The sequence below is a fragment of the Oryza sativa genome, chromosome 1 (assembly GCF_034140825.1).
Source record: "Oryza sativa Japonica Group chromosome 1, ASM3414082v1".
NCBI lineage: Eukaryota > Viridiplantae > Streptophyta > Magnoliopsida > Poales > Poaceae > Oryza > Oryza sativa.
Window position 1 is genome coordinate 28,692,002 of NC_089035.1, and position 53,400 is coordinate 28,745,401.

Sequence of the window (53,400 nt, forward strand, 5' to 3'; positions counted from 1 at the left end):
TAACCACGCCGCGCCGTTAGCTTTTTTAACTCGATCTCCTTATCTGGTACTCCTACGTAATTAAATTAAATCAAATTAAATCTCTAATGCGGGATTTGGTTTGTAACAAAATTCCAAAAATCGCGATGGATTTTTTGTGTTTGGCGAGTCCTACGTGTCGCTATCACGTCGGGCGGCCGCGGCGGAGGCGGAGAGAGAGGCGCGAGGCGGCGAGCGGGTGGGGGCGTGACAGTGTGCAGAAGGCGGACGGGCCCAGGCGCAGCGAGGGTAGGGCCCCGCGTGCCAGTCTGCCAGACGGCGAGGCGGTGAGGTGCTTTCTGGGGAAAGCTTCTTCTGCACGTGTTCGTCGCCCACGCCAACGAGGGACGGATTCGATAGATCCTGGATTAAAATGCTACACGCACAGGTTTAACTTTTAACGGTAGAGAAGGAATACTATTATCGGTAAGGATTACTCTTATTTCTTTTTACATTCTTATCCTTGCAATACCCTTCTTTACCTATATCAAAATTTCATATATTAGAGGACTACTCCCTCCATCTACTTTTGATAGTCATATTTCCAAATCTGAAAATTTTATTTTTGATAGGCATATTTCAATCCAACAACTTATCATCTTAATGACTTTCTTGGATTTAATGCATGACTCTTCATTCTTCTACACATGATTGGCTACATGGGCATTGAGAAATATAAATATTAATGAATCGCTTGTTTACGAGGAATGACTAGTAGCATATTTAAATAGATGATAAGTAGAATTACTTATCATTGGCCTGTGTGCCAAGATGAAATATGATTATCAAAAGTAGATGGAGGGAGTAGTACATTAGTATTACTTTAGTACAACTGTTACAGTATGTGCAGCAACTTATATTTTGTAATAAAGGGAATATTAATTAGTTGTTTTGTTTCTATACTAATGTGTTACTGATATTATAATAATCATTTTATTTTGAGATAAAGAAACTATATCAGTATATCAATCTTTAATTAACATGTTTTATATAAAAGACACGAACATTAGAAAAGGACCTAATATCAAATAACTAGAAGGTGTGGGGCTTCGAACCTAAGTCATTTAGCACACCACCTTGTGAAGCTAGCTGGAAGACCCCTGGGTGTTTCTCATTAACATGTTTTATTATAGTTTGTTATTATCGGTCCATGTTTTATTTACCGAGGACATTTTTAGTTATTTTATATGAACAATATTTATAGCTAGTATTGTCATGAGAATTATACACACCCCACCACCTAAGTTAGAGGTATTTATTGAACTCAAACTATTAAACTTGCCCAGCCATCGTACTCCTTCTGTCCCATAAAAAGTTAAATTCTAAGGATGAATCTAGACATATACAATATCCATATTCATCCTAAAGATTTGTTTTCTATGGGAGAGGGAGTGTATATGATAATAAAACTACTACTCGTAGTCAATATGACCATGCTATGTCATGCGATCAGAAACATTATGTTATAGCTAGCATGCTCATATCCACTTCTAAAATGGTGAAAGTCAAATGATAGTTTTCCACCATCAGCGTTTGATGGATCAAGAGAAGTTATAGTATATTCAAGGTAAACTAGTGAATATGGATGTGAAGACCATATAAATAAGTTACTAGTGCTAGTAATATATTTAACATCACTGGCCTCGTCGCCATGGCCAAAAGAAATCTGAGAAACCAATCGTTGAAGTGTTGCGCACTGCATACCTCATCAATTAAGATTAGAATCTTGTCCACCATCCCTATTTTAGTGGATTACTTCTCGTTCAAAATTAGCTTATCCTGACAAGCTGTAAACCAAGATTAGCACCGCTAAAAGTAAAAGATCCAAGTGGAAAGCTGTCCCAAGTTAAAAGGACAACATATTAATGCAAGTGTGGAAATTGGTGCATATATATTCTATTGCAAAATACTCCTAGTACTCCCTCCATATCCCTAATCATCTTCATTTTTTCAAGCCATCGAAACCAGTACTCCCTCCATCTACTTTTAATAGTCATATTTTATCTCGGCACACAGACCAAGGATAAGTAATTTTACTTATCATCTATTTAAACATGCTACTAGTCATTCCTTGTAAACAAGCGATTTATTAATATTTACATTTCTCAATGCTCATATAGTCAATCATGTGTAGAAGAATGGAGAGTCATGCATTAAATTCGAGAAAGTCATTAAGATGATAGGTTGTTGAATTGAAATATGCCTATCAAAAATAAAATTTTCAGATTTGGAAATATGACTATCAAAAGTAGACGGAGGGAGTACTACTTAGTGTTATTCTTCTTTTTTTTCTGTATTAATAAAAAATAAAAGTAGCTTTGTACAAGATAGGACTATAGGAGTGTCTTGCTTAATTTGCCTTTTGCTAGTACTCCTATTTTTTTAGGACTGTAGGAGTAGTTCCCTTGTCTGTATTTTCATAGAAGTTTAATTTTCGATGAATCTGCTTGAACTGTTGAACATGAATCCCGTTGCTAACATCCAAGGTTTCCTTGGGAGATGTATCACATGGTCGTCGTATATTAGTTGCATGACTCTTTAGAGCAGGTATAATAGTACTGACTCAGCCGGCGATAGTAATCACCACATCAGCATTATCATACGTTGAGGAGGGAAAAAGCATGAGAGAGAGAGAAGCGAGCGCTTCTCCAAGCACCAGACGATAGCACGATAAATTAGGCAAGATAAAATATTTTATTCGCTTTGTGGGTCTATAGTTCAGTTACTTGATCTTATGTGCATATGCATACTGTGTGGTTTCAAGTACTAATTTAGTTTCATGCTGAAGCAGGACGGGCTACAGAGATGGAGTTTAGTTTTGATCACCTGTACATGCAACAATTAAACCTATTCTTGTATCCGTAAAGACCATCTAGAACCAATCTTTTATATAAACAATCTACAATATTAACTTTAGATGATCTAGACATATACTACCGCCGACTACTACTTTCACTATTAGCCTTGCTCTTATCAGACCGTCCAAAACTTTACACTACTGTATCTGATTGGCTCTTGAGCTGTGACTTGGGGGCGTTGGCAAGGGGAACATGGCATGGCATGGACCTCCTGGGCCCACAAATAGCTGGGTCCCACGTAGTAACGCGGCAGCTTGCTGCATTGCCACGGATTTGCACTTCCCTGCAGTCCTCCACCACCATGGGGCCCATGCCGACGCGACGCATGAGCATTTTGGGAAAAAAGGGCACATAGTTGACCACGGAAGCGATGCGCACAGTGGCACCGGGAGATGCGCTCACACGTGACGCCCTCCTGCCTTGTCTGATCCCCTTTTCCCTTCTTCCTCTCGGTTTCTTCACGAGGCTCTGTCCATCTGCCTACAAGCCCAGGCGCCACGTCCAGATGCAAATATACTCATGTCGTATTAATCATTTATTTCTTTTACCCAAACTGAACTACAGTTCTAACCATCCCTTATTTAATTGAAATACATATAGGACCTGTTCTGCTATGTTTAGCAGCTGCGCAGTTGCAGCTAGCTAAAAAAAATACTCTAGATGTTGGCTGCAACACAGTAAAAATGAGTGCAGTCGAATCTATATAGACTATTTGCCCTCTCTACTAATTTATGTTTTATGTGCTAAAAATATACTAAAAGAGTAAATGATTTCAACGCTATCTAAAACTAACCAGAGTAGATTGGACTGATGAAAAAATGAATTCGAAAGATGGAGTAGGGTTGGAGCCATTCCGCAACTCTCCTTGAGACTTCGCTAGTTAGATTCAAGTGTTTGAGTTATTGGTGGAAAATATTTTTCGTTTTACTTTGTGAAGCTCTCGTCGAAATTTTCATAGGAGTACGTTTTCTCGGGGAACTCCAAACAAACGGGGCTGAACACTTGTTCGACAGATCCAATGAGCAGTTTGTAGATTTATTTGTAGGGAGGTGTCATTACTGATTGAGCATTCCCATGCTTATCAAGCAATTCTCTAATTCCTCGGGTATTTCCAAAGTTTGCCGATTTTCAAGGCGAGTGCTCAGCCTAGGCTTCACATGGCATCGTGGGGCATCCCGCATCCCATTAGCCAAATGGAGCGGCCATCAAACTATTTTAACTCCACGGTCGGAGTAACACATGTTGCGTGGCACGCTTGGTGAATACTACGTCCATCTCGTATCTACCACACGGGTTAGAAAAATGTATTGTACCGGCTCATGTCTAACAAGTTAAAATAAGTAACTCTACTCATTCTTTTTCAAGTAAAATTATGTGTAAAAAGCTCTAACATTGGTCGCTAATTTTAGTAATACACTTTTATATTTTTTTTAACTATCGTGGTAAAGAAAAAATTACGAATACATAAAACATAATAATACTTCCTTACACACCCACAATTATTTATATTTTTAAAATAGAGAGAGTATATGACATGGAGTAAATTTTGAAGTTATGACTGGTTTTATATAAGGCAAATTTTGCTATAGGACACTCAAAATTTGTTTATTTTGATGGTAGAGATCGTAAAAATATGCTAGAGATCGTAAAAATATGCGACGGCTGAAAGATACTCTAGAAAATTGGTAATTTGCTGAAGGACACTTCTAGCTCAATCGGAGAGACAAATTCTTCAAAAAGACGGGAATGACATTTGGGTCTAAAGCTTTTTGAGCCCAGACTATAGTGAAAATGAAACATGATGTATGCTAATGATGTACTTGAGGCTATAACAAATTTAGAGTTGCATAATTTCTAAATTGTTTTACTCTAACACCATGCTTTAAGCATGTGGTCAGAGGGGCATTATCGTCTTTTTTAAGAATTTATCTCTCCAATAGAGTCGAAAGTGTCCTCTATCAAATTACCACCTTTTTAAATGTTTTTTAGCCGTGACACATTTTTCAATGTTTGTCGGCAAATTACATAAATTTTACTCACTCCATCTACTTTTGATAGTCATATTTCATCTTGACACACAGACCAAGAATAAGTGATTCTACTTATTCTCCATTTAAATATGCTACTAGTTATTCTACGTAAACAAGCGATTTATTAATATTTACATTTCTCGATGCCCATGTAGCCAATCTAGTATAGAAGAATAGAGAGTCACGCATTAAATCCAAGATTGTTGGATTGAAATATGCCTATCAAAAATAAATTTTTCAGATTTAGAAATATGACTGAAGAATAGAGAGTCACACATTAAATCCAAAAAAACCATTAAGATGATAATTTGTTGGATTAAAATATGCCTATCAAAAATAAATTTTTCAGATTTAGAAATATTACTATCAAAAGTAATCAAAAGTAAATAGTAAATAGAGGGAGTATGTGTCATGTAACAAAACTTAACGTATACTCCACCCACTGTAGTAGTGGGGGACAACCGGGAATTCTTGATGGACCCACCACAGCACGTCCAATCGCCTCCCTCCACATGCACCTGGGGGGACCAATCATTGCGCCCTACAAGTTGGTGAGAAAAAAAGAAATGCGAAAAAGAAAGCAAACACGCAGCGTGGGGCCCAGGTGCTTACTCCTACCCCTCCCTACGTGCTTATATAAGCACACGTGTTTATCAGTATATATGCCCCCCGCTTTATCTATCCTAGTGGAATCTTATTTCCCGCGATTACTTATATATGCACAGGAAAAGAGAGAAATTGATGCAGGAAGGAAGGAAATACAGGTTTTTGTTTCATTCATTTGCTGCTGCATCTGCCTGCACGGTTGTTCGTTGCGGAGATGGCCGTGATAAAGATTCTTCAAACACCTGTCACTCCCACCGCCCGTGACGTGCACCGCTGCACGTGGTCTGCAGTTGTTGCTCTAGACCCACTTGGCAATTTTGCTGGGGACACCCCGGAATGGGGTCAAGTGAGGACTGGCCGAGAGAACATGGAGTCGTCTTATCCTTCTGTACATTTTTATATGCAAGTTATTTTAGATCCTCTTGATTTGAAAATGCCGTAATTAGGCAAAGTCATTTACTTTTTTTTAAAATTACATGGTACAACACAGACACTCACAACGCACGCACACTCATCCCTATAAACACACGCACGCAAAAACCCTACCCCTATAAGCATCTTCGAAGACTGGGACAATAAATCCTGGAGATTGACGAAGTCACCACAGCATCTCGCTGTCGATGGGTACGTTGCCTACCACTAAAAGCACAATACCGATAAATTCTAAAAAATTCGCTACTTCTTCTTCTTACTTAATGGTATAATTAAATTATTTATATTTAAAATCAGAGAAGATATTGACATCTTCTACGTCTTGCCGCGAGGCCATGTATAGCTGCCATGTCTGTTTAAAAGCTCAATATTTTATACCACTAGTCTTTGTGTTTTTTAAACGTGTGTTAGAAGCACAATATAAAAAAACTAAAAAGTTTCATAATCTTATATGGAGTACTATATGAGTAAATAAGGTAGTTTGTGGGTATTTGGGCTATTTGAGAAAATGGGATACCGCATCATATATAGCTGATGCTTGCCACCAAATTAGACTAGCTAGTACAAATGTTTGACAAAAGGTAGGTTTGATTTCAGCATTGCAACCACTTGGGGCTACCTTGGCGGCCTCAATCATATGTTAGGTGGTCGACAACTAACGCGCCATGTATGGTCGATCAGTTCGTTGGTTCTTTGAGAAAACATTGAAGAAGTTCAATTGTGGGGTCAAGAGGTATCCCACCTACCGCGAAGAGGGAAACATCAAACCATTCGTTGCTACTACCTCTAGCCCCCCCACAAAAAAGGACAAAATAAGTAGAGATAAATTATTTGGCACGATATCTTTGTGAAGTCCAAAGTTTCATTGGATACATAAAAACTGAACGGCATTTAAATAATGGATGCGAGTACAGGCTGCGCTATCATGCAAGTATGCAACAGCCTGAACGTTCAGGTTTAGCCATAAACAATCGATTCAAATTTGGTGTTTTCGGAAAGAACTATATTAAAAGTATGATGTGGTTGGTAAACATTTGATCAATGTGCAGACCAGCCACATTGTCAGATCACTCATCGTTGTACATCTGGTTGTTATCATGTCACTTTCCGTTAAGAGGTTTTGGCTGAATCAATGCCACCTGCCATCCATGATCTCCAGGCATGTCATGGTGTGTGGGGGAATCTCGAGCTAGGCAAGATACCATGTCGTCATCCCACCGATCAACAATCTAGAATCTTCATTTTAGGCTACAAGGCGAAAACCACAAAAATTGTATAGGTAACTATACAATATTTTACCACAGTAACTTTTTTTTCTGCGAAAAAAAGAGACTAAGATACCATATATCCCCCATAAAACAATTAATTTAAGTGCTATGTTCATAACAAAGTACATTTATCATAATTGCTTAAATCTTACTCCTAAAATGGTGGGAGTAATTTTTTTCGGTCCCTCTTCAAGTAACTATGAGTAAAACTAGAAATTTTTTCCCAGAAAATGTCAAGAATGGGAAACGGACCTCAAATCAAATCAAGTGTGGTCCTTGACATGCATGTTCCCTGTTCATTAGTGAGGACACCGACCCTACGACGGAAAGGAGTAGGTAGAAGAAAACAACATCCCGAGAAAATGCCTCCCCGGAGACTCCCCAAAAGCAATGCGCACTTTAGCGCTTTGAGAGTCCCCACATGATAAGGAGATCTACGAATTGATGCTTGATCGATCTCTCTTTGCCTTAAATTAGCTTCATTTAACTCGCCACCTCTCGTGTTTCAGGCTTCCGGTTATTATTCCCGACACCATCACACAAAAAGGCTAAAGCACTCGCCAGATTTCAGGAGTAGTAGAATTTAATAATTTTTTGCTGCATGATTTGGAGAATTAGTCCCCTAGCATCTTTGTGTTTTGTATACTTGTGTGGCCAGAGAGTAATCGCCATGAAAGCAGTAAGATTTTTTGCATTACTACTTTTAATTATTCAGTCCTTGCCTTGCAAGTCTGGATCTTCTTTTTGTACCGCATCATTTTTTTTTATTTTTTTTGCTTTCCGCTGATGCTTTGATGTTGATGCCTATCAACCCACTTGACACTTGAAAATGCGCCTTGCTATCTTTGAGCTCCTAAAGAAACGTGCAATCGAGAAAGAATCTTGAAGAAGAAATGATCGAGTTGCCTGGCCAAAATTTTACATAAAACAATTCAATTCGTGTAAGAACCAGGGAAAAAAAAGGTGTATGCTCTACATTTATTCAAGACAGTGAAAGTACATGCCTCTACATGGGGCATAATATTGTTTTCTGTCGCGGTTAGAATACTGGAATTTGAATAATTATGTCCTCGATCTTGTACTTACATAGGAGAAGCAAGATTCGAAATGACCACCCAGACTAAACATCATATGTCCCTTTGTGCTTTGCATTATTTTTGCTAGTATTGGATTGGTCAGAAGTGGATAGGTAGGATGGGTTTATCAGCTTCTGAGATGTGATGCAGCTGATCTCTTCATGACTTGGCCCAGTTACATTGTACTACTGTGATGTAGGAGTACTGTGTGATAAGGGAGTGGACCAACTGACAGTAACATGATGATAATCCATTGCCTGTATCGTTTCCGGGATGAAACAGAACACCTTGTATCTTCTGCTGCAGCTATGGATGCTCTCTTTCAGGAAGGAATCGTGCTAGTGTTTGTGTGTTGGACATAGCAGGAGAATTTATGATATCAGGTTGCTCAAGTTGGGATCGGCAAGTGGCAACAGCTAGAGCAATCAGAGTTACAGGTGCAAGGCAAGAAGCTAGTAGTACCTAACTTTGCTAGACCATTTGGGACATTGACTGGGATCAGATTAAGCAAAAGAACTACTATAATTTTTTTCAAAAAGGAGCTGAAAGTTTGCTTGTCAAGCATGGAAGCCATTGCTTTCTGCAGTTTTCTTTCGTTTTCCCAATGGTTCAGAGCTCTGTTCCCTTCTTGCCTTGATTAAGAAATAAAGCATACTACTCCATATTATAAGGAGCAAGGTTTCTCGCATGTCTTGATTAAGAACAGTAAAATTTCTGGGAAACTGTAGAGAAGACTCCAAATTGTTGAGGTCAGATATAGCTGTGGCCTTGCAGCAAAGTCGCACCAACAGTAGTAGAAGACTATTACAAATCATATACTACACCACTAGTGTGGTTCAGTCATGCATGTGACTGTTGCATTCACTGGATTGAAAGGAGGAGAGCAACACAAGCCATTTTTAATCTTAAGAGCCAGAAGTAAACCCTCCTTCTGGCTGACATTTTTATTTTGCCATGGAACAGCTAGGCTTAGCTGCAAGGTTGCAGTTCTCATATATTTTTGTAAACTATATATTAATGCCTGAGCCGTTTGCCTTAGAATATTTTGTAATGCTAACTGTCAACCAGGTGATAAATTATACAATATTCTCTGAGATTCTACTAAATGATTATGCAAGATGAGATTCTGTTTGATTTTTTAATGTACAGTTTAGGAAGGGTCTGCATCCTTTGGAGGCAGCCAAGGTACAACAAGCAGCAAGACAGAAGCAAACAATTTCTTCTTTCACATTAATAAAAAAGCAGTACTACCTTCCAACTTCATGACATACAACTTGAGAGAAAAAAAAATCTAAATAGAAGAGAGTTGGAAACTGCCTATGACCTCATGAACTGCTACATGCATTACAAAAACAAAAACAAAAGGCAAGTCAGACTTAGCAAGCCATGAGATAAAGATACCCTGAATCCTCTCTGTTTTCTTCAGATTATTGAGCAAACAAACAAGTCCATATTCTCTTTAAGCCCTGATTTATTATTGCCTCACGGCCTCGACTTGCCTCATCTAGAACAAGAAATTAAAAAGAGGCTATTACTTTAAGCCGAAACCAAACGGCAAATCGATCACGAAACCACCAATTATACAACGGACCCTGCAGCTGGTTCGGAGCTAGGCCCCCCAAGAAAAATTCAAAGAAAACATGCATGCAGCCTCATCCTCACATGCCACTCGACCAAAGATCCAAATGAAAAATCCAACTTGATTTGGCGCATTGCCATGCATTTTCTTATACTGCCAAGGCCGGTCAAGAGCGAGCTAGCCATGCGAGCGTGAGGTCCAGTCATCCAGCATTAGCCGGCCGGCCGGCCGCTTTCCTTTATCGTTTCTCTAAATACGTCGTCGAATTGCCTCATCCCAATAAACATTTGCACGGTTGCGGCGTCGTTTCTGCCACAAAACCAAAAAAGGAAAAAAAAAGAAAGAAGTTTTCAAAAAGGAAATGGAGTCGTCGTCGGCGTTGGAATTATATTTTCTTTGGGAGCAGGAGAACTTAGAGAGGTGTGCAATACCACCCCTCAGTTGCTTACGACTTATTATAAACCGTAATGGTTTTTTAGCGAAAAAAAATTACAAGTAAAATTTTTATATATGTATTCTTAACGACTTAAAAATCCAATGTTTAAAAGAATACGTTGAAAAAAAATCAAAATCAATGGCATCTTTTTTATATATGTTCTTAACTTCAAAAACAATGTTTTAAATTTTAAATTTTAGTATTGATTTGTAAGTCACAGGGCACATATTAAGGCCCGCAAAATGGCTTCTTTTTGCTTTTGATTTCTGGTGCGTGGTCAGCTTCGCATGCAGAATCATGGGCAGGCAGCACGCAGGACGGGGATGTTTTCCGGTGTGCTGCGATTAATTCAGTGTGCGTGGCGTACAGAGAAGTCAGGGTCAGAACGAACTCGGAGTCTGGAAGGCAGAAGGCGTTTGCTTTTCAACTTCTGCTTGAGCTGTTTAGCCTCTTTTCCGTTCCTTGCAACTAGAACACCTCATTTCCACGCGCTGATGCACGCAGCCACCTACGGTAGGGCCGTTGCCCATATCTTCTCCAGGGGACATGACAGGCCAGGGGACATGCCATCTACAGGAGCAGAGTGATGATGTTTTCTGTTATTATCTGCTCTAGATGCAATGCAAGAATTGTCTTCCCGGTGATGTATATATTCAGAGAATGATTTCATTTGAGGTACTCTATCCGTTTCAAAATATAACAACCTATATCGTAAATCTAAACATTTCATAGGATAGTTCTAGGGGAAAAAAATCAATTTCAAGCTTCAATCCATCAGGGTTAAGAACAGGAGATTTTTTTTTCTGTGTTTGGATATTTGATTTCTGGTTATCTAGAGAAGTTGACTTTGCTCTAGAGAAAAGCTCACACATTTTCGCGAGGATATACGGCGCTGTGGACCAGGGCGATGGGAATTTTGATCTTGACATAACCAACGTGAGAACGACTCTTCTGTTTTCCATTGGATAAATAAATGCCTGCACTCAGTGTCCATTTCAAGATATGTCACTGTACACGAATAAATTACAATGTGGCAATCGAATTGACCGATCAACATGTACTACAGCTATGTTTAGTTTAGCGCAAAGTTTAAATTTTGGTTAAAATTGGAGATGATATGACTGAAAAGTTGTGTGTGTATGACAGGTTGATGTGATGAAAAAGGACTGAAGTTTGGATCCAAACTTTGGATTTAAACACAGCCTACATATGTGCGTACTGTAGCTATACCATACTGTATCTGCGCCCATACACAGCTTGTGGCTGTGTTTAGTTCAGCGTAAGATTTTGGTTAAAATTAGAGATGATGTGACTGAAAAATTGTGTGTATGACAGGTTGATGTGATGAAAAATGACTGAAGTTTGGACCCCAAACTTTGAATCTAAACAGAGTCTGTGTATAAATCGGAGCGAGGCACAACTTCGTATGCTCGTAACTGGTGGGCACCAAAATAAAAGCTAGAAGCCGTGCATTTTACCTAACTTCACACCAGTGATTGATTCCAATGTCAACTTCAAGAGATGTCACGTTGCTATTCGCATGACGGAGTGGGGGGCAGTAGTAGGCTTTTACTGCTGAACCGACACAATTGAGTTCTGGTGAGGTGCAATTTAACTGTGATCAATGATCGATCAGAGTTCGGGGTTTCTACAAAGCCAAACGCCAAGGGTCCACGCTAGAAAGAGGTTCAGCGCCGGACAAAAACAGTTCGATCCAACAGCTCTCAGTTTGGAAGCTGTAGCACTTGCAGTCGTAAAATAGGTGAAATATCAGTGTGTGCAATAATAACACTGCCTGTCTCTGCCCCCTGAACCTGACGTGCTTGCACTGCAGGCAGTACCACTATAGTGTACTAGGAGTACGTTTCTTGAATTGATTTCCTCGGATCAAGAGACGCACATATCGCAGGTTTCAAGGTGGTACGGTGAGAGTACGCGTATATCTTTCGCTGATGCGATGATTGCAGCGGAAGATCTCAAGATAAGAAATCAACAAGCGTTCTATCTCGATCGCCTGGAAAACTGCTACTGACAACTCCTCCACGGGTGAGTGAGAAACGGAGAATGTGAGATCCGAGGGCGAGATTTGTTTAAGTTGTACACTTGGCAAATTAACAACAAACAAACAAACAAGGTGGGGTCAAAGTTTTCTCAACCCTCACACGCTCCTACTCGATCTCTTCCATCGCGTTCCACTGGGAATTTGGGATGGATATATAATGACGTCGTCGCGGCTCGGCAATGGCCACGAGGCCAACCAACGCATAAGTTCCAAGCTTCCAATTTCCCGCTGCATTCCTGCAGCCGCCGCCCACGGGAACAGCCGAGCCGGTCCCGTTCGCCCATCCGTACGTCACCCCGTCGCGCTCGCGCTCGCGCTCGCGCATCGCACGCACCCACCCGTCGTCGCGCGCGTCACCGTACGCCGCTTCTGTCGCCATGGCCTCCTGTGAGCGAGGCGTCAAACGTGGTACACGCCCAGGTAGGGAGCAGAGGAGAGGAGAGGAGGGGACACCAACATTGGCCGCGGCCGCAGCGGCGAGTGGAGGGATGAGCGACCCGCGGCGTCGCCCAAGGGGCGCGCGTCCCCTCCGCATGCATGGCGGCCGCCGGGCGAGGCGATCGCGCATGCACGTCCTTGCATGGCGGACGGGGCCTACCGCCACTAGCGGGGAGGACACAATAATGCGAGCTCGATCTATCGCTATAGATTACGGACTAGTGGTAGGATAGGTGAATTCTGTTGCAGATTAATCTACTATAGTATAGTCCTTGGCACAATTTGAGTTCATGATAGGCTATTAGGCTGTGACGATGTGTTCCTTTTAGATTCGACGTAGATGGACAAAAAGGTCTGTCAGGTGTTGACCATTTACGTCACGACTATGAAAATGGCTTCTGGCGAGCGGAGAGAGCATTTGGCCTGAGATATTTTTAGCCTAGCAATCTAGCATGGTGCCAAACGGAGTTGATGAGCCTAGCGAACTGTACGAGACTGACGCCCCTTTTCTTCACAGGAAAGACATGTCAAGGAAAAAAAACAAAACAAAACAAGAAAGAGTAGGATAATCGAGGTATCAAACTAAACCGAGCCCACTAGCCCACCAAGCCCAAGCCGGGCCCAGCCTTGCTTGGGCTCACCCGTAATCCTTTCCCCAGTCCCAGACGGACCAGGCCGCCTGGCCCACCCCACTGCTTTGGTCTGGTCTGTGCTTCAATCATCGTGCACATGTCTAGCACACTTCATATGCACTTCAAGCACATAATATTCACATTTCCAACCAAAAGGCCTATGCACGGAGCACATTCAACCTGAATGGCATCACCTATCAACCTGTGGCATTCCAAGCCACTGCATGTCCACAAGAAAGGATGTATGTAGCAGTAGTAAATACTGGAGTGGTACAAAATGGCCACATTCACGTTCCACCAGCTTTTCTACAACTAGCCAAGAGCCCGTAGACAAACTAAGTTTCTAACTTATTAAATCAATTAATAAGCATATATTTAGTCTAAGTAGTATTATGATTTTCCTTATTGAACAAGTAGGTAGATTAGGGAAGTTCTATTGATTGCTGCTTTCTCCAGACCGCCGGAAAAAGCATGAAAGAAAAGGCTCGAATTGTACGATCCCTCCGTCACTTAGAATGAAAGGGGTGATCTTTTTTTCCGAATGAGAAAGCCTTTGGCCTTGCAAATCCGTTTTTGCCGGGCACAATAGACATATCTGCTCAGTCACAACATAAGGAACCCCCAATGTTCCGATAAGCCTACCCGGCCTGACAGCTTTAGTTGAATGATCTGATCCCGAAGCTAATTTGAGAAGGAGTCAATAGTTTCGTTCAAAGAAGAGTCAATAGTGAAACAGGAAAGGACACGTTAAAGGGTATAGATTATGGGTACTAAATGTCAGTGGTTTGAGTAGTGTGACACAACAAACACCACCACTATAGTATACATAAGCAGGCTTTACTATCCCATCCGTGCTTCTTCCAAAAGAAACATCAAAAATACATCGATGTTTCTAAGCTGCTAGTCCTGCATACAAAACTAAGTTGCTGCTTTCAAGATGTTGGCAACCAAAGCACACCCAAAATCAGGAATATCTATTACAGACTTGCAGTGTTCTCTAACCTCAAAGCAATGCGTGACCAAACAAACGCTACTCCTGCTTCATCTTTGATTCAGGCTGGTAGCATGGATGCAGCAACACATGGATGCACAAGAGCCAGCAGGGAAGATGGACAAGAAATACATACAGATATGTCGCGCTGCTCCATTCCCACAAGAACTCCATCCACAGCCAGAAATCACCAACAATGTCTACTGTCCATGATCCCTTGGATAGACCTTTCATGATAAGAAATGCAGCTGGAGGGAAACCCAAGACGGTGAGAAGTATGTTTGAGGCCAACAATACTGTGCGAGGTAGGAAATTCATCTCGAGCTGTGCCCTCAGCGGTCGAGAAAACAAGCACATTGGGATCAATATCAGAGCCCCAAGCTGAGCAGTAGCAAAATTTATGATCGACATAAGCCCCATTCCTATGGTGATGGAAGTGATCATCGTAGCTTTTAGAAGCTTCCATTCCACACCAGCACGGGATGGAGAGCCAAACATTGCATACAGGATGATCAATATAGTGATGGAGAGAACGGCCCAAATCACTGCATACTGTATTGGCATAGCACCAGGAATTTGGCTAATGTAGTATGGGAGTAAAGAAACAAGTACTGCCCAAAATTGGATGATAAGTAGTACTCTTGCAGATTTAAGCCATTTCCACGATCCACCCTCCATTTGCAGGTCATCAGCATTACCCTTTGTTTTACATTCATCCTCCAATTTCCCCTTGGTTTTACTACCACCAGCAAGAGCAGCAGCAACTATTGGGAGGGGTGCCAGGAGTAATGCAAACGGAATCATATATACACCAACTGAAATGAACTTGCTTGGGGCTGTAAGGAAATACAGGAAAAACGATTGATGGAACTTCTCGAGCAGGTTATTTACAGAGCGCACCACCCCTTCAGTTAACCTGAACAAAAGGCATTCTCAAACATGTTTAGATAATCTTGTGGTGAGATCAACATAAATGCTGTGCTAAGCATCTGCTCTACAAAATGCAGCAGGTGTATTTTACTCAAAAATAAAGTGAACCCTTTAATATGATAAGTCAGAGGTCTTGTGATCCTGCTCCTTTGTTAAGTTCAGTCCAAAACTTCATCAATTTGGGGGAAACGCCAATATACCATTGCCCGCCCCCTTATCGCCCTATATGAAAATACCGTGTGTTGCGACAATGACAGGTGATGTCGGGTATGGCATGTCATTGACACACACTGGTGTTTTTGGCAAACTTGGATTCAGGCAAAGGCAACAGTACCCTTCCCTTATCGTTTCCATTTTTTTTCTTGAAATAAGTTAAATTGTATGTTCTATCATTGGATAAGATCACAGTATGCTAATGCCATTAGCAAATCCTACTATGGAATAATCCAGACACACATACTGACATAAGGACAGACCTAGCAAATTTTTGACTGTTATGAGGCTGACATGCAATCAGACCTCTCACCAGAATAATTCCGCACAAGAATATGCAAGGTTAACAGGCCAAGGCAGTTACAGAATTATTTTATAATCAGCCTTTTGTTGCCTGAGATTATACAGCTTTAGCATCGAACATGTGCTTTAATGCTCACTAATAGTATATTTTGACAATAAAATTAATTGAGCATCACAAAGCAATTAGATATATGAAATTAGGTAATGTTTGACAAAGCTGAATTACTTTGGTTATCAGAGAGAAATACATACATACAAATGGCACAAGCTAGAGTTTGTTTAAAACCTTCAGTATGTATTCAGTTTTCTGGTATCTGACAATCAAACACTTTTGAATAGGTAAACATGCACTCTAATTAAGTAATGAACTGCTTAATGCATGTCAACAATACCTACTTGGCAACATATCCTATGCACACAGGCCCTCACGTGTACACACGTGTATACCAACTAAAAAATGTCACCAAAAAATCTAGAAAAAATCATACCCATACTTTCAATTGTATTACACCTAGGGTTAAAATCTTAACGTCAAATTCATTATATTTTAGCCGTAACAAAAAATCTGACAGTTTTAAGGTTGTAATTTTGTCAGAATTTTATCTTTTTTGTTATTCTCTATGTAGAATGAATTTGAAGATGCGACTTTGCACGTAGATGTAATACTATTGAAAGTACATGTATGAATTTTCCTAGAATTTTTTGTGATAATTTTTAGTTGGTGTACACGGTGTGTACACGCGAGGGCCTGTGTGCATAGGATACGCTCCCTACCTACTTGCTCTAAAAAAGAGCAGCTTAAAATAACACAACCGTAACACAATAGAAACTGACCTTCCACCCCTGAGAAGAAATGAAGATTTAGCATTCTCGTTTTTAAGATGAAATGCTGGTGCAAATTCTAAAGAAACTGCATCAACTTGATAGTCACGGAAAGCACCATGAGAACCTGTGGGCACTCCAAGAGCCTGCAGTTGCAAAGCCAAACAAGAAGGGATTAACAGAGTTGAAAAAACTTATATTTTTATAGACCAAATGGAAATGAATGAACAATATATATTTCAATTACCTGGTTATACATAGAACTAGCAAGGTTTGCAGTACCCTCCACATAATCAGGAACGGTCACGTCAAGCTTCCAGTCAGGATTTATTTTTCTCAACAAACTCCCAAGATTTTGAAATACTTCAGCAATAACCCTAAGCCATGAAGAGCTCAACAAGGAATTAAATGTCTCGACATTCACGCGAAAACCTTGTCTATGAACAGCTAAATAGTGCACCACATTCAGAAGGTCCAAGTTTGGCATTTGGCCATTAGATGCCTCTGCATACATCGTGACACTATCTCTATCACCATATTTCCTGGTTTCTCCAACTTTAAATATGAGTGCAGCAGCCATTGTTCCAGCACGTTTGAAAGCCATAAGTTCTGCCTTTTCTGCAGTGCCATCAGGTTTATATAAAATTTGATTTGCACCATAGATCTTGGTATCCAAATTCACTGGGTGACTCAGAAACATAGGATTATGATACTGATTTAACCATGAAGAGACCGCAGAGTACTCTCCAAATTGTGAGTCTGCAGACAGCCAGACAATATCCTTTGATAGCCATGCAGCTCGACTTAGGAGGGAGAAGACAGAGAATCCAAGTGCAAGTGATAATAATTCATTTGGTGTAACTTTCTGAGAATTATAAGGAGTAACCAGTACAATTGCTTCTTTGCCATCACCTCGTGGAGCCCGTATAATGCCAACTGTGTTAATGCCAAAGTTGGTGTAGGTTCCATTGGGTTTGGCTGCCATATTATTTGTCATGGATGTAAAGAACTTCAGAGGATGAAAACATTTGCTGTCAGGGAGGAACTCATGGTAATACACTTCTGCTCCCAGATTTTTTGTTTGTTGTGCTATGAATTTTGGGATCTCCCTACAATAATGCATAAAATTAGACATTGAGAAAATCATATAAACTTACAAGCTATGGAAAACATAGGATTATACCACTTGTTCCTTCACTTCTTGTAATTTATTATCACTTATTCAATGTGCAGAGTATCATCATCATTGCACAAACTTATAATTTACTTTTAGATTAATATTTCATAAGCAAAAATGTAGAAGTTATATTTACATGTGTGTCTCAATAGGAAAGGACATGACGGTGCTTGATGATGCTCTGAACTTATGCGCAGCATCCACCATTCTACTCATGTGCTAGGGTTTCCACTCAAGTGCATGTATGGTGTGCGCTTGTGCATCTACATTGTTTTCTCATAAAAAACCTGAACTTTGTATATCTCTGACTTTTATTTTATCATTCGTTTGTTACTACCCATGAAAAAACTTCTTTGCGTTTAGAGTTATGTGGATACCATGTCTATGCTCAATAGTATAACTAAAATGCGGTATTAAGGATGTATTTCATCAGAGGAAGCCCCTTAACAGTAGACTCAAAATAGAGCATCACATGATAATTAAACATTATGTACACAGTGCAATTTTTGTTAAAGCCCATTGTCTATGAAGGAAGCAGAATATGAACCAAGGGAACTCTATACAGAATAACATACGTTGTTCCACCTCTTGATTCCCCAATTGCAGCTTCAATTCCCTTCGCAAATCTGTTTGCTTCCTGGACATCCTCAGTAGAAAATAATGTATTCGCAGAGCCTACATTTTAAAACAACTTAATTTGCAGCTAATACCAATGAGAAAGAAGCGTCTGACAATCAGCATCGGAGATGATTGTTTCATGGAATAGCAGTATAAGAAAAAAGCTTACCGGGTATAAGAGCGTTCTCTGATAGGTACGTGTTCTTGGCAAGCGAAGGGAGGAAGAGGAGCGCGATTATGCCCGCCGTACAACACACAGCGCTGGTCACAGAGGGTGAACAATGTCAATGTCTCAGACAGAAAGAAACAGGAGAATCAAGATTGGATCAAAGACGAAGAGATGAGAGCGAACCTGAAGAGTATGTGGTGCGACGCGAGGAATACCCCGAGGCGGACAATGAGGCGCGGCTTCGGTTTTGCCTCCTCCTTAGCTGACGACGCCATGGCAGCAACTTGGTTCAGGTCTGGAGACCGGGAGACTAATCTTGGAGCGGCACAGATCCTGTCTACCCTCGCCGCGCGGGGCAGGATCCCATCAAAAACTGCCACAGAGCTGGACCTCCGCCTCCGCGTGAGCTTCCACAAGTAGATATGCCGATGGAGAGCAGCGGGAGCGGGAGCCACCAGCGGTTCTCCCGGCTGGGGAAGGGATGCGGCTCCGGCGAAGTGGCTTGGTGGGCAAGACGAGCGGATGCGGCGTGGCCAGGGCTCCGCGGCGGCGGAGGCGGAGGAGGAGAGAAGGCGAGCGAAGCGGGCGGCGAGGGGAAGCTGCTCCGTCCTACCTGCTCGCCGGAGGTGGGCGGGGGGTGCCGGCGAGTGGTCGCCGGTGGGTCGCCGCCTCGCTGGAGATCGCGGCGAACCGGCGAGTGAAGGAGATGGGGGAGGGGCAGGCCTGGCCGCGGGCCGTCAGAAGTAAATGGGTCCAGAGAGAAACCGGCTCGTGGACGGGCAGCTCGGCCCACCTAAGGCCCACGAGTCAAGCGAAATATTTATCCTTCTTTTTTCTAAAATTAAAGTTTTCATGACTGGCAAAAACCCACAAAATAATTTTGGGTACTAATATTTATCGACTGAAAATTTTTCACCTGCTGTATTGTTTTTCCACGCTTGTAATGGTTACCTCTCGTTCACGATTGCTCGTTGTTGGATTTTCGTTAATGATGGAGAAGAGGTGCAAAGTAGAGGAGGATAAGGAGTACACACGACTCCGTGGTGGCCAAGGAGGCCGGCCTTGTTGAGCTATCGGAGACCTTGAAGAGTTTGTGTCACCTCATCGACACTTGCTCTCTCTATTGTCAATGTGTCACGCTGGACTTTCCCACAGAAAGCCAAAAGAGTCAGGACATCTTTCCCTCCTAACTGATTGGCTTATTTCTCCTCTTCTTTTAACCCATCGTCTCATAATTATGTCTCTCAATTTCGAAGGGAGGAGTGCTGTAGCTACTCTCTCCATCTAATTTTGATAGTCATATTTCATCTTGGTGCACAGACCAACGATAAGTGATTCTACTTATCATCCATTTAAATATGCTACTAGTCATTCCTCATAAACAAGCGATTTATTAATATTTACTCCCTCCGTACTCGTAAAGGAAGTCGTTTAGGACAGCGACACGGTCTTCAAAACACAACTTTGACTTCTTGTTTCTATAAAAATATTTATTGAAAAGTGATATATGTATACTTTTATGAAAGTATTTTTCAAGTCAAATCTATTCATATAATTTTTGTATTTTCAAAATCAACAACTTGAGAGTTATTAATGATTTATATTTCCAAGGTTTGACTTAAACATTGTCCTAAACGACTTACTTTATGAGTATGGAGGGAGTACATTTCTCGATACCCATGTAGCCAATCTTGTGTGGATGAATGGAGAGTCACGCATTAAATTCAAAAAAATCATTAAGATGATAAGTTGTTAGATTGAAATATGCCTATCAAAAATAAATTTTTCAGATTTGGAAATATGACTATCACAAATAGATGGAGGGAGTATTAATTATAGATAAATGAAACGGGTAGGATGCATGGATTGTTAATCAATGGGTGCATTATATTGGCTCCTCGAATTTTGCTATAGCTAGCTCAAATTTTGAACACAGATCAATTAAAAAAACTAAATGGTGAAAAAGAATATTGTGCCTAGTCGTACTCATCGTGATGAAGTTTGTCCGTTGTGTTTTGTACGTGCCTATGACATTTTTGTTCGTTTGTCCGTTGTTTGGTTGCATAGGAGATCAAATAAATTTTACTCCGTGTTAGATCCCTCGTCTCTTGATATTTGACAATTTCATCCATGAACTGAGATACAGATATGTTTTTTTTTCGAGGTTTAGATAATATATACAACAAGATTCCCCCCAAAAAAAAAGATATACGACTAGATTGGCCAATAATAATTTTCCAAGCACGAGAAAACAAACGTGACTACACAGCTAGTGGCTACCACTCTATTTATAAAGAGACCATATCCACCTATACTTCAAATAAAATTTTATCTTAAATTACTCATACGATCTACGATCCGATTACACCGTTGTGTTCGTAACAATTAAATCTTTATAACAAGATCTCACATGATTATATTTTGAGGAAAAATTATAAATTACTTTTATAATATATCTAAATTACTTTTAGATTTCACTAAATTACTTCTTCGATATACAAAAGTAAATTCAATAAAGCTTAAAAGTAATTTACATATATTATAGAAGTAACTTATAAAAAAAGAAAGTAACTTTAATGCATGTATTTTTTCATTGGATATGACTGCTTGTTTGTACTCCAATAGTATATATCTTTTTTAATCTCTTTAATAACTTATATCTTTTAAATCACATATTGTTTTTAAGATCTATTTGCATCATTGTACTCCACTCAAAATATGTGACAAAATAATATTCATATTGAATATATTCTCATTTTATTAATTTAAAAGTAATTTATTACATGTTAGAAAGTAACTTCCATGTTATAAGATTATATCTTATACATGGTTAATTCTTATCATTTATTCTATCAGTGTTATTTACAATCCATCAAAGGTTTTTATCTTCTTTTTTCATCCTACATGAAAAACAAAAATAAAAGGAAAAAAACAATCGGTGATTAAACATATGTATAGAGAGTTACTTCTAAACCAGAACTATGCAAAAGTTAATTCCAATTAACATTGAAGTTACTTTTTAAAATTGTTAAACTTACGTGTGTTGATCTGTGCTGATTAAATTTAATATCTAGATAAAGTCATATTTTTATCCCTACAACGAATCTACTTCTAATGTCGTGACAAAGTTACTTCCGTTTTGTTTTTAGATATTTTTATAATATATATGTAAATTATTTTTAGACTTTATTAAATTTACTTTTATATGTCTAAGAAGTAACTTAGTCAAATATAAAAGTAACTTATATATACGATAAAAGTAACTTACACATATAATAAAAGTAATTTACAAATATAAATATTTTTTCATTGTAATATAATCGTGTAAGATCTTATTGTGAAGATTTAATTGTAACGAAGACAATAGTGTAATTGGATTGTAGATCGGATAGGTAATTTGAGATAAAACTTTATAAAAAGGAAGAAAAAGACATGCATGTCTAAGAGGAAAAACAGCATATACGCTAACACGTGTAGCAGTACTTTTTCTCATAATTGTTTCGTCGCTGGTTAGCACTAAATCGAGAGACTACTCGGTTTAGATTTTGCTGAAAACAAAAGGCAAAGAAGACTGGGATGAACATGGGCCTTTTTACGCTTTGACTTCAAAGGTAGCCCAGGAGAAGCCCGATAATAGTCAGGCGAACTGCCGATTGCCGAAGGGTCTCTCACACTCTCACAGCAGCATCGCACGGTCGCGCAGAATGGGCAGAAGAGAAGATGTCGTCGAAGTCGAAGCCAACCAAAACTGTGCCGCCGGCTGCTCGGCTGCGTACGTGCACGGCGCACCTGCGAATGATCTGGCCACCGCCACCGAGCGGCGCGCGGTTTGACCCTTGACAGCCTCAGCCCGCGTCTCGGCTCTCGAGCCTCGCGAGGAGAAAGCGACCGGCCGCGTGCCGCCGTGCAGGAGCTGCATCGAGAGGCTCCCTGCACTCCGCGCCCAATCCTGAAAAATCCCCTCCGCCCGCCCCGCCTCCACCCCACGTCCTCCTCCTCCCCAGCAGTCCCACCCGCGCACGCACGTCGATCCGGGAGAGAGAGAGAGAGCGCGATGACGCCGCTCCACGCCGCCCCGCACCATGCCGCGGCCGCGGCCGCGGTCGTCTCCTCGCCCTCATCCGCGCCGCTCCTCCTCCGCGCCAAGCCTTACCACCCCAAGGCGGCGGCTTGCTCCTTCACCGTGACCGCCACCACTCCGTCGAGGAAAGGTTAGCAACTCAGACATCATTAGAAAAAAAAAAAACCATCTAATATCTGCGTGCGTGCGTACGACGAGAGGTCACGGCGGCGCACTGTGGCAACCAACTAGGAGTACTTTGGCTCGTCTGCGCTGGTCTGTGCCGCTGTGCGCGCACTGTTTCTCTTCTCTTGTTTATTGCTTGCTTGGCCTTTTCCGTGCTCGCGTAAGCGGATAAGGGTCGTGTGCCATGGTGTTTTGCAAGCGTACACCTGCCCCTGCGTCTGACTCGACGAGCCGTTTCTTTATCCTTTTTTTTTTTAGCTGCAGAGAGCAATGTTTGATCATCCATATAAAACTCTCGCGCATCCGTTTTTCTCTCTCTTGCTGGGGTCAAGAGGTCAATACACAGTTCGGTCCTTCAAAGATTTGGTCCTTTTTGCTATAGTTTAGATCGTCGATTTCTCAGGTTCTTGACACCGCATGGATGGTAGGATCAAGAAAGGCATCGCCGCGCAAGTCACGATTCCTCTCGCCATTTTAACTGATCGCCCTGTTTCTTTCTTTGCGCCAGCTTTCCTGTCGTGCCCGGATCACGGCCAGGCGGCGGCGGGGGCGGCGCCGCCGCGCTCCGCCCCGGCGTCGTCGCCGGCGCTCATCTCCTCCGTCCAGGACCTGTACGACTTCATCTGCAGCGGCCCGCTCGTGGACAGGATCGGGTACACCAAGGAGAAGATCGCCGGCTCCATCGACCGGTGGCTGCGCTGCGGTGTGCAGGTGGCCCGGCTGTTCCGCCTCAACGAGCTCCACCTCTCGGAGGCGGAGAAGGCCAGGATATACCACTTCTACATCCCCGTCTTCCTCTGGTGCGAGGACCAGGTCACGGAGCACAGGGCCAAGTACAAGGACGGCGACGAGATCCCTCCATTAGTGGTATGCACATGAAACATTTTTCTCTTTATCATAGAAGAAGCTGATGAAATCTGACATGTAGCTTTGTCCACTAGTGCCTGATAGCATCCATTCCAAACCTCTCATGGCATGTTCCATCAGGTGGACATAGCAGAACATATTCCTCTGCATTATGAGTACATCGCACAAAATATTTCATCATGAAGCATCTATTGCTTTAATCAGCATGACACGCACTCATGGATCGTTTTATCACGAAGGGATATATTAATTATACCGAAATGGGAACTGTGAATATCAAGTCACAAGAACGGACAAGTCTTTATCTGATTCTAATTCACATTTTGTAAATGAATCGTCTTTGTGTGATGTAGATTGGGGTCAGCGCTCCCCAAGGCAGTGGAAAGACAACTCTTGTTTTCGCACTTGATTATCTTTTTCGGGTTGCTGGTAGGTGAGTTCTTCTTGTCATTCTAGTCATGTTATGTTTACCCGTATCAATGAAATTTAAAAGACAAGACTTTTCCGTGCCTTAGGAATGCCGCTACATTATCTATCGATGACTTCTACTTGACGGCAGCAGAACAGGTGTGAGTCTTCAAATATTGTGCAATTATCCGTTCTGTTTTACTACTCCAAGTACTTGGCAAATTAGTGAAAACAATTAATGAATATTTCCAGGGTAAATTGAGGGAAAGAAATCCTGGAAATGCTCTTTTGGAGGTACAAAGAACACCCCAGATCCAATATACACTGTTTTGGTTCAAGTATTGTATTGTGAACTGAGAGTAAATAACCAAAACTTTACAGCTTCGTGGAAATGCTGGAAGCCATGATCTCCCGTTCTCAGTTGAAACACTTGAATCGCTGCTTAAACTAACTAAAGAAGGTACTGATTTTTGACAAGTATATATATCCTCTTCAGACCAATTTTATTATATTTGAACAGCCTTGCACATAGTATATTTTTTATTTTGGAGAATTTATTGAAATGATATGCATCCTAGTTTCAATGTAAAATAGTTTGTCACTGATATTACAATATATTTAGGTTTGAAGATGAAGCTTCCACGGTATGACAAGGTAAAAGGTTGCAGTTATCGTCGCCTAGATGATTTTTATAATTGAGTAGCTGCATGATACATGTCACATGTCCATGTAGTCTGCTTTTGGTGGAAGAGGTGATCGGGCTGATCCTTCAACATGGCCAGAGGTTGAAGGGCCCTTAGAGGTAAGCTCATGTTGAGCTGTAGGGCTTTTTGAGATGAGAAAATTGTAATTTTTGAACATTTTCTATGTCTGTTTTCTCTGTCCTAGGTTGTTCTTTTTGAAGGATGGATGCTTGGATTCAAACCTCTTCCAAATGAAGTTGTAAAAGCAGTGGACCCTCAGGCGGGTTTCCGATATTACCACATTATCTGATTTCTTTGTTTCTCTTTTACTTAATATGACTTGCCTTTTTTCATCTTCAGCTTGAGGTGGTTAATAAGAACCTTGAGGCATACTACGATGCATGGGACAGGTTCATTGGGTCATGGATGGTCATAAAAATAAAGGAACCTAGTTGCGTGTACCAGTGGAGACTGCAGGTCATTACCAGATTTATCTAAGTAACTAATGGTGTCAGAAAATGCACAACCATGAATTGCAATTTTCTTATGTTATTTGGATTTACAGGCAGAGATAGCTATGAGAGCAGATGGGAAACCAGGAATGTCTGATGAGGAGGTTTGTTTCTCACATAGCTATGCATTCATTATAACATCCTATTGGCTTCCTTTCCGTCCTAGTTTGATAATTTGCTAATGCCTTGCTGTTACTAACCGTCAAGTAAAGTAGACAAATTGCCACCAATTAGGAATAGCTCCCACTGAATTCAGTTGTGGCCAAACTGAGTAAGTACACCACTCACATCAGTACATTTGAGTAAAATCTTCAGGGACGCAAAAGTACTTGCTACTCAGTGAATCACCTCTAAAAACCTATTCATGTAACAGACTGGTTTTCCGTGTTGAAAATTGAAAGAAAACAGGGAATTCCCGTGATTGGAAAAAGAAAAAAACTGCATCACTTCACCTGAAAGTTGAGCAACAAGAACTGTTACTAGTATTGAATTATCTGATGTATTCTTCAGTGAACAATTTTATGCTATTCACTGAAGCTCATTCGAGTCTTGGATTCTCTTTCTAATGCATTTGATGAGCTAGGTTAACATGCTTCTGGTAATTCTTGCAGGTCATGGATTTTGTGTCGCGCTACCTACCAGCATACCACGCATATTTGCCCACTCTATATAAAGAGGGACCAAACGGCTCGAACCCAGACCACCTGCTGGTCGTTGACATAGACGAAAAGAGGAATCCTATGTGGGGTAGATGAGCCCTGAATGTACATTGCTGAAAGAAAATGGATCTTCTGACCCAATGGTGGAGTTTGGGATATCTGATCTTTCTGAGACCACATATTCCAAGCAAGCACCACTGGCCTCTTGTTTCTTGTGGCTTGAACAAGTACTAAACGTGTAAAACTTTGATGTATACGAAATCTTGCTATTACTTATAAGGAAATCGGAATCCCAATTCATTTTGCTGAGTGCATCTGTGATACCGTGATGTGATGTTGCATTTGGGTGTTTTGGAATTTGGACATGAGGTTGGTGTATACTATCGACAGGAATATATATAATTTTATAATCTTATAGTATGCATGATCCGTTGTAGTCTAGCTGGTTAGGATACTCGGCTCTCACCCGAGAGACCCGGGTTTGAGTCCCGGCAACGGAATTTTTTTTGTTCAGAGGGCGAACAGATTTTTGATTTTTTTTTTTTGTTCAGCTTGAGGGCTTATTCGATTTGTAGGATTTTCAAACCGTAGGAATAGAAAATACATAGGAATAATGTGGGAATACATGTGCAAACCTATAGATTAAAAAACATATGAAATTTTCCTATGGTTAAGTTGCAAACAATCCAAAGGATTGAAAACATTGGGTTGTTGTCACACCCCAATCTTTTTTTTTTTGGTTCAGCTTGAGGGCTTATTCGATTTGTAGGATTTTCAAACCGTAGGAATAGAAAATACATAGGAATAATGTGGGAATACATGTGCAAACCTATAGATTAAAAAACATATGAAATTTTCCTATGGTTAAGTTGCAAACAATCCAAAGGATTGAAAACATTGGGTTGTTGTCACACCCCAATCTGGCACCGCCGTACAACGGCACCTGACAGGAGCGTGTCGTAGGAAAACGGCATGAACCGTGTCCTACGAAACCGCGATCTCAGTACCAGTCCCAGGACATAGCGCTGGTACCCACGGTGACAAACATGAATCATTACAAATCCTTATAATTAATAGAAGACTTATTTACCTTAACTTAGATTGCAGCTCAAACAGCCCGAGAATGCAACCGACGACACGGACGAGGCAAACACCAACAACAGCAGCAGCGGAACCAACCAACGGACTAACACCCAACGCCACAGGCAACGGCAGGGAACTAGGACGAAATCCTAATATTCACTTCACTTCAACTTCATCTTCAGAGCTGGCAGAACTATATTTATATAGAGAGCAAGGGTGAGTACTTACGTACTCAGCAAGCTAGGGGAACTTAGGTGGTTAATGCAAGCTTCAAGGGAAGGCTGTTATTTTGCAAACAGTTTTGTTTTCAAGTTTTCAACAATCTAAGTGTGTGCTTTCCACAACCAGAGCGAGACAAGTCTCAGCTCGGTCGGGAGGTGAGAAGTAACAAATTTATTTATCAAGATTTGCACAACTCCCAGAGTTGGCTTCAAATCTGGTTTTCCCAAACCAAACCAATTTTCCAAACTTCCCGATAATAGTGGTCCCCAAACGACCAATCACTTCCAGGGACTCCCGGTCCCACTGTCCCCCGGATAGCTAAATGCTTCCCAAGCATTAGGTTTCCAAAACTTAACACCTTTTCATAAAACAGGGTAAAACAAAAACTACGCTAAGGAATCACCTCACATCCGCCCATGACCGTGGGCACGGCTGTTTGAACAGTTTGTTAACCTCTGCAGAGGGGGTACACTTTACCCACACGACGTTACTAACCCGGGTCACCCAACCCGTGCAGAACAGCCACGTCTGGCGACTTTGAGGCTTTCACGACAAGGCATTTCCAAAGCCGACACAGGGTTGCCATATGCCAACGAGAGGGGTCCCAGACCAACAACAGGTTAGGTCCCAGACCATACTGTGCCAGGAAGCCCGGGGGTTCTCCCCGACACCACCCCGTTGAATCCACATGTCTCTTGGCATCAAGGCACCCCTGATTAGCTACTTACTCAGCCAGGGGCGTCCCATTCCACCCATGTGGTCGCACTATTGTATGCTCGGATGTAATTCCAAAGGAATCGGTCCTTAGATGAGACCGCACAAGTATTCCGCCCAGGAATGGCCTTGTGTCGCGAGTTTTATTTTTAAAACTCATTTTCTTTCACAAGGCACCGACCCAGGCGTCGGGTTTTCCAAAGCTTTTGTAAACCAAGTTTTACCCAAGATGTTTCTCAGATTTTAAGTTTGAAGGCAACCGTCGATACTCGTGCAGAGTGCACGAATACCGAGGCGCAACTAGGTGGTTACAAGGGAACATGATATAACAATTAACAATGGAAGGATCAGATGCAACAAGTTAGGTAGGCCCACCGGTCTGCCTTGCAGACGGGGCAAACAGATTAAGTGCAATCCTATCAATGCATAATATTTTGCAAGCAATATAATTAAGTTCAAATATAGGCTCAATATGTTCAAAGGTGGCTTGCCTTGCTCAGGGTCTTCACGAAGCTTCACAAATCTTCGAGAAATCCGCTTGAAGAAAAATATCCGATAACCGCAACTAGGCGCAAACAATCAAAAACCTAAGCAAAGACCAAATAAAATGTCCTATTTAGGCTAATTAATAGTGCCATTAGATAGATCACAATTTAATGGAATTACTGGAAGTGGAACGGAGGCAATCGGACGAACGGATTAAGGGATATGAATTTTGGAAGTTTAAATGAATTTTTCTGGACAAGGAGATGATTTGTCGGAATTTTCTGGAATACGAGAAATGGTTTATGGAATTTATAGAAATAATATTCTCAATAATATTATTGACATCCACTGACATGCGGGCTCGAGGGGACGAATTATTGGAATCTCTGGATTAAGAGGATGGGTTTATGGAATTTGCAATATAGGAAATGATTTATTGAATTTCTAGAAAAGAGAAATATGTGTGGAGTATTGAAAAAGATATTCCCAAGAATATCTTTGACTCATTGACACGTGGGGCCAACAAGAAGGTGAGAGAGAGAGGAGCAATTGGAGGGAGTAATTGTGGACTTTTAGCTCTTGGGTGTGTGGGCACTGGACTCGGAGGAGGGACTAAAAGTGAACTTTTTCCGTGTCATCAGGCCTAAGGGGAGGTTGGCTGATGGGCCAAGCCCGCGAGCGAGAGGAAGAGGAGGCGGCTGACCGAGTCAAGCGGGGCCGGGTGGCTGAGGTGGCGGCCACGTGGTCGTCACGCTGGCAGGAGACAGGGGGAGAGGAGGAGCGCGTCCGGAGATCGGACGGCTCACGGCGGCACAACGGCGCCGGCGAGCGGCGGCGAGCCGGAGGGAGGGGACGGCGCCGGAGGCAAAAGGAGGAGAAGTTGAACTCATTCCACGGCTCGGATTAGGGCGCCGGGGTCGGAGGGGGGGCGGCGACGGCGTCAGGCGGCGGCGGCGGGAGCGGCACGGCGCGGGCGCAGAGGCCGAGGCTAGCGACTGCGGCGACGCTTCTGGGAGGTCCGAGGGGTCACGGGGCGGTGCGCGACCGTGCGCACGACGGCGGTGGAAAGGACAGCACGGCGCAGGAGCAAAAGAGGAGGCCAGCGGGCGGAGCGACGGTTTTGGGGTGGCTCAAGGGGACTCAAGGAGGGTGGCGGCGCGAGGTACGGCGAGAGGGGAGAGAGGCCGACGGCGGCGGAAAACAGAGCCACGGCGAGGCGAGCAGCTAGACGATGTAGGGGAAGGATTTAGGCTCGGGGCTCACCGGCAAGAGGAAATGACGTCGACGGCGATTTTGTGGTGGGAGAGGGAAGGCCGACGGGGGAGTGCGGCCGGGATTTCCGAAGGCGGTGGCGAATCGGGACCGGCGCGGCATCCGGAAATACGGGGACAGGGCAGGGCGGCACGGACGGGTTTTGCGGCGAGGTGGCAACGACCGTCGTTCGGCCAAGGAAGGAGAAGGACGCGGCGAGGATGGAACGACTCGACGGCGAGATGCCTCCGGACATGGAGCTCGACGCGGCGGCCAGGAGTTCCCTTGGCGGCAGAGCTTCGCCGCTTGGGGGAAACGAAGCAAGGGGGGAGGAAGCACGGGGGTGGGTTTTATAGAGGGGGTGTGGGAGCGTCAAGGTCGGTTCGGGGGAGCATGCGAGCTGGCGCTCGGCCGGCGTTCACGGGCGACGTCGGCGTTTTCGTGGGCGGCACGAAACGGCGGATGGCGCGGATGCGATGGGCGGTGGAGGCGGTGGATCGTGCGGTGGGAATCGAACCGCGAGCGCGGGCTGGCGCGGCTCGGCGTGGTCAAGGTGGGGCATGGCGAGCTGGCGCGCGGCGTCAGGGGCGCTCGCTGCCATGGCGCTAGGTGCCAAGCGGTGGAGGTAGGGCGTCGGTTCGAGAGAGGAAAAAGGGAGAAAGGAGGGGGAAAAGGGAAGCTTGCTCCATGTCGCTTCGGGAAAAAAGGCGAAGGAGGAAGAGGGGCGAGACCGAGTGCTGGCTCTCGCCCTTGGACGCATGCGTGCAGAGCAGCAGGGCCGGGCGGCAGCGCGGGCACGGGCGGCGTCGGGGCTGACGCGGCGGCGACCGAGCGGCGAGCGCGCGCGCGGGAAACCGACGGGCGAATTCAAACGGCAGCGGCGGAAATCGGCGCCGGGGAGAGGAGTTCGACGAGAACGAGAGATGGAGAGAGAGAGAGAGAGAGAGAGGAAGGAGACGAGAGAGGCGCTCCCTCTCTTGCTCGGCGCGTGCAGCGCACGTGCGGGGAGGAGGAGGAGCGACCGAGAGGAGAAGATGGGCCGGAAAAGGGAAAAACGGCCCAACGACCGAGAGGGAGGTGAAATATACTTTTTTTGAGGAATTTCTTCAAGGAATTTAAGGAGCATTTGACATTGGATTTGAATTCAAATTGGATATTTGAACTCAACAAAATATGGAGAAGCCAAGGAGGGGATTCAAATAGCGAATTCGATACTTTCGGAAATGGGAAGGAATTTCGATGAGGCGTGATTTTCGATGTCGATGAGTGGTTGAAGTTCAAAGCGAGAATTGATATTTTAGGAATATGTTTGTATTTGGCAGCTCAAGGATTATTTGAGAGGGAAACAAAATGAGAAATCAATGTTCGGGGGTGAATCAAAGGATGTGGCGGTAGAATGCGATAGATAGATAGATAGATAGATAGATAGATAGATAGATAGATAGATAGATAGATAGATAGATGGATGGATGGATAGATAGAGCGATGGAGACGAGGAGAGGGGGAAGCTTGGATGTTAGAGCTAGCTCAAGGAGGGAATTTGATCGGAGAGGCTTTAGGGTTGGAGTCTGGTTTTGGATTCCGGAATTAGGCGATATTTGTGCTTTAGGGTTGGAGTCTGGTTTTGGATTCCGGAATTAGGCGATATTTGTGGTTATGGTTTCTGGAGTGAAATCCGAATAGAAGGATTCGAACTTCGAGATTATTTTGGAACAGAAATTTTGAGGAGGCGATCTTTGATATCAGGGTATTGAGACAAGGGAGGGATTTTAATTTGAGATATATGGCACAACTTAGACTCAACACTCAAAGAATGAAATTTTCGCAATTAGGATTTTTGTAAATTAGCTTTTTAATGCCACGCGAAAAGCGGAGCGTTACAGTTGGAGTGGATTATTTTTTTTCCTTTGTTTTCCCCCTAAGGGCTTATTCGGATTACAGGGTAGGAAAAAATGCAGGATAGGAAAATCGTAGGAATATGAAAGGAAATCACATAGAAAACAGAGGATTGAAAAACACAGGAATGTAGAAGCTAAGAGCATTCGGTTTACAGGATAGGGAGAGAACAAGAGCTTGGAGTGGATGGAATTTTCCTCCGTTTTTCCTGTGGAATCGGCAGCAAAGGATTTTTCCCTACAGTTTTCCCACAACCACTTTTTACCATCTGAATGATAAGATAGGAAAAATATCCAAGTGAATAGTATTCCAATGAAATTCCCGTAAAAAACCTACAATCCGAATGAGCCCTAAAAGTGGAGGGATATGAATTTTTCCTTTGATGCATTCCTTTGAAACGAATGATAGTATAGTGCTCATTCCAAAGGATTAGATATTTCTATACTTTTCCTTTACAAATCCTTTGAAACGAATAAGCCCTGAAGTTGAATTCCCGACCTTTTTTGTTCAGCTATTGAAAATTTGAAATCACTACCATCCACGCGCGATCGTGTGGTCTACATCGCACAGCCAGATGAATCCGGATTACGCATGGACGCAGCCGGTGGGCCTGCATGACAAGTGGGCCCAGTGACACTGACAATGGCTGCTCGAGTGTCAGTGTCACCGTCGTGGGCCTGATTGTGAGAAGTGAGAACACGTCGGTGCGGTGAGCCACCAACAGGCAGGCAGCGCCTCATCCACCTTTTTCTCCCAAAAAAATTCGAATCAGGCGGAGCCACCTCACCTCGCCGCGGCTGTTTCTCACGCCGCCTTCCCCCGTCGACGCGCCTCGCCGGAACCCTACCACCCGGATCTCCGCGGCGGCGGCGGAGATGGTGAGCGCGCTCGCGGGGCTGCAGGACCACCTCAAGCTCGCGCGGGACTACGCGCTCGAGGGACTCTACGACACCTCCATCATCTTCTTCGACGGCGCCATCGCCCAGATCAACAAGTGAGCTCCCTACCATCCCCCCCCCCCTCCGCGAAGCCGCCTTCCCTACTACCCTTCTCCCTCTCTCTCGATTCAGTCGCGGTTGGGGCGTGTGCGGTGACCCCCGATTTCGTGTGATTCGCGGCGTCCTCCCGCCCCCCTGCGGATCTGCGCGTTTGGACGCACGGCTGTAGATTTGTGCGTGGCTGAGCCGTTTGACTGCCGTAGCTTAGTGGATTCTATTAAAATGTGCTCTGCGGAAAGAATTGGGGGTTGTGGTTGTGTCATAAGTTTGTCGCTAGTTCGCTACTTTGGGGTTGGGGGAAATTGTCGCCAGTTCTCGTTGGTGAGGTGTCATATGACTTAGGTAAAATCGAGCGGTTTAACTGGGTTTGGTACATTTTGATGTACAAGTGCCCAAAGCGACACAGTTAAACTGGGGATTATGATTGGGTGTTAGATATCATCAGGCAATGTATGTAATAACGTTGAAGTTAGGTGCTCCACATTTGAGTATCTTTGGACTTTCTTAAGAAAAAGCATCCTTGTTTCTTCAAAACATCAACAATGTTCGCATCATTGAACCTATTGGACATTGATGCTTTATTCGTAGGCATGTGCTCACATCAGAACTCATACATTGATGTGTAAATGTATTTTTTAACAAAAAAAAAACTGTGCTGAAGAAAGATATTCACATGCTTGTTCATTTAGTGGTTAAATAAATGTTTGAAGGTAAAACACTGAGTATGACAAAATTTGAACATAACAAAAATGCATTTATCCTTATATTGATCCATATTATGATAGATAAGATTCGATTGTGCAGGCATCTAACTACTTTGGATGACGCTCTGATTCGCACAAAATGGCTGAACTGTAAGAAAGCTATCTGTGATGAAGTAGAAATCGTGAAACAGCTGGATGCTCAATTAAAGGCGTTTAAAGAAGCTCCTGGGGCAAGGCGGTCCTCGTCACCCCCCATTCGCTCTAATAATAAATCCTTTGTTTTCCAACCACTGGATGAGTATCCAACATCATCACCAGCGCCCTTTGATGATCCTGATGTCTGGGCGCCACCAAGAGATACACCAAATCGTAGACCAACACGAGGTCAATCTAGTACAAGAAAATCCTCCCAAGATGGAGCTTGGGCCCGGGGTCCATCAAAGACTGGAACACCTAGTCGTGGTGCAAAACCTAATGGAAGTAAAGGAAACTCTGGGGCAAGATCATCCACTGCCTCTAGCACTGGTGGGAGGAAAGGGAAGTCAAGTTCAAGCAAGGCTGATTCAGTGGTAATTTCTGTCAAACAGTTGTTCTTCTCAGTTTTCATTTGAGCAAATATGTTGTGTTCGTGTTCTTAGTTTTCTCCTGTAAATGATAGGCAAAACACAACTGTTTTTTCTTTTGGAATCATCACCGACTTATCTGCCTAGTGCAAAATTATAGATTCGCACCAACTAGCATACAAACTTCTTTTGTAATCAGTACTTCTATGTATTTATATTGCCAAACATGACTGTATTGTTCGTTTGAGCATACTTCTTAGTGTATACAAAGTAGAGTTAACCGTTTTTATGAGATGCAAGCACTTGATGCAACTTAGTCCAACTTATCTTTCTTTGTTCATAGCACCTATTGTTAAATTGTAATTTCGAGTTGTCCCTAAATCTAGTCTAGAGATGTTCTATTTTAACTTCAATGTAGGAATATTATCATGACCATCTATCCTTAGTTCCTACTGTGCTATTGTATTCATATTGAACTAGCATGGTGGCCCGCGCAGATTGCGCGGCTAGCATCGTTATATTGTCTCTCATATAATAGCATATTTGTTTTCTCATTATATTATTCAAATATATTAAAATGACAATATAATTTTAAATTTTGCAGTAACTTTATAAAACTACTAATGTGTAATATTCATATTGTATTTTATATACGTGTTAGTTATTAATTATTTTTAATATCAAATTTTAGTTATTTGTAAATTATAAATATTCCTATATGGACTCTAAACTCGTCTTTTAATATTTCTTTTTTTTAATTCCGAATTTTTTGTAAATTATATTTCTATATAGACTCTAGGCTCTTTTTCCAATATTATTTATTTTTATTTCTGAATTTTTATTATTTCTAACTGTATTTCTATGTGGACTCTAAACTCATCTTTCAATATTCTTTAATTTTTAATTTCGAATTTCAGTTACTTCTAAATTGTATTCCTATATTGACTTTAAACTCTTCTTCCCATGTTTTTCTTAATTTCGAATTTTATTTATTTGTAAATTGTATTTTTATACGGACTCTAAACTCTACTTTTAATTTTATTATGTTTATTTCAAATTTTAGTTAGTTTTAAATTCCTATATGGACTTTATACTCTACTTCTAATATTCCTTACTCCCTCCGTCCCAAAAAAAGACAAATCCTGGTTTCCGTGTCCAACGTTTGACCGTCCGTCTTATTTGGAAAAATTATGAAAAAAAATTAAAAAGACAAGTCACGCATAAAATATTAATCATGTTTTATCATCTAACAACAATGAAAATACGAATTATAAAAAAATTTCATATAAGACGGACAGTCAAAGTTGAACACGGAAACCCAGGATTTGTCTTTTTTTGGGACGGAGGGAGTATTTTTTAATTTCGAATTTCTATTTTTTTTCTTAATTCTTAATTGTATTTCTATATGGATTCTATACTCTACTTCTAATATTCCTTATTTTTAATTTCAAATTTCTATTATTTCCTAATTGTATTTCTAACCTGGACTATATACTCTACTTCTAATATTCCTTATTTTTAATTCCGAATTTCAGTTATTTCCTAATTATATTTCTATATAGACTCTATACTCTACTTCTAATATTCCTTATTTTTAATTCCGAATTTCAGTTATTTCCTAATTATATTTCTATAGCAATTTTACGGTCCTTGAGGAGATACCATGAGGTACCATTTTTTTCTATTGTAAATTTGGTATCTCTTGGTACCTAGGTACTATGAGGTACCATGAGGTACCAAATTTTACACTAAAATTTTGGTACCTCATCAAGGACCGTAGAATTGCTCATATTTCTATATGGACTCTATACTCTACTTCTAATATTCCTTATTTTTAATTCCAAATTTCAGTTATTTTCTATTTGTATTTCTATATGGACTCTAGTCTCCTCTTCTAATATTCCTTGTTTTAAATTCCGAATTTCAGTTATTTCCTAATTGTATTTCTATATGGACTCTAGTCTCCTCTTCTAATATTCCTTATTTTTTAATTTCGAATTTCAACTATTTCTAAATTGTATTTCTATATGGACTCTAGTCTCCTCTTTTAATATTTCTTATTTTTTAATTCCGAATTTCATCTATTTCTAAATTGTATTTCTATATGGACTCTGCTTTTTCTTTTTCTCCGATTAATGTGAGAATTTCTAGGCCATTAGAACGAATGTGGAGGCTCCTTTTTCTATTACTTTAATAATATAATAGATAGGTACAAAATATGATGTACTAATGATAATGGCATTTTCTTAAAATTAACCTTCTACTGAAGAGGGGGAACCTAGAGCCTCTATCTGTTTATCTTCATATTCCAAATACAAATAAGGGCATTGAAAGCTTTAGTTACATACCATATACAATTCTTTGCTTATCTTGTCTCATCCTTCTGGATAGGTTCTACAGTATGTTCTTCTATATGGTGGTCAAGTTTCTTGAAAACCATGTATTTTCTTATTATTTTCTTACAGAGTAGCGATGCTGAAGAAGGCAAGTCCAAGAAGGGGCAATATGAAGGACCAGATATGGACTTGGCTGCCATGCTTGAAAGGGATGTCCTGGATTCTACCCCAGGTGTTAGATGGGATGATGTCGCAGGTCTTAGTGAGGCCAAAAGACTTCTTGAAGAAGCAGTTGTACTTCCTCTCTGGATGCCTGAATATTTCCAGGTAATGATTTTTACTGTGCTATTCTATCAGATTCTGTAACCTTGCCTGAATTTATTTTTGATGCTAGCCAATGTTATGGCCATGCACATGATCTGGCATGTGCTTGTTGCTGCCTTTTACTTGGTAGCTTGAAAGTTAGCTGGACTTGCATACATGTTATGGCCATGGACATGATCTGGCATGTTTTGGACTCATTCAAAACATGCCACTCAAATCAACATGCACCCAAATCACCGTACCCTCAATTCAGCCTTCAAGTTTTGATCGTATTCATTTCAGTCTTTTCTTCTTGCATGTGACCTTGTTATTCAGTTTAAATTTGTTTTGATCCTCATCCTATCCATGCTCACTCTATTTCTGACCAGGGTATTCGCCGACCTTGGAAAGGGGTTCTAATGTTTGGTCCACCTGGTACTGGAAAGACTCTTTTAGCGAAGGCAGTAGCTACAGAATGTGGCACAACATTTTTCAATGTTTCTTCAGCAACTCTGGCTTCTAAATGGCGGGGAGAGAGTGAGCGCATGGTCCGCTGTTTATTTGATCTTGCAAGGTTCTATGCTCCAAGTACAATCTTCATTGATGAAATTGACTCCCTCTGCACATCTCGTGGGTATGTGAATGCTATCTGTCCATACATGTTCATCTTGTTTAATGTCTCCAAAGACAATCAAAGTTTTCTCAATACTTTTTAGCATAATCATGGGTGCATTGTTCTGCCCAGTATATAAATTCTTTTTGTTTGCAAGAGAAGCTGAGAAGCAACATACTTGTGCTTCTGTTTCTATTTTTCTGAAAAACAAAGCTCACCAAGAAAATAAAGTAGAGACCTCATTACTTGCATTTTTTAAAGCTACTATCATCATAGAAGTACTATGTCATCATTTAGAAAATACTATGACCAGATGTATGAGCTAATGTATTTACCAAGTTTTTTACCAACTTTCAGAGCTTCTGGTGAGCATGAGTCATCAAGGAGGGTGAAGTCTGAACTTCTAGTTCAAATAGACGGTGTAAATAATAGTTCTACCACTGAAGATGGTCAACCAAAAATAGTTATGGTTCTGGCAGCTACCAACTTTCCATGGGATATTGATGAAGCACTGAGGTTGGGAAACCCTTTCCATTCACATTTGCTTTAGAAATTTATTGAGTCTACTAAATAATTGGAAATTTATAAGATAAATCACATAAATTCAATTATATTTAGTATTGGAGCTTGTTTGCTTGAGGTGCTGCTATTGGAATTAGAATATCGATTTCCTCAAAAAAAAAAACTGTGGTTTGGGTCCGGTTTAATTTTTTTTTTGCATCACTTCTTATGGGTTAAGAGCGTAGAATATTTGAACTTATGGACAGGCCTCAAAAGCCTTGTTCCAAATGTAAACTCCTTTTGGGGCTAGAGTCATTTATAGTCAATAGCACTTAAACCCATTGGTACCATCAGAAGTGGCATGCAATTATCTGTTACTCCTATTAGACTTGACCTGGCCATTTCTTTATCCGTCAATGCACTAGCTACATGACATTACTGTTACCACATACTCCCTTCGTCCCAGAATATACTATGTATCTGGACAGGGACTAGGTAGCTATGTTTTGGGACAGAGGAAGCACTTTTGTTCTTACTTTTAATCTTCCGAACGGTGTCCGTATACAACCTCTAACTCTTACATTCTTGATTCACTCAGACGGAGGCTGGAGAAGCGTATTTATATTCCACTTCCAAATTTTGAAAGCAGAAAGGCACTCATCAATATTAACCTTAAAACTGTTGAGGTATGATATTACTTATCTTTTCTGTGTTGTAATTCCATCCTAGTTCCCTTTCTGTTTACTCCTTCAGCGTTTTATGATTGCCTCCTTAATCAAACAGTGCAGTTCCTGCACACACCATAACTGTTGCACAGCATAGGCAGTTATGTCTCTGAATTGTGTTTGCTATGCATGCAGTGCACATACCTGTGTGATCGCATGCATATGTAATTTCTGTAAATGACACCTTTTGACCATAAGCTTCATGCCTACTGTACACCATAACCTGTTGACTATCGAAGTTTTCTACTCAGAGTTGTACCTTATACGTGAAAATGACCAAATACTGTTCGCTACTTGTCATCTTTGATGAAAAAGTACTGTGCCATATCTTCTGTTGTTTGTTAACGCCTCTTTTATATCGGCAGGTTGCTACCGATGTTGACATAGATGAAGTTGCACGGAGGACAGAAGGCTATAGTGGTGACGACCTTACAAATGTTTGCCGTGATGCTTCAATGAATGGCATGAGACGAAAGATTGCAGGCAAGACCCGCGATGAGATTAAGAACATGTCAAAAGATGAGATCTCAAAAGACCCAGTGGCCATGTGTGACTTTGAGGAAGCTCTGGCCAAGGTTCAGAAGAGTGTATCACCCGCTGATATAGAAAAGCACGAGAAGTGGCAGGCCGAGTTTGGGTCCGCTTGAAATCTCCATTCTGTTCCCGTTCAAATTTCTCAGATCATTGTTTCTCCTTGGTTGCTTGTGTTCGCAAGTATTTCATTCATTTGTACCGCTGTTATGTTGTTTCAACGGCCTTATGTTGATCGGTTGTATTGCCTGCGCCGGTGTTGTATCATAGAGACAAACCAGACAGTAAACTAGGAAGTGAGAGGTCTCTGCCCGTGGAACTGCTTTGTTGATTTAGTTTCAGTGTCACTGGCACTGCCGAAGCCAAAGGTTGCGTCACTCTGTAACCATTTCGAACAGTTGATATCCAGCTTCCATGTTTCGCACGGGCAGTTGCGACGTGCGCGTTTTAACAGTATGCTTCTTGACTCATTGATCTGCTTTACGGAGTACATCACTGAATCAGGCTCTGTTCAGGCTTCTGAACAGAGAAAAACAGGTGCCCAGAGCTGAAACGGTGCCTGACGTTCTCAGGTCTGATGCTGGAAGACCCAGATGCCGTGGCTTTTTTACCCATCTGGTGCCATAGCCAGAAAACCTACTTGTCCTACACGCAATCTGGATGAAGGCCTGCTGCAGATGCCAGTCGTGGACTTGACTTTCTTTCATGTGACGTCTCATGGTACTATGCATCAATAGCTTCCGTGGATCTGAACTTATACAGTGATGCTATCCCTGTACTACTATACTTCGTTAAAAAAAAGTCAGCAAAAACTGAGCCATTGGACATTTGGACTGTCCAGATTTATGTAAAAAGAAAAGTGAACTAATTTTGAGATGAAAAGGAACATGCAATCGAGCTGCTCGAGGAGATGTAACTTTAGTTGCCAAAATTTTGGTAGGATTTCTAATATAGTTACCAAAATTTGGCAGCATACTAAATGTAGCCACTTTTTTGGCAACTTTACCAAAATTTGGTATGTTTGAAAATGGCATCAAAGTGAATAGACCCATAATGTTAATGCAAAAAAAAGGTACATATATCGCCGTTGCCGTTAAAATGATATGTAAAAATAAAAGTGAACTAATTTTGGGATGAAAAGAACATGCAATCGAGCTGCTCGAGGAGAGGTAATGCAAAAAAAAAAATTGATATGTAAAAATAAAAGTGAACTAATTTTGGGATGAAAAGGAACATGCAATCGAGCTGCTCGAGGAGATGTAATGCAAAAAAAAAAAGAAGAAGAAAGAGCAAAAATATTTTTGGGATGAAAAGGAACATGCAATCGAGCTGCTCGAGGAGATGTAATGCAAAAAAAAGAAGAAGAAGAAAGAGTAAAAATATTTTTGGGATGAAAAGGAACATGCAATCGAGCTGCTCGAGGAGATGTAATGCAAAACAAAAAAAGAAAAAGAAGAAGAAGAAGAAATGTAATGCAAAAAAAAAAGAAGAAGAAGAAGAAGAAGAAAAAAGAGCAAAAATATTTTTGGGATGAAAAGGAACATGCAATCGAGCTGCTCGAGGAGATGTAATGCAAAAAAAGAAGAAGAAGAAGAAGAAGAAGAAGAAGAAGAAAAAGAAGAAAAAAGAGCAAAAATTTCGCCGTTGCCGGGGATCGAACCCGGGTCACCCGCGTGACAGGCGGGAATACTCACCACTATACTACAACGACTTGGTTGTTTTCGGGAAAACACAATTTTATCTTTATAGAGTTAGCCCTCTTTTGAATCGCATGCAAGATAGAGTTCAGTCGCGCATACATCCGTATATGTATAATCTAGTTATATAAGCACAAGTTACATCACTCCTAATACATGCATCAACTGTACAGAACGTAGCCCGTGTTGGCCTGTACGTACACAACAACGGCACATTGCCTTGTCGCCTCTAGGCCTGGTCGCGCGCTGCACCACCAGCCCCAGCGAAGTCAAAAGCAGCAGCAAATGTAGTAGTAGGAGGAGGAGGAGGGTATACCCCTACCTACGCTCGCACAGTAGCAAGTAACGTGTGCGCTTTACACGCCTCACGCGCGCCAGGATCGATCGATCGAGAGAGCGAGCATGCATGCATGCCCAAGCCCAACCACCGCGTGGCGCGCATTAACCAGCTGCAGATGCTTTGCCGTTGCATGCAGCGCCGCGCCGCGCCGGGGCAACAGCGCAACACAGTAGAGAGGGCACGGGAGAAAGCGCTGGTGTGAACAGTGCAGCGGTCGGAGAGATGAGATGAGATCGACGACCCGATCGATGTCGGGGTAGATGTACTGTATACATAGAAAGGACAGTGGACAGATCGACGTACATGCACACATTGACACATACTACTGCGTATACTAGTCTAGTTGCTGTACGTAGTAGCCGTAGCCACAACCAGCCAACCACGCCTCTGCCCCTGCACTGCGCACGATTGATCTGTCGCATGGATTGATCGATCGTGTGTACCGCTGCATCGATAATTCGGTATACGACTAGTAGCATGCTCTACTACTACTCCATCCATCCAAAAATATAGCAATCTAGAATCGGATGGAATATATCCTAGTACTAGAATCTAGACGTGCCCCCGTCTAGATTCATAGTACTATAATACATCTCATCTGATTTTAGATTGTTATATTCTAGAACAGACGATGTACTATCTTATTAAATATGCGTGTCGATGGATCGACCTATCAATCGCCAAAATACCTGTGCGATCCTCTGGTAGTAGTAATAGCTAGCCTGCGTAAGTGCGTATGCTTGCTTGCTTCAGGCCTGCAGCTGTGGCATGCGTTCGTGTACCGGTCACCGCCTCACCGGTGTACGTACGTGCATTTGCATCCCTCTGTCAAAAAAGAACGTGGGCCCTTTTGAATCAAAGGATTTATGTAGGAATTTTATAGGATTTAAATCCTATAGGAAATTTTCCTATTTGGCCATTTAATTCAAAGGATTGAAGCTTTCCAAATCCTATGAAATTTCTATGGAATGGCACATTGCATGTGGATTTTGGAGGAAATTTAGCAAGAGCTCCAACCTCTTGAAAAATTTCGTTTGAGTCTATCTCTCTCATCCGATTCCTGCGTTTTTCCTGCGCTCCAATTAAACGATCATTCCTGTGTTTTTCCTATGTTTTGCAATCATCTGTTTTACACTTTAATTCCTATCAGAATACTGTATTTTTACTATTCTTCTGTTTTTTCTGCCCTACGATTCAAAGGGTCCATTAACATGTGATCCTAAGCTGATAAGCATTCAGGCCGCCTGCTTGCCGCACCGGTATGGGTACGTGTTTGGGGTCTCTTTTTATCGCTTTGGAGTTTGCGCAGAGTCTTCAAAAGTTGGATGCTTGGAGCAGAGCCTATCTATACACGCAGAGCTAGTTTACGATTTGTCTCCCACAGCCAAGCTAGAGGCATTGCCGATCGAGCCGTCTAGCTAGCTGCTAGAGGCCAGGATACCCTATACTCGGGTATAGTCTGGGCTTCAGCTGGATGCACACAGTGCTAGAGAGCCCAGCAGCGTGCAAGAAAGATTGTGCTGTCAGCGATGGAATTGAAATGGTGCTTCACCAACCCATTCTTCATTCTTCAACCTCCCTAAAGACAAAACGAAAGGCATGCTTCAACGGCAGGGAGGATAACATGCACGGTTAAAGCATCTCAAACAACCCCTTCAAATATAACTCTCCAAATATTTATTTGATCAACTAACCAAAAAAATTAGGTAGTGAAATATATCCTTCACTCCAATAGTTTTTCCATTATACACTCCAATCTAACAGTGGATCCCACATATCAGGCTCCCTACTTCCTGTACACTCCCCCCTCTTTTTCTCTTCTCTTTCTTCTTCTCTAACGAACTATCATTTGAATCCGCACAAGGAAAGAGGCGGTAGAGTGGAGGCTGGAATGTGATGGTGGAGGCCTTCGATCGCGCTCCCACGCGGTACCCGGCTTGACATCCCACGCAATGAAGGCGGTGGCAGATCGACGATGACGACGGGCGCAGGGGATGGGGAACTCTAGACAACAGCAACGATGACGAGTTTACTTGATTTAGGAGAGTGCAGAGAGTCAGGGATGGAGAGAGTTGGGGAGAGCCTCTCTAGGCGTGGGCCCATGGTTGACAAGCTAATTTTGGCTTGCCAAGTTTGACCAACGAGGGAGCCAGCTTAGCTAGTGAGATGGCTTGGTCATTTAGTTGTGAGGTAGTTGGAGCCTGTTTTTATTCATAATTGCTAATTTTTATGTGAAGAGTGGGATAGTCGTACTGTTGGATACGCTCATACATATCTATATATAGCTCATCTACGGTTTTAGCTATGAATTAAGAGTTCAAACCAGCAGGAATAGTAGCCAACAACGGAAATAATCAGGTGAGATGCCCGGAGCAGATTTAGAGTGGGATTGTAGATAAGAGCAAGGATAATAATATAGCTCACTTTCTACTATTAGTCCATCTTAAAATCAACACATATAATAGATTAGCTATAAGGTTGGCTATAATTTTTTTCTCCTCTCTCTATCTCTCACCTATATATTCAATGTATTTGTCTTGGAGCTTGTGTTAAGCTAGCTCTTACATGAGAGCCAACACCCTTCTCTTTTGTTTACCTCTCTCCTCCACATAGGGGGGCCTAATGGGCGATCGTGCCCAGCGATCGGTTTGCCCCCCCCCTTCCCCCTATACTCCTCCCTCTTCTCCCCCTTTCTCCTCCCCTTCTTCTCTTTCTACTACAGTACACTACACAATTTTTTTTAAAAAAACAAAAGTTAAAAAAATTTATGTATAGAAATACTATTATATAAAAAATTTGAATTCAAATTCAAATTTGAATCGGGTATGTAAACTTTTGACTTATAAACTTTGGGTCTATAAACTTTAGATGTATAGAAATACTATATATAGAAAATATTTGAATTCAAATTCAAATTTGAATCGGGTATGTAAACTTTTGACTTATAAACTTTTGATCTAAAACTTTAGGTGTATAAACTTTAGATGTATAGAAATACTATATATAGAAAATATTTGAATTCAAATTCAAATTTGAATCAGATATAATTCAAATTCAAATTTGAAATGGGTATATAAACTTTTAACTTATAAACTTTAGATGTATAGAAATACTATATATAAAAAAATATTTGAATTCAAATTCAAATTTGAATCGGATATATAAACTTTTGACTTATAAACTTTTGGTCTCTAAACTTTAGATGTGTAAACTTAATGTGTATAAACTTTAGGTGTATAAATTTACTAAAATAGGAAAGTAATGCGGTGCCAAAAAAGGAAACCAGGTGGAGGGAGGGAGGGGGGAGGGGATCGATCGCTGCTCCATCCCTAGGGCGATCGATCGCCGAACAGCATTTCCGCTCCACATAAGCTTATAATAGATTTATAGCTCACTATTATACTTGCTCTAAGGTGTCTATAATTCAGTGACTCGCTCTGTTCACGAAATGGTGTTTTTTCAATGCGCATCCAAACTTGCATTAATTACTTTGGGTAGCTATTATTGATCGATGAGCGTGCATCTCTTTTCTCACTACTCCATGTATGTGGGGGTAGCTGCATTACACGTAATAATTGTCATTATGTACACTGACAAATTAGTAGTAGTCCTGCCATTTTAGTTTAAGATTGGGAAAAAAAACATGCATGCAGCCGAGCTAAAATTTACGCACGCATGTGTAATGTACGTGCCCCATAGCTCTTGTACCCGGGAATCCGGATCTTGGTGCCAGGGAAGGTAGCCCAACATTTGTTCGCTTCCTCCCAGACACTGCGTCGCAATAAAATCGATTAGGTAGTACGAGTTCTTCCCTGACAAAATGGAAGTAGTGGTAGCAGAAGTAGTAAAAGGGGAAAATATGCAAATACAAAAAACCTCTGGTTGTTGTCTGCTGCTACTACTTCACATGAAAAACATATGCCGATCGATGTGATCCATCAGTGAAGAAGCAGCAGCATGGCCACAACTCCCTCCTCTCCAATTCGTCACCAGTGCCATTATGGTCAAAAATAACAAGGCATCATCGTATCCGCTGTCCCCCTCTTGCTCAATCTCTGCATGCGCACACAGTTCAGTCACACTGTATCACCTAACCTTTCCAGTAGCTCCATTGTACTGTGTTACAGTAGCATATGTAATCAGTTTAAACGGCAAAGCAGATTAAACTCAGCTAAGCCCAAAATATAACAGAGTGACCGTGCAAGCAAAAGAGAGGTTAAAAGAAAAACAGAGAGAGACAAGGAATTACAGCTGGGGCCGGCCTGGCCCAGAATGAATTGATGAGCCGTGGTGTCGTGGTGTCGCGTTGCGCGCCCGACAAGCGCAGATCCGCCGGACGAGCCGTCGTAGGGGGGTGAGAGAGCGCGAGGTGCGCGTATGCATCTGCCGCTGCACGTTTCTGCCGGCGCGCTGCCGCGTTCGCGCGCGCGCGCGCCCTCGATCTCTATCGGCTAAGGGTGTGTCAGTTAACGCTAAAATTAAAAGTTTAGTTAAAATTAAAATAATGTAATAAAAAAGTTAGAAGTTTATGTGTATAGGAAAGTTTTAACGTGATAGAAAAATTAAAAGTTTAAAGAAAAAGTTTAGAACTAGCCTAAGCTGGAGCTCTCAACCTAGTGTCTGCCCCCGTGACATTTCGGCCTTTCGGGGCCATTTGGTTGTTGTGTAATTTTGCCGCAGCTAATCTTGAAGCAAACAAAATTATATAATTAGCCGACAAATGTTTGAATGACATGCATATCTAAAGTTTTTCTTTTTAAATAAAACAGGTGGTAAAATTAAGGTGTGACAGTGAAACAAATGCCTAACTAATAAACTATGACACGACTAAAGCATGTCGTGGCAAGATGAGGCGACCAACCAAATACCGCCATCTTTCTCCTAAGCTTGCAGCTTAATTACTCCCGCAATCATGTTTAGTTTATGCTGACTAGATATAACTATAACGATTTATCAGCAATAAAAAAATAATTTGTAACAAACCTTTTATACATGTGTTCTAAGAAATAAAAAAAAAGCAAATGTTAAAAAATAAACTGCAATAGGAAAACCAAATTAACTTCAATATCAACTTTTAAAATTTAAATTTTACTTGTAGCTTATAAGATGAAGAGTAAATGATGGGATTCCTTTTTTTCCCTTGTTACGTCCCCTAAACTTTTGGATATATAACCCTCCAAACTTTACAATACAATCTACATAATAACACCCTCTAAAGTGGTTTTGGTTGGTGCTTTTTGTATATTTTGATGTTTAAACTAGTTGTTTTGGCTAATTAAAATGATATATTTTCATTGCGTCGATGCTCAGTCCTTAAGCTATTGTGATATCATACTAACATGCATGCCATGTTGATATATATTGGTCTGATTAATTATCAGTGAGAGAAAGGTAATAAAAGAGATACATTCAAGTGAAGATTTTGACATATATCTTCAATATGCATGCCATGTTGCAAAAATTTTCCATTGTACCTGCAAAATTAGACACTACTTTAGGGGCTTATATGAACGATATTGTATATTTAAGGTGTTGGATGTCTGGTTCCAAATTTCAGGGAATAGTGTTATATGGACAGGGGGGAACCACAAAAAATTAAGTTAGGTTTCGACGTGGAACAAGAGCAAATTTTGAGGCAACTTTCAAATGGTTCTTGATATATTCAAATTTAAATTAGTAAATTTGAGCGAAATTTAGTCAAAATTTGCTAAAAACTATTATGCCACCGGGGGTCAAGATCCCACGGTCCATCGTAAAAGCTAACATAGATAGACTTTCAGTCAAAGCTTAAGGGAGTATGTATATACGGACTTCTTCCTCTCCTTTTTTTCCCATTAGATAATCAGAGAAATAATGAGCAGCATATAATATATGTGCACTATGGCCTGGTTTATTTCCTAACTTTTTCTTCAAACTTCAAACTTTTCCATTACATCAAAACTTTCCTGCACACATAAACTTTCAACTTTTCCGTTACATCGTTCCAATTTCAATCAAACTTTCAATTTTAGCGTGAACTAAACACACCCTACGTGCCATGTTTAAAAATGCTAGGATAATAACCACTTAATTTGTTGCTTGTCTTACTAAGCCGATTTAGAATTAGAAACCGCTTGATAAACCGACTAAATATGAAAGGATTTTTTGTTTTAAAAAACTGTCCAAATAAAAAATTACTGGTTTTCGTTGTTAACCGTGGTTATGAATGAAACCTAGGGAGCTCGTGTTTAGTAACCTTGTCACATTTGAAATAGAAAAGTTTTTTTTCTTTTTTTCTTTGTGGGGCACCTGAGTGCTAGAAACAGTATAACTGTAGTCTATTAATTCAGAGCAGAGAGTTAATCTGCCCTGTCGGAAGAGCAATATATACAGTACTTGCTACTCTCTACTATATATAAATCAGAAATGGAAATGTGTGTAGCCACCAGTTGATCATCCGCGTCTTGTTGTATATGTCACATATATGACGCACCACTAACCTTCCAATACATTTACAGTGATGACTACTGATGACTATAGCAGGGGCATGCACAGATAGCTGTGCGAGAGACTATTTACTCTGGCGTTGTTACTGTCAAGCCAAGGCGTGGTCACAAAGCTCACAACTCACGTCTCACAGTATAGCTGGATTGTCGGCATTGTAGCCTACTACAGCCCACTGTTCAACGACGAAATGGACAAAGCACAAGCAACAAAAACGCTATCTCGCGTGGTTGCGTTGCCTAATCGCCTGTGATCTACTACTACTAGCTGCTTCTGTCCTTATTGCATGCATGGCCTTTAAGGCTACTACTAACAACTCTAGAGCATATTACGTGTGTAGTACTTCCTCACAAAGCTACAAATTAATCTGGATACGTACAACCACACGCAGGTGCTTAACCTCTTCTTGGCCATTAATTAAACACACACACATTCTCTTCTCACGTACGTTGTGTCGCTCTCTCTGGTCTGTCTTCTCCTGCATGAGCACTCACATGAGATAGATGAGATGAGAGGGCCAAGCACAAGATGCCAACGCAGGAGTAAGAGGCAAGCATGCAAGATGTTGATCGATGTTGCAGCCCTGCAGTGTGGGGATATGCTAGTTGGAGTAGTATAGCATGTTGGTTGTGCCAAGCCTTTGCTAATTTAGCTCTCTCTTCTTGTACCTCTAGCCATCTAATGCATGCAGCAGAAGCCAGCGGCGGCAGCTTGTTTCAGTGGCCCAAGGGAGGGGAGGGCCAGTAGTACCATGGATGGACTATGGAGTACTCTCACCGCTCTTGAATAAACAAATGTAACAACGCATTCTAATATTACAAATTTGAATAATACTTCCTCCGTTTTATATTATAAGACTTTCTAGTATTGTCCGCATTCATATATATGTTAATGAATCTAGGCACATATACATATATATGAATGCGGTCAATGCTAGAAAGTCTTATAACCTAAAACGGAGAGAATAGTTATTTAGATATGTAGTAATAAGATGTATCACTTCTTATATTAAATTTATTTATCATAGTACCAATGGAGTATATGAACTTTTCTCTGTCCCAAAATAAATCAACTTTATACTATAATGTGACACATTCTAGTACGGATTTAGACAATAATAAATTTGGATATAGAGTATTTTTAAATTCGTTATATTAAAATATGACACATTCTAATATGAAAGGTTGGTTTATTTTTAGATGGAGAGGAGTATGCATGGATCAGTCTGGTGCAGGAAGTGCTGCCACTCTAATTAAAAGCAAAGGAGAGGAGGTCCCCATAAATGAGGTAGTACAGTGGTTGCATGCATTAGGCTCCTGCACAGCCGCTGAATATTCCCTGCAACAAGCATTAACAGCCAGAGTTTTGAATGGTTGTGGAGAGGAGACGAGCAGCATACTATCTGAGCGCCACTGTGCAGCTCAGCCGCAGCTGCCTCGGACAGTAGTAGCTCAGCCGGCCAGCCGGCCAGCCCATTCTGTTGCTTCTGCATTGCAAAATTGCAAATGCAGCAAAGGCGAAGACCACGCTAGCTACTACTATAGTAGGAGTAGTAGCCCACATCACAGGCGGCACAAGGAGCTGGTCTATCGCACTGCACACCGCCCCTGCATGCATGTACACGCATGCAGCGCCAATGCAGCGTAGTAGTATATGACCAATCAGATCAGGGCAGGCCACTGCGCCAACCACACAAGGCGGTAGCAGATGTAGAACGGTGAAACGCATTCAAGGCCACCCCTGTATGCTATCTAGAACACAGCAGGTTAGTGTAAGTTGTGTGTGTGTGGATGGAGATGGAATGGATCTCTCTCTCATCCACTTGAAGAGAGAGAGAGAGAGGGGGGGAGGGAGGTGTCATAGATGCAGTGCCCTGCACTCATCTCGTCTCTTGCTCTGGCCTCACTGTGTGTGTGGTACCACCTACAATTCCTCGATCTTTATTCTCCCTGCAGCTAGCTGGTTTGGAAGAAGAATGTTCATAATGCTAATTGATTGTGGGTGTAATTAAACAGATGCATTAAACACTTCTGAGGTAGCCTACATTTAGGATAGGGAGTGCTTGTGGGGATAGGGAATTTGGGCATGTACTTATCATTTATCAAAGGGAGCTTTCTTGATGTATATCAGTATATGGGCCGAGCACATGAATACATGCATGTTAAATTTGAGGTAGCAATAAGTAATAAATTTTCAAGAGAAACATAACATGTTTTCTCGTGATGGGAATAATATAGAAACGAAGAACATCAGTTTCCTGCGACGACGACCCTACAATTACAATACACATTACAGATTTACAGTACTATGGCTAGCTAGACTATTTCTCAGGGCCTCACGCATTGGATGTAGTCATGTAGAGAAAAATTGATACAGAAGATGGGTATTATTCAGTAAGTTCAAATATAAAATCGGCATATATAGATACAGATTCAAGTTCCTACTAAGTAACAATACTAGTAGAATACAATAGGCAGAGACAGAAACGAGGAAATCGGGGGAAAAAAGGAAGATTACATGCATTACAAAGTGTAAATGATGCATTCTAGGCTTAAAGACTCTCTCCAACTCTTCACACTATGTTACTCAAGAAGGCTGTTAAGATGTCTGAACATCACAAACAAGCTCCATACCAAGAATGCGTCACTTACAGCCTCTCAATACACCAGAAAAAAAAACAGAAACAAAAGAAAACATCGAGAGTAATCTAGAACTAATAATAATAAGCTAATTAATTAAGATACCTAGAGATATTTATATATCTCGGACCATGACGCCTCAATTCCCCACACGCTCACACCGGCCGTTTGCCCCCATCATGCTCCAAATGTAGCTAGAGCAGAAGGAGAGATCGTGGTGAGAGCTCGAATACAAGATGCTCGCCAGCTCTTCTCCTATCTGTGAGGCTCATTTCCCTCCAACGTTTCCTCTCTTGGATTCTCAGATGCTAGCCAGGAGGTCGTAGCAGCAGCAGCAGTGGCTGCACCGGCGCCGAGCTCCATTGGGGCAGGAAGAAAAGCAGCAAGATGAGGCATTTCCATGAGACGAAAGGAGGTCTCACTTTGCAAAGTTTAGTGTAAGGGGGTGATGAGAAGTAGAAGAAGAAGACAATAGAGAAAAGCTAGGGCGATGTGTTTATATACTCACATGGCTACAAGGGAGAGAGAAAGAAAGGGGCTTAAAGAGAGAAGGGGTAAAATTGCTACAGCTACAGAAGAGCCTGACAAAGTGTGTACACCTTTCCGAGCAACCGCAAAGAATTCATTGTATTGTACCATTGCACAGTACATATATGCCTACATGGTCATGTTATGTGCATTATGGTCTTGTCTTAGCTTGGTCCATACGCGGAGACATATTCATTTTATAGCACTCATTATGTGGGACTGGTAGTATTTTTTGTAGAATTGAATTCACAGCAATTAATTTTGGTGTCTTTCTTTGTGAGCTTTGGCATTGCTTGAGCAATTATATACCGTGCATATAGAGTACTAAGATTCACCCGGCCTAATATAAATGTGGGGACAGGATGGGACAAGTTTAGTGTTTTACCAGTAAATGGAATGTTTGTTGTGTGAGTGTGTGTGCAGATATGCAGATTGATAGGCCTAACATTAAACAAAGTATGATGGGAGGCATGTTTGTGGGGAACGCGAAACGCACCTACACGGACTCCAAGGCACCTTGGGGTGAGCAAGGAAAATAAACAGCTCATTGTTCGTATGATATACTCTTACTATGATGCAAGACTGGCATGGGGTGGACCATTTATCAGTGAGACGAAATTATCTAAGGTACAGTTTATTTTCACCTGTTAATTAACAACCCACTTGATCATCTAGGAGAATAACAAAATTGGTAGCGTTGTTAGTGGATCATTCAACCCTAAACCAGTCTGGAAACTCTCTTACTGATGTATCGGTAGAATAAACTGCCTAGATGGATGGAGTTAACAATAAGTAATTAATCATAAGCTTTGTCTAGCCAGAAAAGGAACTTAAAGAGCAAGTACAATATATAGTATCTTATAAATCGGCTGTAAACACATGTAAAAAAAGATAATTAAAAGAGAAAAGAAAACAGAGATGGACTACAACTTTATAGTCGGTTGCAGTACTGATTATAAAACGTTTTGTGTGTTAAAGGTATGACTAGGTATTGTGGTATTGATGAGTGTAGTATATATTTATAGGCAACTATTATATAAATTGAGTATTAAAATATGTATAGATAATTTAATTAGGTCCTTTTTGTTGGCCCATATTTTTTAATAAGCCAAATCAACTTATTAAGGAATAAAAATTAGTTAGTAGGTAAAATATACATGTGTTCGTAGCAACTTAACAATCAATATAAAAAAGAAATCATGTTGAAAATATCTTAAATTAACTTTAAAAACAAGTTTGCAATTTTGAATTTTGACTTTTTCTTTTGTTTATTAAAGCAACCAATGGAGCTTTTGGAGCTGGTAGCTAACTGAACTACTCCCTCCGTCTCACAATATAAGGGATTTTGAGTTTTTGATTGCAACGTTTGACCACTCGTCTTATTAAAAAAAATTTATAAATATAAAAAATGAAAAGTTGTGCTTAAAGTACTATAGATAATAAAGTAAGTCACAAATAAATTAAATAATAATTTTAAAAAAAATTTGAATAAGATGGGTGGTCAAACGTTGTAAGTAAAAACTCAAAATCCCTTATATTATATGACGGAGGGAGTATGTATATATTAAACTTGCTGTAATTAAGATATTACCATGCACTGTTTTGTGTAGTGGGAGCTATAGCCATGAGGTTTGTCAGTTAGTGTGATTAGGACTAGTTTAATTAAGAACGGTGTTACGGCTAGACAATCCTTTGCGTGTGCATGCCACTCACTCACTTAGGAAGTGATGGAAGCTTCACCCGTTCCTTTTATTTGTCTACATCTCTCTCTCCTCTTTCTGCTTTCAGACTGCACATAGAGGGGGGGGGGGGGTAATAGTAATACTCTATCATATAGCTAGATGCCGATCAGAGGAACGGTGTCTCTTGCTTTCCTAAAGGCGAACAATGTTTCGGTGTGTGTAGAAAAAGATTCACCCCATGATAGAAGAGAAAGCTGCGGTGGTTTGTTTATCACCGGTGATTCAAATCATGTTTGTTATCATTGGAGGTAGCACCCGTCATGTAATTCTACTAGTCTACTAGTGTTAGAATAGCTAGGTTCGAATATACTAGTTCAATTATAAGTTAAACTCGTTGAAGTTAGAATATGTATAGGATAGAATTAGAGTTGAACTTTATCATTGGCTCTCTCTTAAACAGAGAGCATCATAATATAACCATAACGACTACAATTAAACGTAAACACATAGGAAGATGATGACGGCGAGACCATAAGACTCGTAAAGACTAGATGCTATGTTATTGGGGAGAAGCGCTCATAATCAGAGCTTCAGAGATGTAGGCTTCGGTTCAATTTCATTAACAAATATCGTGGGCTCCCGTATTGTCTTCTGATGTGTCTTGGGTGATCGATGATTGAAACGATCGGAAAAGTTAGTCATTATTTCGCTATATCTACTAAATTTTATAACAACCAACGTGTACTACAGCTCTGCATTTTGCAGTGTTCAACTGTTCATCCCATACATGGTTTAAAGAAAAGAAGCTAGATAGAAACGAACGCATTGGGCATTGTGAATGAATCCAGTTTACATTTCCTTCCCCTATGAAGCACGTGCATTACATTGCTTGCAGAGCATAATTCCATGCATACTACATGATGCTGCACAAACATTCAGCTAGCATATGGGTAATTCACAGGACAAATGAACAATAGACAGCAACGCGATCGAACAGCGAAAGGAGAAGAATTTTTCTGGCAATGCACACACAAGACGCACGTACGGCGCGCGGCCCAGTAGTGTCGACTAC

At 41.3% G+C, this 53,400-nt stretch overlaps 3 protein-coding genes and 2 non-coding genes across 6 annotated transcripts; 3 read left to right on the forward strand and 2 right to left on the reverse strand.

Annotated features, from left to right (window-relative positions):
* Positions 1-14,163: 14,163 nt before the first annotated feature.
* LOC4324399 (uncharacterized) lies at positions 14,164-19,377 on the reverse strand. The gene is made up of 6 exons (XM_015766375.3): positions 18,842-19,377; positions 18,659-18,750; positions 18,447-18,546; positions 16,942-17,803; positions 16,707-16,840; positions 14,164-15,342 (listed from the first exon to the last, which is right to left on the reverse strand). The coding sequence occupies exons 1-6, from the start codon at positions 18,931-18,933 to the stop codon at positions 14,466-14,468; spliced, it is 2,157 nt and encodes a 718-aa protein (XP_015621861.1). The 5' UTR covers positions 18,934-19,377; the 3' UTR covers positions 14,164-14,465.
* A 2,659-nt stretch (positions 19,378-22,036) lies between these two features.
* Positions 22,037-26,342, forward strand: LOC4324401 (D-glycerate 3-kinase, chloroplastic). Of its 2 annotated transcripts, none has more exons than XM_015766757.2 (12): positions 22,037-22,869; positions 23,413-23,771; positions 24,125-24,204; positions 24,287-24,338; positions 24,432-24,473; positions 24,561-24,639; positions 24,802-24,833; positions 24,913-24,981; positions 25,068-25,142; positions 25,223-25,339; positions 25,428-25,478; positions 25,986-26,342. In XM_015766757.2, exons 1-12 carry the CDS (start codon positions 22,713-22,715, stop codon positions 26,127-26,129), a joined length of 1,257 nt encoding a protein of 418 aa, XP_015622243.1. In that variant the 5' UTR covers positions 22,037-22,712; the 3' UTR covers positions 26,130-26,342. The 2 variants fall into 2 exon arrangements, with proteins under 2 accessions (XP_015622243.1, XP_066163039.1); XM_066306942.1 differs by lacking the exon at positions 22,037-22,869 and adding an exon at positions 23,225-23,328.
* A 118-nt stretch (positions 26,343-26,460) lies between these two features.
* TRNAE-CUC (transfer RNA glutamic acid (anticodon CUC)) lies at positions 26,461-26,533 on the forward strand. The gene has a single exon. It is a non-coding gene; the product is annotated as a tRNA-Glu (tRNA).
* A 5,878-nt stretch (positions 26,534-32,411) lies between these two features.
* Positions 32,412-39,410, forward strand: LOC4324404 (katanin p60 ATPase-containing subunit A1). The gene is made up of 7 exons (XM_015767025.3): positions 32,412-32,679; positions 33,488-33,956; positions 36,416-36,613; positions 36,979-37,223; positions 37,560-37,718; positions 38,302-38,389; positions 38,794-39,410. The coding sequence occupies exons 1-7, from the start codon at positions 32,561-32,563 to the stop codon at positions 39,073-39,075; spliced, it is 1,560 nt and encodes a 519-aa protein (XP_015622511.1). The 5' UTR covers positions 32,412-32,560; the 3' UTR covers positions 39,076-39,410.
* A 1,188-nt stretch (positions 39,411-40,598) lies between these two features.
* TRNAD-GUC (transfer RNA aspartic acid (anticodon GUC)) lies at positions 40,599-40,670 on the reverse strand. Its single transcript has one exon. It is a non-coding gene; the product is annotated as a tRNA-Asp (tRNA).
* Positions 40,671-53,400: the final 12,730 nt, after the last annotated feature.

Bases quoted from the DNA above. Each gene is read 5' to 3' on its own strand.
- LOC4324399 (XM_015766375.3), bottom strand. From the start codon at position 18,933: ATGGCGTCGTCAGCTAAGGAGGAGGCAAAACCGAAGCCGCGCCTCATT. The intron at 17,804-18,446 runs GTATGTTATTCT...GCATTATTGTAG, and splicing joins GAATCAAGAGGTGGAACAAC to GGAGATCCCAAAATTCATAG. The intron at 16,841-16,941 runs GTAATTGAAATA...TTGCAACTGCAG, and splicing joins CTAGTTCTATGTATAACCAG to GCTCTTGGAGTGCCCACAGG.
- LOC4324404 (XM_015767025.3), top strand. From the start codon at position 32,561: ATGGTGAGCGCGCTCGCGGGGCTGCAGGACCACCTCAAGCTCGCGCGG. The intron at 37,224-37,559 runs GTATGTGAATGC...ACCAACTTTCAG, and splicing joins TCCCTCTGCACATCTCGTGG to AGCTTCTGGTGAGCATGAGT. The intron at 38,390-38,793 runs GTATGATATTAC...TTATATCGGCAG, and splicing joins TTAACCTTAAAACTGTTGAG to GTTGCTACCGATGTTGACAT.
- LOC4324401 (XM_015766757.2), top strand. From the start codon at position 22,713: ATGACGCCGCTCCACGCCGCCCCGCACCATGCCGCGGCCGCGGCCGCG. The intron at 24,205-24,286 runs GTGAGTTCTTCT...TCCGTGCCTTAG, and splicing joins CTTTTTCGGGTTGCTGGTAG to GAATGCCGCTACATTATCTA. The intron at 24,982-25,067 runs GTAAGCTCATGT...TCTCTGTCCTAG, and splicing joins AGGTTGAAGGGCCCTTAGAG to GTTGTTCTTTTTGAAGGATG.